Source organism: Ictidomys tridecemlineatus, chromosome 2 (assembly GCF_052094955.1).
Source record: "Ictidomys tridecemlineatus isolate mIctTri1 chromosome 2, mIctTri1.hap1, whole genome shotgun sequence".
NCBI lineage: Eukaryota > Metazoa > Chordata > Mammalia > Rodentia > Sciuridae > Ictidomys > Ictidomys tridecemlineatus.
The window spans coordinates 70,046,689-70,118,777 of record NC_135478.1 but is presented as its reverse complement, the minus strand read 5'-3'; the positions used below and the strand labels follow the sequence as shown (position 1 = coordinate 70,118,777).

The following is a 72,089-nucleotide window of genomic DNA, read 5'->3' as shown; positions in this document are numbered from 1 at the left end:
GAAAAATTAAAGGTTGTAAATAACACCCATTCAGAGGTAAGATTTTTTAAAAGAATTGATATATAAATATACCAAAAAAAATTGTAGAAAATTCTTTAAATTCCGCCAAAGGATTCTTCAGTTTGAAAGTGGTTCTATCACAGGACCGCCTCTTCTGACCAGCACGGGAGCCTAGGCCCAGCCCAGATCCGTCCACAACCACTTGTGCAGGACCCAGGTCCAGGATAGATCTGAGTTCACTCCACTCCCTACCTGGGAGCCTAAGCCTAACCCACTTCCATCTTGGGACTCTGCAGTCACTACCATAGCCTTCCCTATGCAGTAGCCACTAACTTTTTGACAACAAACAGGGCCTAGAAGCAGCTGAATCTTAGAGCAGGCATCCCAAAGAGAGTATGAGGCTCATCCTTTCAGCCCCATCTCTGTAAGCCATTGTTTCCATCTTGGGGCACTTTAACTATTATCTAGAGTTACCTTGGCTATTGCAGCCACCACCTTTAGTTGCAGTACAGTACATTGAGGAACACCAGCAGAGTCTGGAAGCCTAATATCAAGGTGAGGTACTGACAATCTGCACAAGTATTACAAGAATATAGGGAAGAAACTGTATTATCTCAGATCCATGCCGCAAGAAAGGAAGACACATGGACAACATGAAAAAACAAGAGAGGAAAGTGCTCCCAAACAAACCAGGATACAATAATAACTGAACCTACAATCAGTGAAGTTGATTAAATGTCAGAGAAGGAGTTCAGATGGTTCATAATTAAAATGATCTGTGAATTAAAGAATGACCTAAATGAGCAAATACAAGCAAAAATGATCACTCCAACAAAGAGATAAGAGAGCAAATACAGGTAGCAAAAGATTACTTCAAGAGGGAGCTAGAGACTCTGAAAAAAATAGTCAAAAATCCTTGATATGAAGGATACAATAAATTAAAGAAAAAAACTCAATAGAAAGCGTAACCAACAGACTAGATCACTTGGAAGACAGAATGTCAGATAATGAAGACAAAGTATACAATTTGGAAAATAAAGTTGATCACACGTGAAGATAGTAAGAAACCATGAACAGAACATCCAAGAATTATGGGACAGCATCAAAAGACCAAATCTAAGAGTCACTGGGATAGAGGAAGGCACAGAGTTTCAAACCAAAGGAATGCACAATCTCTTCAATGAGATAATATCAGAAAATTTCCCAAGCATGAAGAATGAATTGGAAAACCAAAAACAGGACACCAAATGTACAAAATTACAACATATCTACACCAAGGCACATTCTAATGAAAATGCCTAGCATACAGAATAAGGATAGAATCTTAAAGACGCAAGAAAGAGGAATCAGAACATATATGGGGGAGGCCAATTTGTATTTCAGCAGATTTTTCAACCCAGACCCTCAAAGCCAAGAGATCATGCAACAACATATACCAAGCTCTGAAAGAAAATGGATGCCAACCAAGATTCTTATATCTAGAAAAACTAAGCTTTAGATTTGATGATGAAATAAAAACTTTCCATGATAAAGAAAAGTTAAAAGAATTTACAACTAGGAAGCCTGCACTATACAACATCCTCAGCAAAATATTCCACAGAGAGGAAATGAAAAACAATAATGAAAATCAGCAGAAGGAGGTATTAAACTAAGGAAAATCTCATCAGAGGAGAAACCAACACACACTAAATACCAAAAATAAACAAAAATAGCTGGGAATACATATCATGTCTCAATTAATAACCTTGAATGTTAATGACCTAAACTCACCAATCAATAGACATAGACAAGCAGATTGGATTCCCCCCACCCCTCCAAAAAAAGACCCAACAATATGCTGCCTCCAAGAGACTCATCTCATAGGAAAAGACATCCAAAGAATGAAGGTGAAGGGTTGGGAAAAATCATACCACTAACATAGATGGTAGAGGCAAGCAAGGGTTTCCATCTTCACATCAAATAAAGTAGACTTCAAGCTAAAGTCAATAAAAAAGGAGAAAGAAGAACACTACATACTGCTCAAGGGAAACATACATAAATAAGACTTAACAATTATAAATATATACTCCCCCAAACAATGGAGCATCTATGTTCATCAAATAAACTCTTCTCAAGTTTAAGAGTCAAATAGACTAGAACACAATAATTTTGGGTGACTTTAACACACCTCTTTTATCACTATATAGATCTTCCAAACAAAAGCTGAACAAAGAAACTATAGAACTCAATAATACAATCAATAACTTAGACTTAACTGACATATATAGAATATTTCAACCTCCAATGAGAGAATACACTTTCTTCTCAGCAGCACATGGATCCTTCTCTAAAATAAACCATATACTATGCCACAAAGAAACTTTTAGCAAATATAAAAAAGTAGAGATACTACCCTTAATTCTATCAGATCATAATGAAATGAAATTAGAAATCAATGATAAAATAAGAAATAAAATACACTCCAACACCTGGAGACTAAATAATATGCTACTGAATCGACAATGGGTTACAGAAGACATCAAGGGGGAGATTAAAAAATTTTTAGAGGTGACTGAGAACACAGATACAACATATCAAAATCTCTCGGGCAGTATTAAAGCATTTCTAAGAGGAAAGTTTATTGCATGGAGTTAATTCCTTAAAAGAAGAAAAAGTCAACAAATAAATGACTTACATCTCAAAGCCCTAAAAAAAGAACAAATCAACACAAAAAGAAGAGAAGACAGGAAATAATTAAAATCAGAGCTGAAATCAATGAAATTGAAACAAAAGAAACAATTGAAAAAACTGACAGAACAAAAAGTTGGTTCTTTGAAAAAATAAATAAAATTGATAGCCTCTTAGCCATGCTAATGAAGAGAAGGAGAGAGGAAATTCAAATTACTAACATATGTGATAAAAAAGGAAATATCACGACAGACACTACAGAAATACAGAAGATAATTAGAAATTATTTTGAAAACTTGTACTCCAATAAAGTAGAAAATATCGAAGGTATCAACAAATTTCTAGAGTAAAACAATTTGAATCAGGATGATATACATAATTGAAACAAGTGAGGAAATAGAAGATACCATCAGATGTCTACCAACCAAGAAAAGCCCAGTACCAGATGGATACACAGCCGAGTCCTACAAGACTTTTAAAGAAGAACTAATACCAATACTCTTCAATTTATTTCAGGAAATAGAAAAAGAGGCAGCACTTCTAAACTCATTCTATGAGGCCAATATCACTCTGATTCCAAAACTAGGCAAAGACACATCAAAAAACCCAAAAACTTCAGACCAGTATCTCTAATGAACATAAATGCAAAAATTCTCAATAAAATTCTGGCAAATTGAATATAAAAACATATCAAAAAGATTGTGCACCATGATCAAGTGGGATTCATCCTAGGGATGCAAGGTTGGTTGAACACATGAAAATCAATAGATGTAATTCATCACATTAATAGACTTAAAGATAAGAATCATATAATCATCTCAACAGACATAGAAAAAAGCATCTGACAAAATGTAGCACCCCTTCATGTTCAAAACACTAGAAAAATTAGGGATAATAGGAACATATATCAACATCATAAAGGCTACCTATGCTAATTCCCAGGCCAATTTCATTCTAAATGGAGAAAAATTGAAGGTAAAAACTGGAACAAGATAAGGATGCCCTCTTTCACCACTTCTATGTAGCATAGTTCTTGAAACACTGACCAGAGCAATTAGACAGATGAAAGAAATTAAAGGGATACACAGAAGCAAAAAAACCCTCAATTTGGCACTATTTGCTGATGATATGATTCTATACCTAGAAGACCCTAAAAGTTCTACCAGAAAATTTCTAGAACTAGTAAATAAATTCAGCAAAGTAGCAGGATATAAGATCAACTTCCATAAATCAAAGGCATTTCTGTCTATCAGTGACAAATCTTCAGAAAGGGATAAAAGAAAAACTATCCCATTTACAATAGCCAAAAAAAAAAAATACTGGGGAATCAACTTAAAATAGGTGATGGATCTATATAATGAAAATTACAGAGCCCTAAAGAAAGAAATAAAAGAAGTCCTTAGAAGGGAAAGAAGATCTATCCCTAGCTCTTGAATAGGCAAAATTAATATTATCAAAATGACCATACTTCCAAAAGTACTATATAGATTTAATGCAATTTTGATCAAAATCCCAATGACATTCCTCATAGAAATAGAAAAATCAGTCATGAAATTCATGTGGAAAAATAAGAGACCCAGAATAGTTAAAGCAATCCCCAGCAAGAAGAATGAGTCAGGAAGCATCACTATACCAGACCTTAAACTATACTACAGAGGAATAGTAACAAAAAAGCATGGTATTGGCACCAAAACAGACTGGTAGACCAATGGTACAGAATAGAGGACACAGAGACTAACCCACATAATTACAATGATCTTATATTAGATAAAGGCACCAAAAAACATGCATTGGAGAAAAGAGCCTCTTCAACAAATGGTGCTGGGAAAACTGGAAATCCATACGCAACAAAATGAAATTAAACCCCTATCTCTCACCATGCACAAAACTAAACTCAAAATGGATCAAGGACCTAGGAATACAACCAGAGACCCTGTGTCTAACAGAAGAAAAGGTAGGCCCTAATCTCCATCATGTGGGATTAGGCCTCAACTTCCTTAATAAGACTCCTTTGATGCAAGAATTAAAATCAAGGATTAATAAATGGGATGGACTCCAACTAAAAAGATTCTTCTCAGCAAAAGAAACAATCTCTGAGGTGAAAAGAGAGCCTACATCCTGGGAGCAAATTTTTACCACTCACACATCAGATAGAGCACTAATCTCTAGGGTATATAAAGAACTCAAAAAGCTAAACACCAAAAAAAAAAAATAACCCAATCAATAAATAGGTGCATGAACAGACATTTCTCAGAAGATGATATACAACCAATCGATATACAAATATATTAAAAACTGTTCATCGTCACTAGCAATTAGAGAAATGCAAATCAAAACCACTATAAGATTTCATTTCACTCCAGTCAGAATGGTAGCTATTAAAGACAAACAACAATAAATGTTGGCAAGAATGTGGGCACAAAGGCACACTCATACATTGCTAGGGGGACTACAAATTGGTCTAGCCAATATGGAAAGCAGTATGGAGATTCCTTGGAAAACAGGGAATAGAACCACCATTTGAACCAGCTATCCCCCTCCTTGGTATATACCCAAAGAAATTAAAAACAGCATACTACAGGGACACAGCCACATCAATGTTTAGAGCAGCACAATTCACACTAGCTAAACTGTGGAACCAACCTAGATGCCCTTCAGTAGATGAATGGATTTAAAAAATGTGGCATATATACACAATGGAATATTGCTCGCAGTAAAAGAGAATAAAATTATGGTATTTGCAGGTAAATGAATGGAGTTGGAGAAGATAATGCTAAATGAAGTTAGCTAATTCCCCCTAAAACAAATGCTGAATGTTTTCTCTGATATAACGAGGCTGATTCATAGTGGGGTAGGGAGGCGGATCATGGGAGGAATAGACAAACTTTAGATAGGGCAGAGGGGTGGGAGGGTAAAGGAGAGGGCATGGGGTTAGAAATGATGGTGGAATGTGATAGATATTATTGTCCAAAGTACATGTATGAAGACACAAAATGGTATGAATATACTTTATAGAGATATGAAAAATTGTGCTCTATATGTGTAATAAGAACTGTAATGCATTCTATTGTCATTTAAAATAAAAAATTAATTAAAAAATGGTTTATCATAACATCATTTTAAACAGTCCATGCTTCTCCGTGTTATCTGAAGGATTTAAAATATTCTGACAGAAAAATGAGAAATTATACCCCAATTGACTCAAATGTATGAATTGCCAAGATCATTGTAATGTCATGTGTAGCTAATAAAAAATAATATTCTGACATACGCGTACACATAGACACATCTTGCCACGTGTACATTTGTGTATGTGAACATAAATAAAATGTTGATATACCTTTCACTGTGAGAATTATAAAAAATAATAAAATGGGCTGGTAATGTAGCTTTACCTTTCTCCCCTCTGCCCCACCCCCTCCTCATTGTACTGGGGACTGAACCCAGGGGCACTGTGCCACTGAACTACAACCCTACCTACTTTCTAAAATTTTATTTTGAGACAGGGTCTCATTAAGTTGCACAGCCTGGCCTCAAATTTGTGATCCTCCTGCCTCAGCCTCCTGAGTATCTGTGTTATAGGCAGGGCCACCATGCCTGGCTGCAGAGATTTTTAAAGCATGATGGTTCTACTATCAATGCTTTTCAAAATTTACTGAGCATCTCTTATATAAGGTTCACTTTAGACACTTAGTCTAGCAAACCAAGGTCCATCTCTACATTTTATACTGGAGACTGAAACAGGTCTGTATCTTGCCTAGGCAAGGACTTTTTTAAACACAAGCACCCTGTCTTTGACTGGGAGGCCATGTTCTTTCCTCTACACCTCACCAGCCTCCTACTATTCACCGAAGGATGCTTAGTAACTAGTGTAGGTTGGGATGCTAGAAGGAACTAGATTAGAATTTAGTGCTGGGTTACTGCAAGTCTTTTTTTCCCTAGCACAATCTAAAGAATTAGAAAACCATTACAAAGAACTAACATTCTGATTAGCAAGTAAGGTGACTAATAGAGGAAAATAAGTGTAAAAAAAATCACCATCAAATTAGTGACCAAGGCTAATTACCAATTTTGTCAATCTGAATGACGGATAAAAAATGTCTTGTAGAAAACAAAATATTATATTAGAATAATTTACTTTTCCTTTGTTTTTCAAACACAAGATAAAACATTTTTTTTTAATTTCCTGGTTGTTGTTTGCCATATTTCATGGCTTAGAAATGATAACCCTCTCTTAAGGATTGTTTGAAAATGATTTTCTGGGCATCAAAAGAATTTCTTCAGAAAAAGTGAATCTATAATGTGGAAGAAAATGTTCTCTCAAGACAGTTTAAGGACATGGAGTGCTTTTTAAAAAATATGTCATTATAAGCTCTCTCTTTTAGAAAAGCACTTTTAGAAGTTCAAGATTCCTTCTGTGAATCCAAGCTATAGAATTATTATAGAACTGCCAACCTTGTCTTCACTGTCTAAATGACCAGCCATCTCATTGAAGGAGACTCATGTTTGCACCTTCTTTTCCTAAAGACAACATAACAGCTATTCCATTGTTAAATAATAAGTAGGATAAACAGAAGTTCTATATACAGAGTTTTATGTCTATATTGATGAAGCAGAAAAAACAAACTCAAACTACATTTTGCTGAGACCTTCATAAAAGTGTGAAAACATTTGGTTTCTCTAGGTTTTAGAGAAAACACATTGCGAATGCCACAAAGATGTATAACAAAACATAAAACTGCAAATATTAAATTATATTTCGTTCCTTGAAATATAATTTAAACTTGGTGACTAGGACAAGAAAATGTCACATTCCTTTCTCTTGCTAAGGAAATTGCATATTTCCTTGCAAAAATAAAGAATATGCCATCTTCAAAAGAGTCTATGTGACAGCTTTAAAGTTGTTTTGTTTCAGGATAAAGGTTTCTATAAATTTTCATGATTGTTGGAAAAAGAAAAAGAAACGAAGAAGACAAAGCAAAACATTAACCTTAGGCACACAAGTTTTGGGTTTCACCAATGTTAAAAAACATTTCGAGTTATATAATTTTTCAAATTGATCCTAAAAAGAACAAACTTACAAATTGTGTTTGTTTCCCTCCATGACCTGCAATGCTCCACCCAGAAAGTTAATCTTCTGTCCTTACCAGATTTTTTAAAGCAAAGGGACGTGCATTTTACGAAGTAGAAAATGGAGCTGCGGCATAGTTAGCTAGCCGTGAATGAGTTCTGCATGCTTGGTTTATGGCCTAAGGGTGTCATAAGCCTTGGTCAAGAACATTAATTTCACTCGAGAGGCGAGTAATTCCGAAGGAGAGTCTTTACTAAACACAGATTCATCAAATTTCCAGAATTTCACTAAAATAAAATGAAGGGAAATTTTACTAGTAATAGCAAACACTAATGTAAGGGCTTCATGTCTATTCCTTACATTGACCTTATTGGGAAGGAACTGCTACTGTCTCTCTCTTCCAGAAGAGAAACTGAGGCCAGAAACTTTAAGGACTTGGTCAAATTCACATCACCTCTAAGTAGCACAATCATGCTTTTAGCCACTTTGCAGGTTCTGATAGAGAAGCCAAGATGGAGAAAAGATGGAAAGGATTATGAGGCATCTTAGTCTCTCTGCAAAGGCTAGCCTCCTTATACTTTCAGAGTTTGGTCCAGGGCACATGGATTTAAAATATTCTGGGAATACAAGCAGATGAGTCACAGGATTTCTAAAGCCCAGTCTCAGATCTCTGAGGGGGACAGGAAAGTCCCTAACTCTGCATCCTGCCTTCTGGTAGAAGAGCCCAGCCATGGGCTTTGTCAGCTCTCACAGTGGCTTTCCTGGTCTCTGTAGAGGTTCCAGATTGCAGAGCCAGTCAGGACTGCTGGAGAGCACAGAATATCAGACTTATCTACAGGATAACGCTAGATGCTCTGTCCACCAGTAAATATGTGGAAGCAATAAATACACTGAGGCATGGAAATATGGGTATGTGGAGTTGTGAAGTTCTGGTTTTACTTTATTATTCTCCCTCACTATTAACAGTACCACAAAAGTGTTAATATGAGAATGGCAAGTGTATTTAACCCTAATTCTGTTCAACAATTAAAAAAGCTTGCTTCTGGATTCAGAAGGTTTTATAGGTTCCCTCTGTAAAAATAACTTTTGTTAACCCAGAAACAGTACCTAGTTTAACCATGACTAGAATAAACTAGAGCATATTTTGTTCTTCAAGAAAAATGTTAAATTTGGCATTTCCCTAAACCATTTATATTTATGAAAAAGATATAGCTGTATCATACATATAACTGATCAAACTGGCATTCAAAATACTTAGAATGTAAATTTTTCAGTTTCTGACTAGTGCATTTTTTAATATGACACAGATTTGATCATTTGTACCATACTTTCCCATACTTCAGAAGTATATGTAGTCCTTTTATAAGCCCAAAAACTTATTGTTAACTCATTCACTAGAATAATTTTGTGATTTGAATGCTGTCAAACTTATAAAAGAAATTAAATATTCAAGGGAACTCACCTTTTGTCCATTCATTCCTGGGATTCCAGGTGCGCCAATGGAACCCTAAGAAGATTTATGATTAAATTAAGTTTCATAATCACACAATATTTCAATTCTAAATTTATATTGTGTTAGTTATGTCAGTCATAACTTTACTTTGGTAAAACAGCACAGAACTTATGTGCAAAAAATTATAAGATTATATTTTTTTCAGATTGTATTTACTGTCTGAAAATATAAAACATAGGTAGTCTTCAAGCTTTCTCAAAAACTCAAGTTAAAATTTAAACTTGTTTCCAAATATCCACTTAACCCTAATATGATTTTAAAGAATTTCATGTCATAAATTGAGGTCCATATCCATCAGAAAGTTATATGGCTTTAAATTTTGTTGTTAAGAAATAAATAGCCTTTGTTCCATCTGAAAAAAGCCTTACACTAGCAGTAATTCTTGAATTTCAAGAGTGTAAATAACATAAAAATATATTAAAATAACAAATGTTTGTTCTACTCCTAAATAAAGTACTCATGTTGTAAACTCAAGATTTTTGTATTTGGAGTATTTTCCCGTTGGACTCAGGTAGTATGTTTATGCCACCCAAATTTTGAGTGGACTCAAAAAATATCATAAATGTTATACACTGATCAGGAAAAAAAATAACTTCTGCACAAAACATTTTAAGATGTGTGTGCATGCAAGTGCACACATTCATACTTGGGTGAGTATGGATGGTTGGGCATAGATGGGGTGCACTGAGAGTAGGAAAGCTAATTTGACTCAAGAAAATCTAAGTCATTTAAGTGGACACAGAAGCATTAGCAAACAGTGATGTCATTTCCCTCCCTTACACCTCCCTTTTAGGCTCTGGAGAAATCATTTTAAAATACAATGTGCTTATTCTTTGTCTAGAACTAGAAAACAGATTTTCTTTTTTGTAGATGTATATTAAATTTCTTTAATAATAATGAGAAATTTTTTTAATAGTAATGACCCACCAAAACCTGTTCTAAAAATCAACCTACCCTTTCCCCCTCAGAAAAGGAATTATATGCAAAACAAATTAAGATGGTAAATTCCTTGGTTCATTCAATGATTATATGGGGTGGGTCATTAAAGTACTTCCAGAAGGCTGAAGCAGTAATTTTATCCTGGTCGAATGTGGATTAGGGTAGCTTTACAATTTCACACCATGCTTAATAGAGACATTATTGAGAGAGACAAAGTGTTCCTATACTCAAGTTGTCTCACCACTCATTGGCTTTTACTTGATTTGTAGGATTATGTTTCAACAGATGCCACATGCGCAGTGCTTGAGGGATAAAAAGTCTCTATCTTTGATGGATTCCAAAGATAAAGAATAATCACTTTTCCACCTGTTATAATAAAATGGTTTTCTTTAGTTTTCTGCAGGTTAACTATCCCTTTTTCCCCTCTGCAGGAGGGGAGGTTAGTGGGGAATGGGAGACTTCCTTCTATTTTGTTTGCAAAGAGCCTTCTTCCTGCTAGTGACATATTTACCTCTGTGGTACTGGTGTAATTTTAGAAACCCTAGATTCTCCCCCAGGAGAATGTAATGGTCAATTTGGATGACTGTGGATGACACTGAAATGACAATCAGGAAGTCACTTTTTCAGTTACCCTGGCAAAGGAGGATACTTAGTGGACCCCTGAAATGCAGCAACAAACACATTTTTCGTCCTGGGCAGTTCTGTGGCTCTTTGGCTATTACATATTAGAGCAAGACCATGCATTCAATTTGCAATGTCATTCGATCTTTTGCATTTTAAATTTTGTCATTGTTTAAACAGTATTTGAATTAAAAATTTAATAACCGACATTTTCAGCAGACAGCTTAACAATGGTCTGCTGTGGATTTTCAGAATTTCCTACAATGGAGTTGATTAGAAATCTAATGCTACTCTGTATGAATTTTTTTAGAAAACAGAATGTACAAACCAGACTGCTTCAGCATGGCTTTACAGTAGCTAATTCTGTCCATCTCTCTTGCAGGCCATTAGGCAATGGGAATATAATTACTTCCACAGCATTGTTGTATACTCTACCTTTTGTCCTGTAGGCCCCAGAGGACCCTGAAAAAGAAATATAATTTAATCAACATAACACTATAGCCATTCAAGCTTAGATGACTAATTAAATCTGTCCTATTCTGTAGGTTCTCTTTGCTCTACTGAAATACAGTGATGCTCAAGGAAAATTTTCAGTTGGAAGTACAGATAGGTATTTTTTCCCATTTTATTCTTTTTTGAAGAACATTCAGCATATGCAATAGGGCTCTGATTGTTTCTCCAGGGAAAGAAAAAAAAGAACATTTGCTTTTCCAGTGACTCTGTTTCTTCAAATACTTGCAGATCTATCATATCAATCTCATTTAGAGGGCTGCAGGTATTGTTGCTAGAAGCTTTTACAATGCAATGCATTTCCCCAACTAATGGACATTATGTGAATTCTGCATCTGCAAAACTTCAGTAAGCAGATTTGCAAAGGAAATAATTAAATAGCTTACAAGGAAACATACTTTGTTCTATTCTTTCTCAGAGGAAATGTGGTCAATTGACCTGCACAAAAACTTGTTTACAAACTAGGGGAGGCCAAGGTCAACTGTGGTACGCAGTTTGTACCTGAAAAGTGAAAAAAAAAAAAAGATGCTGCCAACTGTTGCTTAGTCTATAATGGGAGTTGGGGGATACAATGTTTAGTGAGATGAATGAGAACATTTACACAGAAAATGTAAATTTGACAGTTTTGAGATTTAGCAGTTTAAAAATCACAAAGTCAGTGTTGGGATTCTGTTGGCTTTATTTAGAGCAAGGCATGGCTTTGGGAGAGTGGAAAGGAACACAAGGAGATATAGCTACATTTCTGACTTTTTGTGTCTATTTTAAAATTAAAATATTAAATACTTCCAGTCCTTTCAAAAATATATTTACTTTTTTGTATGGTTTAGTGAATTTATAGACATTATCATTTAATGTAAAAGCTCTTTTGCCCAATACACTTTAATTAATGGCAATCTTATTTTCAATGTGTGACATTTCCATTAATTAGGATCTTATATTCATACTCAGTTACATTAAATAAAACACTAGGGTGGTCATTAGAGGAAGAACTAGTCATGCATCATTATTTAAAATTAAAAATACACAATGTTCAGGAACATTGGTGAAACTGTTCCTCATGGATCTTTTGTAATCCTACAAGTAAGACTAATAATTTCCTCCTATAATCAGCTTTAGGTTATTGAAAGTTCACCATTTACTACCATTTTTATATATTCCTATTGATATCCTCAACCAACCCACCAAAATTTTAATGAGCTTGCTATCTACATACCTGTGGTCACTCTCCCTACCCATTCTAATTATTCTATTTAAAATTCTCTGTTTCAGGTTTGCAGAGAAAATAAGAGAATTCAGGTGTAAATTCCCTTGACATCATGTCACTCATCAACCCCAATCCACATGGACCCTTCTCCGGTATCAGAGAAAGAAGATTCCCGCCTCCCATGCAAGGCCAATTCATTTGGTAGGCTCTGGAATACATCCTTGGCCTCTGTCCTCAGGGATCTGTTTCCATCAATTACCCCTACATCCGTATCAGAGCCTCCCCTTCTCCACCAGTTCCTTCTCCTTAGCACATAAACATGTGTAATCATTTCCTCACTTGGGTAAATTGTTTGGAAAGTAAATGTTAGTGCTGAGTAAAAGACAGAGTGTAGAGGTTGTGGTGATAGGAGATCTGAGAATGAAGACAAGCCGTGGGTCTTATCATTGTCTAGGATTCCATTTTCTCAAGTGTCTCTAGAGCATTTCACGTCTTAAAATGTTGATGTTAGAAAGGAAATCATATAACAAGGAGCACATTAATGCAATGTTTAGACTGAGAATGTGTAGGTTCAATTCACAAAGGTTTCTTTCCCATTGTAAACCTAACTTTGCCACTTGAAAAAATATTATTCCCTAAAACTCGATATTTTATTACATGGATATATAACCCTGGAACGGACTATTTAAAATGAAAATAAGAGCAAATTTTACATCAAATATTTTAACTAGAGGCCAGCATATCTGGTATTTTCTATTTTGGTTTATGCTTATGGTCACATCAAATCAGAGATTTAGAAAAACTGATCATAGCTCTGAAATCCATAAAATTATATTAGTTCTATATTTTAATGCAGTATTAATGGATAATTGTAAAAAAAGCATAATTGTTCCATTCACTTTTAGGAAACTAGTGTTATTTTTGGTAAACTAGGAAAATAAAAACAGTTTTTAATATTTAACATTAATTTTGAATTGTGAATACATGTCTTATAGTCATAATTCTGCTGCCAAGAATACATTCTCAGCTATCAAAACTGTATACAGTTTTGAACTCACTAGTAGAAAAAATGCTATCAAGCCAAGGAGAATATAATCCATTTCCAAGAGGAAACTGGAAATAGAGTTGGATGTAAGGCAAAGATATACATTTGTAAGTATACACACAAACATACACACCCCAGTTATTTTAATGAGCAAGATTTTACATGCATTTTTAGTATCCTTGGATGAATACTACTACTATGGACCTCTAATGTTGTGATAATTAAATTTAAACTTACAAAATAAGATTTCCCTGCTTAACATTTATTTTGAAATTAGAGTATATTGCCAGTTGGTTAAGATGTCTACGTTTGATTAGTCTTGTGGCTTCTGGTACAAATAAAGCAATGGACAAATACCATAGAGTCATTCATTAATTGACCTAATCTTTCTGAACTTATTTATATTTCAGCCTGCACAATAGCTGAATGAAGTAAGTCATCAATTCATTATTTACTAATGAAACTAATGCTTCTTATTATTCTTAAAATTAAAATTTTAGTGGTTTAAGATTTCTAAAATAAGTCCATTATTATTATTCCCATAATTCAACAAGTTTGGATTAAGTAGTTTTCCAAAGTAGGACTATAATCTTCTTGGTCCATTTTTATTAATCAATGAAGTGCTCCTTTCTTAGACATTTTCTTGACAGGCAAATTTGAAATTTGCATATACTTTGCACACAACCAAATAAGGTGGAAATACTCAAAATAAAATTTTTATTTTTCTAGATAGTTTCTACGTTTCAAGTTTAGAAATTATGCAACACATAGAATCTTAACATATTAAGCTATATTTCTTTAACTCCAAAAATTACCACTATAATTTGAATCTTAAAATATACTCATCTCACTATAGTTTCAGGTTGATATAAAATGCTTAAACTTTGCATTGAAGAATTATGCACATAATTATGAACATAATTCTACTCAAAAGATGAAAATCAAATGAGATACTGAAAAATTCTAAGTGTGAATTACCAACACCATGTAGACCTTTACACCAGAGTTTCCACAATCTTCCATAAAAGACCACAGAGAAACAGGCCAAACAAAGTTCAGATAGAAACTTGTAAACTAGTAAGGAATTATACAGTGCACTTAATTTTCCTTCCTGTTTCCCCTTCCCTTGCTAGATTCCATTTCTGAAAGACTATGTACAATTTTCAGCACATGGTGAGCAAGTAAGTTAAAGAAATATGATAGTCCCCATGTTGGTGATCATCTTCCCCAATATCAGTTAACTCTGGCCTGAGAGTGATTCTTTACTCCTGCTCTGAGCCCCTTGGATACATAAGACTCTCTCTCTGGTCCATTCCTCTTCTCCAGCTGCACTGCTGTACTCTTGTTGGAGCCCTCATCTCTCTTTCACCTAGCTAATGTGACAGCCATCTAATGGCCACTCTGCTTTTAGCTTCCTTCAGTCTTTCTGCACACTGATGTCTGAGTGAGCTTTCTAGAATGCTAATGGTTCCATACTTCTGCTTAAACATCCTTTGATGGCTTCTCAGAGTTGAAGCTTTGGTAATACTTGTACATCATCCCATAAGCCATGCTTCCAACACCTCTGGCTGCCTGTTGCAATAAGGGGCTTCTGATACTCTCTCCTGCAACAGTCTATAAATCAGAGCCCAATGTCCTTGCCTGTGGGGTTCAGTTCCCTTCTTTTGTTCTCCAAAGCATCCCTATGTTAGGGCCTTTTCATAGAATTTAACAACATTATTGTAATTGTTTGGTTACTTCTTTCTTTACCCCAAACATCTTTTATTATGCATAGTAAGTGGCATATATTAATTGCTCAGTGAATCCTATTGTGCTCATTCATTTATTCATTCACTTTACAGTTTGTGAGTACCTACTGACTGCCAGGCAAGGCTCTAGGCACTGGAAAGCCAATGTTGACTAATAAGACAAAACTCGTGCCTTTCTGGACTTCATGTTCTAGTGAAGGGAGAAAGACAATGATAGATGAAAACAAATTGAATCAGGGGGTTAAGTGCTAAAGACAGGGAAGGGAATGGGAAGTATTTTAAATGGAGGGTTGGTGAAGATCACAGTGACAAAGTGACTCCTGAACAGACAGCTCTGAGAGAGGTCAGGCAGGCCACATGAATGTAGAAGGGGAAGGATGCTCCAGGCAAGGGAACAGCAAATGCAAGGGCCAAGAGCTGGGAACATGAGAAGTGGGTTCAATGAACATCCTGGAGATTACGAGTAAATTAGATATGGAGAGGGAAGGGAGATTGTATTTGCATGGCCTTGTAGGGGCTTCTGAGCACAATAGGATTTACTTGGAGGGAGATAAAAATGATACAATAAGGAATAAAGTCAGTCAAGATTTTTTCTTTTTTTCTTTTTTCTTTTTATTTTCCAAGATTTTTTCTTATAAAGACAATAGTGTCTCAAGATATGAATGGCAAGGCTTCTTACTCTTTTGTTTACCTCAATTATTCTAATGCTAGTGGTTTATTACAATAGCCTCCAGATTTACTTCTCAGTGTAAGAGTGGGTGGAAAAACTCAATTCTGGCTTCTACAATCAAACAGTAAAGCAAAGATCATTCTCATTGCATGGCATCATAAACACTGAGAGTGTTGTGTACATCAGTCTATGGTCTCTAATGAACCTCTGAGAGTCATTATGCAAACAGTATCTGGAATTAGCAATCCAAGTTAATCTTCAAAGCAGGCTGTTAAGAAATTGATGATTCTACAACCATTATGCATCGGCTGTACTTTCCAGTTCACATATATTTTTTAAAAGTCTTTTGCTTGATAGGTCATGGAATGGAAAAAAATAATGATTTTTTCTGACACTAGTGAAGTTAGCATAGATTTGATTGAGATATTAATTACTTAAACAGGATGCAAAGTTTCTAAATGATGTGCTTTAGGAAGCCTCTTGGGAGATGTTTTAAGGCAAGTTCTGGTTGCCTGCTATTAGGAAATGATGTAGGGGGCAGACACAGTTCCTGTTCTGTCCCTGATGGCTAACAGTAATATCTAAAGCTCTGAAAGCTGTTGGTCATTGCTGTATATAAGAATACACAATTAGCTTCTGTAATAAAAAACACAGGGAACAAAAAAGAGGTGGTCCATTGGTACTGGGGAGAATTTAAATAGCCTACACTATTAAGCCATTTAAAATTAATACCTTTTTGAGTTAAGAATTTTTCCATGATGTAATAACAGTGAGACATAATGAAGAAAATGCTTTTTAAAAGTCTGGTTCCATTGGGAATAATGATAACATGTATAATCTAACTTACAGAGCCATAAAACATCAGTACCAGATTTTCTTAAGGATTTTGTGTAACAGATTTTAATCACAACTTTTTGAAGATATTAACCTGGTCAAATGCCTCATAAGATCACAAAATACATAAACTTGGTTTATAAAAAGTTAAGAGGAAATTTGAAACAAATAATGGAAACTTGTCTGATTTAAGAAGCAACCATTTAAGATGTACTTACATAAAATTCTATATTCTACTTGGATGTTTGATGTGGGAAGGTTAAGAAACATAAACTCTAGCCACTATTATATGTCTGCCTGGAGTGGAATTCAAGAGATGTTTTACAAGATTGGATTTCATAGCTTAAGTGTGTGGAGATGCCAAACCAGAAACTATTGGGAATGTTTAGAATATAAGAGACTGTGCTGAAATGTTTTCATTGTGAAGGCCAATGATTTAATTGAACAGTCTGTGGAGGAACACAGCATAAACAAGAGTGAAGGCAGTGCTGAGATGGGGTAGCTACACCTCTTGGATCAATTCCTCATGGACCATATCTCCATTTATACTTATCATTTATATTTTCCCAAGTAGCCCATATCCTCCCCATGTTAGTCTTCATTTGAAGTTGTTACTCATTCTTCCAGGGATCATGGTCATAGCTCACACACCTTGTGAGCCTTCTTCAGTTCACCCAAGGCTAGTAAATTTTACATCTTCAGAATGTAGGTTAGCACTCAACAAAATTGTTGTTGGCAAAACTAAAACAATACATGAATGAATGTAAAAATTATAAAATCCTGTTTTAGATGTCCACAATTATTTTACCAAACTGTCATCCTTCTACCTGGTATGACACTGGAAAGAGCTCCTGGTTTTGAGGCAATTGTTTCTGTTTAAGAATTTGAGACTTTTATTTCAATAAGGTGGCTCCATAATTTCTTTGAAAAAAATTTGCCTAAAACCTGGAGCTCATTAGTAAGATGGTGTTCCATGGCACTACATCTATTCATGAACACTTGATGAAAAAATTTCTAATGGACTAATTATTTTTCAAAAGTAGCAAATTTTTTTCTGACTCTGTATCTGACGGGCTCATTCTCCTGGGGGAAAAATACTAAACAGGGATGATTCATTTATTGGTATTTCTCAAAATCATGAGGCTATGGCCTTTTAAGGGAGGTCTCTTAAAACTCAGGAAATTAAAGAGGTAATACATTTTTCTCACTGCTTGACAAAACCAGAATCCAAGACTAAATATTCAGTATTAAATACCACTAGCCGATGAAAGACAGATCTAAATATTTGAGAATGTATGTTCTGATCAGGTTCCAAAACAAGAGACTCTATATGACCTTTCACCAGATATCCACAGTTGAAATTAGCTCACTCATTCCTTCTACATATTTAATAAATTGTTTCTTAGTGCTGAACCCCCAAATGGAAATGACCCAAAAAGAAAGAAAAATTAACAGGCTCCTCTGCCCTCCACAATTACACACACTTCCCTTGCATATCATAAAGGAAAGAGATTTATGGTTCATAAAGGCCTATCACCCCATACTACACTCAGCAAAAAATATTTCTATTGGGTAAAGTATTAAGTGCTTTTCCTATTTTAAATCAGCAATGTTGAGAAACACTGGTTCCTAGAATTTAAATATTCCATGATCCACAGAAGGTCTTAAATTTAAGACTATAATAAATAGTCATATGTTACTAAGATCTATTTTCTATCTAGATAGATCAGTGTTGTCTAATAGAAAGTTTTGCAATTATGGAAACAGTCTATACTGCTCAAGCCAATAGGAAAGCCACTCACCTCAAGGCTATTGAACACTTGAAATGTGGTTACTTGCAATTTTTAGAAAGTGAAATTTTAATCTTAATATAAATTAGTTGAAATTAAAACTGTTACATACACTAGTAGATACTATATTGGACAGTGTGGATTTAGACTAAAACACATAAAACTGCAATCAGCTGGATTCTAGCATACTTCTGCCACTATTCACCTTGTGACCCCAGCCAAGTTACTTATGTGCTATGTTTTAGGTGATTTCTAAGATCTCCTCTAAATCTGCTGCTGTGCCCCATTTGAAACTAGCTACCTAGTGTGACTAGAAATTAGTGCAATTACTTTTCCACTGTCCTCATGAAAATCAGTCTTTTGGTTTCACTATCCATATTCATGAGCCCATGTATATATTCCAAATATATTCCAATCTATGACACTTAAAAAACTGTAAGAAGGTGCAGAAGAAAAGACAATTTATAGTAATTCTGTTATATTTATCCTGCTTAGCCCCACCTCTGGGGTGAAATGACATCATTTGGGGGAAAAATAAGAATCTGATTCATTTATATTAGTATATGATTTATTGGTTTGTTATACATTCAGTTTACCCAACATTCGAAGTACCCACACCTACAATAAGATGTGACGAATGTTGTGAGATGCTGGGCATGAGGGAAGATGACAATTTCTTACTTCGTTTGGAAAAGGATGCATGTACATGTGTACATGTGAAGTTTTCTCAAAGGAGGTGATGACAGCAGATCTAGTTTTTTAAAGCTCCATTCAGATAAGGGACTCTTGAACTCCCCTTAGACCCAATTAAGAAAGCTCCTATTTTGGGACCTGTGATTTAGAGAGTTCTTCTCTGGTTGTGTTTCTCGTGAGGTTAGGAATCTGTGAGTTGGTGGGGGCATGCCCACCTGTATTCCTTACCACCTCAACCTTAAATGATGCTTTGGGTATTAAAGACCCTGGAATTTTCTGCTCCAATGACTTCAAACACAGTGAGTTGCCTCTTTCCTAGGTCCATTATTCTGAAGGTGAACCACACCTTTGGTGTGTACAACAATTAATTGGAAGAGGGGGCAAAGAGGTGGGTATTTTGAGGGGTGTGCATGAAATTTGGTCCTGTGAGCATCCAAGAGTCTGAGTCTTATAGTTGTGAAAGGGGTAGGAGAGAAAGGAAGCAGGCCAGAGACTAGGAGCTTGTCACACAGCTCTTCCCAAGTCATCACACTCTGGCTTTGAATTTTAAGGAGGGCAAACTTTCCATGTCATTCCATGAATTTTCCATGTCATTATGAAAATATGTTTGTACAGGTTAGAAGATAGAACATATATCACTTAACAGTTTATTAGCTTGGTTTGTAACTTTGTGATATTTACACATTTTTGTGGGAGGACTTCCATTTGTCCTTGCCCTAAAATGTGTATATTTGTCCTAAATTTGCAAATATAATGCAAAGACTTTAGATAATGTTATTATATGCTCACTCAAAAAGTCACATATTTTGCTTCAGTATTTCTACAATAGGTTGGATTCTAAAGTTAAAAGAAATGATAACTGGAGAAATTGATTACAGTTTTTGAAGAAACTGATTAAAAAATTTTTATTCCTTTGAAATTTAACATGACTGTTGCACTTAACTGTCTGCAGGACACACACACACACACACACACACACACACACACACACAGGACATATATCTGTAGTTTATAATAAAACACAGAAGGATAACAGGACTTTAGAACTGGGAGGATACTCATGTCACTTAGTCTCACCACTTTCTTTAGATGAGAAATCAAAGGTCTAAATTTCTTAATTTGTTCAATAAAACATAGGTTCTAATACAGAACAGTGCAAAGACAGTTGACCATAGAGCAAATTTACAGCCCAGAGATCATTAAGTATAAAGATACAATGAGGAAAGAATACAGTGTTATTTACTTTGACTTTTGGGCTTTTTTTTAACTTCTGCCATTTGATTATGCTTCTAAATGATGGTTGAACATTCTTCCCCAAAGCTGAGATTTTGTTTCTAGAAGACAGAACCATCCTCAAAAGAAAGCAAATGTTCCCCTCTGTTCCTTCACTATCACGACCTTGGGCACCTCTGGAAATATCTATGGCCCACAGAAATGGACACAGAGCTCCCTTGTGCCATGCAACTGGGAGGGACTCTGGGCTGGCACAGGAAGGAGGAGCCATCACTTATCTACTTTCTCTCGGTTCATTTGGGAAACAAAGCATTGCAGGCTTGGGACAAAAGCACCACGGAGGCGGGAAGGGCACTGTCAGTGTGGCATTTATATGCACTTCATGAACAATCAGATTAAGTGAGGATAAATAAAGTATTAGGACGGTTCCTAAGACATCCCAGCAGGCAGGGTGCACAACTGAACACCCCGTTTTGCCAAACCGCATTTCATTGTTAAAATCTAGGCTAATGCCTATGCAAAGATGATTTTCTTCATTTTTGTTATTTGTGCTTTGATGGTTTCAGATTGTGCTTTCTCTGCCAGATCCAAATCAGGAAGAGTCTACTGTTGTCTCCAATGTCTGACATTTGCTGATCAAGACAGCAGGCAGATCAAAGTTCAACTGAGTAAAATGATGAATTTTATCAAATCTGTGCACAGTGATGTATATAACTGAATATTTAAAGCAAGTGTTGGTTATTTCACTTTTGTTTTAAATCAAACAGAAATAATTATTTATGCTTATGCTATTAACTAACATTTTTAAAAAGCATGTTGTCACTTGGGCAACAATGTATTAAATGTGTTTACAGGTAAAACTAAAAGAAACTAAAGAATATAAGTTCTTCAGACACAAATCCAAATTTCACTTTAATTAACAATTTTTTTTTTCTGAGTTCTGAATTCACAGATACCATCAAGGTCCAATAAGTAACAATTTGAGTATTTTTATAGTTCAAAAAGAGATGACAGATATGTTTTGTAGATTACATATATTTGTGGAAGGGGAGATGGAAAGAATAAAGAGTTTCAGAAAATGATATAATCTATGAAGCCTTGGATATAGATATTTTGAACTAAAAAACAATATTCAGCAAACTGGGACTGGTTGGTGTGTGTGACTGTGTATAAATATATACATATATAATATTTATAAAATATATGTATATAATATATATAATATATATATATATATATATATATATATATATATATTTTAATGTGGTGCTGAGGATTGAACCCAGTGCCTCATACATGCTAGGCAAGTGCTCTACCACTGAGCCACAACCCTAGCCCTAGAGGGTATATTTTTAAAAATGCCATTTATATTTCATGTTTCTGAGAACTTATGCATTTGTCAAATAAAGAAACAGTAAGAATATCTAAAGGAAGAATACCTTCAAAAATACGATTTTAACCATTATTTACATTCCAGAAGAACTGGAAGATAAAGATCACTCTTGCTATAACACATTTGAGCACTTTCAACTCTGGTCGGCTGTTGGTTTTATTCTTGTGTCTGGTTTTATAAGATAGTGTGAGTCTGTTCTTATTTAGATGGAGTCAAATTTATTTAAGCTCAAGATTCTGTTTTTTTAAAATCTCATCCTGAACTTCTCAGAAAACCCAAAGGTCACATTTACAGAGCAGATGCACAGCAAGATTAAATAAATGTGAAACTGCTTGAGCTGCAGATTTTCTTTTTTATTGTATCACAGATGCCGTTAATCTTCAGATGATTATTTTTGCAATATAAACTATCTATCCTGGATTATGAAAACTAATTCCCTACCTGCCACACTCATAAACAGTTTTGTAAGACCTAATTTTAGGCTATTTCTAGCTTCCTCATTTTATCATTGGAGATATTTTAAATTTATAAATATCCTCCAGTGCCTCTTAAGACCCTCATGGAAGCAAGTATTCCTCTAGGACACAAAGCAACAAGTGTAGCAGGTTTTACATAATGAGGGCAAGATGAGAGCAGTGGTATTTACCATGCTGTCTTGTTTTAACTCATGGGTGAGAAATGTTATAAAAAATTAAAGATGTGATATATGGGAGAAGATGGCCAAAACACAACCACCACCATCACCACCAAGAATAAACAGGACAAAAAAAAACTACAAAAAAAAACTGCTCTATCAATTACACTTTGTGATATGCTATAACTAAGTTGATGGCTATTGAGTCGTTCTCAGCCCTTACATTTCATGTAGCAGTCTTTCTGCAGGCTGAGTTCTATCACTGGACATTTGTTTTAGCATTAATACTTCTTTTTAATGGATTTTCTGTAGTTCATAAAACATTTCATATAAGTATTTCACTTGCTTCTTACCATAATCTAGTGAGATAAATAGATTAGGAATTATTGCCTACACTTTATAGATCAGTAAAAAAGATCATAGACCATACTATATCTCTAAGTGGTTCCAAGTCCAGAATTACAGGTACGATATACTTTTCACCATATCAGACTGCTAGTTAAAACACATTTGCACACACATATATGTATACACACCCAGACTTCAAAATATTGGAAAGGAAATTTCTGAAGGAATTTTTCTCCTCATGAAAATTACAATTATATTTCTAGTATTCTCTTCTCTATGAGATGAATTAAAATATACAGGTACTATTCAAGTTAACAAGGAGAATTGTGATTTTTTTTTAAAAAATGAGAGATTTTAAATCAGAGAACCATTTTATGTTAAACAAATATAAACTATAAAAATTAAATTTGCTGGGAAGTGGAATAAGGGGGTTATACTACTTTACAAAAAGACTTTGAATAGGGTAGCTTTAAATAGTAAAATTTCCCAGCACATTTAAAATATGGTGATTTTTTGAAAATCTGATTCATATGAAACTTTACAGGGATACATATGTTATATAAATCCATGCATGTTCACCTGTAATTTACTCTAGAGAGAACAACTGAGTGATAATAATAATAACATGCTCACATAGTTCTTCATTATATATTTTAAAGTGCTTTCCTCTAATTTATTGCATTTGTCTTTTATAGCAGGCAGAAAGAATATTATCCTTTCTTTACAGATGAGAAATTGAGAGGTTAAGTAACTTGCCCAAGGTCAGGCAGACGTTCATTCATCTACTGCTCTGAGTGATGGAGTTTTAACGGGGTAGTCAAGGCAGGAAGGTTCCTCCTCCTCCCTTTTTAACCAGCTGTGAAGGCTATTAAAAGAGGTGGATGATCTCACAAACATAACGTTGAATGAAAGAAGCCAGACACAACTGTGTACATACTGTATGATGCAATTAATATATAATTCAAATGCAGACAAGACTAATCTATGGTGACAGAAATCAGAACGGTGGTTACCTTTGGGATGGGGACTGGGAGGTAGAGCAGGACTTATGATGATATTCTAGTAATTGATCTGGTTTGTACATAGTTTCATGTACTTTTGAAAACATATTGAGATGGACACTATGATGTGTCTACTTTTCCTATTATAGAAACTTTCACTTAAGAAAAAGGATTTTCTATCTTTAAATGCAGTAATTTTTAAATGCACTTTAGAAGATTACTGCATACACCTTTCCTTGGGATATTTTGACTTCAGTTTCTTAGAGTCATTTAAAAAATAATAACATGAACTGAATCTGAAAAATTTAAAGAGAAGAAAAGGTTTATAAAAAAATAACCAGTAGTATCTGCAATGAGAAAGTTTTTATCTGAAATAGGAAATCTGAGTACACTAAGATATTAACACAGTTCATTTACGGCTGGGTTAAACATTTATATTTAATGATATCTGTCTGAGAATTGAGTGTATTTCAATGGTAGGATTCATGTTCAGCATACAGGAACCTGGGTTTAATCCCTAGCACCAAAAATCCAAGAAACAAGGAATTGTAGAAAAATGAGATTATGTTGTTATTCATATAGTAGTATATCCTTGAGAGCATATATAATTCAAGAAAGATAAGAATATTGTTTTTAAGAAATATCCATTTTATTCTAGGATATTGCATATTGTGATGCAGGGCTGGGCATCAGGAAAGCCAGTCAATGCCAATGATAATTTCTGGGTAGGCTGGAAACAATCCAAAGTCTTGAGGTTGTGTCATAAGAATAAAAGGGAGAAATATGTTTTGACCATTTTACCAGAATAAAAAATCATAGATTCAATTGTTTAAAGCAATTCCAAATTTTATATCATATAGTCTTGCAAAAATCCTTCACACTCTGTGATTCCATAACACAAGTGTTAATGCTACACTTCTATGTAGTTATCACTGGTGACAGATGTGATTTTCATTTCTTTTTCTTTCATTTTATTTGCTTTTTAAAAAAATACATAATGGCACCAAAAATAATCTGTATCAAATATCTATCTTGATATTTTAGGTCTAGAATGTAATTTCCAGGCAGTGGGTGCGTTTGATCTTAGGGTTCTTTCATTTCATCAGAGCTCTTGCTCACAAAGGCAGCTGAGTGGGTGTGCTGCTCCCTGGGGAGAGTGCTGTTGAAAGCTCTGAGGGGGAAGCCTTTGACCTTCCACATTCCCATGATGGCTTCCATTCCCCACACACTGTTGTTCTCCAGTGCATTAGTTTTACGAGGGCCTAGATAAGGATTTTTTAAAATAAATTTTATACTCTGATTAACTGTACACTATGAGCCACCCATCATATAGCTTGGACCCTATCAAGCTTATTATGATCACCTGCTAGCTCCTGGTGTGGTTTTTGGGTCTACCCATTCTGCATCTGGGATGGGTACCCATTGTCCTTTGACATTGGAGTAACTAGAGCATCAACCACATTTCCCCATGTAAAGTGGGCTAGAAAAGCAGCTTGAAAGACAGAGTCAGGGAGAGGTGGCTGAAGGCATTTCACTCTTCAAGGATCAGCATGCTGACCTGACTTTTCTACTGGCAAAGAATAAACAACTCATGAGGAACTGGGTTCCACATGTCTATACAAGTCCATGTGAGATCATTGCATGACCTGTCTTAAAATGAGAGATTTAAAAAAATGTCTTAAAATGTTTCTCTCTGTGTAGAGCTTTTCAGCAACAGAAACACCCCTTGAAGTACTGTCAAGGTTTGCTACCCTAATTCACCGTTACACCTGATCTCTTTGAAAACATGTTTCTATTTAAGCTAAACAGCATACTCTTGAATTTATCTCCCTTACAATAGAGATGCTTCAATTGCCTTCTCCCTTGATCTTCTGCAGCATTTTTTTTACCACTTTCTCCACCTGCAATCTTCTTTTTCTCCAACATCATTTCTGTAGATGTGTTGAGACCCTTAGCATGCAGCAGATAGACCATATAGCTTTTAACTTTTATAAATTTTCACTTTCTGCTCATTTAACGGATTTATTTGTCATATAAACTTGGCCATAGATTTAAATAACCTGGATTTCCATTATTTTTACGTAGAATAAGATAAATCGAGATACTTGCCATCAAGCCTTGTTCTCCTGGTTTTCCTGGTTCACCCTTCCAAAAAAAAGTGATAATTTTAGTAATATGTAAACATTAAAAAACAATTTCAATCATTTTTCTTTCTTTTCCCCAATACTTTCTGGGCACATGAATGTCAAGTACATTTTTCAGATTAAATAGAGGAATCTAAACATAGCACACTTAAAAGAACTGATATTTTTTTCAAAATAATTTTATGGACATCTTTGATTAAATATTTAGTCTGGATCATCATGACCTCTTATGATGACATAAAATTGATAATATGGTTTCTTCTTTTTGAGAATCTGAACATGTGTGTGTTTGTGTAAAATATATATATATATATATATACACACACAGTTGCTCTTAGTGCAGGAATTAAACCACAAAATGATTAGAGATTGATTTTAAATTTTGGTCCTCTTGAATTAATGATGGTTGAAGTTAAAGCAATGCATTAAATAAAATTTAATTTGGCAATAAATCTTAATTTCTAGTCCTAAAGCCATAATATTAATTTCACATTTTTAATGTTTTCCATATATTTCCTTACATGGCTGGGTTGCCTCTATCAAACCATATCATTGATCTAGCCTGTACTTTGACATTATTGAAACTTGCTTAATCTTACTAAGTATTGAAATCACTTTTAAATGATTTCTATTAATAAACTTTACATACAAAGGAGAACTGGGGTATTAAGAACATTAAACACTGATGTTTGAACCATAAATCGTGCTATTCTTTTTGGCATTATTTTTTATCAATTTATTTATAAGAGATTAAGTATTAATTTACATCCTTTATTTTCCATACATTGTATGGGACTTTATTGTGTATGCAATTGAGCCTTTTGGGAAATGTTATTAATCCAGCACTTACAGTTTTTCAACTAAGCTCCCACCTAAGCCAAGGCATGGGTTGACGTACACTATGGTAGGCAGGATACTTGTAAGATGGGGCATCTCTGGTCATGAACATCTTGAGGCTTACCTGAAAACCAGTTTACTGCTGTCTCCAAGTCTCTGTGGTGTACATGGATTGCAGGTGGATTGGGTAGTAAAGTGGACTGTGGCTGGGAGGGCCCTTCAAACCCCAGGAACCCTCGTGTCATCCCACTTTCCTCAAACCCCTCCCCACACTTCACTCCCTGGTCCCATAGCCCCACCCTGCTCCTTTGTAGTTCTCAGCCCTTAACACAAAACAAAACCTGTGAGAACACTGATCCAGAAGGCAACTCACAGGTACGCCTGGCATTCCATGGGGGCCATCTTTCCCGGTGTCCCCAGGTGGCCCTCGTGGGCCTGGAGGGCCTGGGGGTCCTGGAGGCCCTGCCTGACCTTGGTCACCCTGGAAAGGAGAAGGGAACAGACCAACAATAACCATCAAATTTGAACACCCAAGCCTTCTTTTCAACACTTTGTACACTTTCAAAAAATTTGTATCATCCACATTTACACAATGAAAAGAACCAGAAACACGGAGCCTGTAGGCAATTTACCTGCCAGCAGGGAGCAAATAAATATCACACTGGATGAGCGGAGTAGATAATATTAAAATCAAAGTAGCTCAGAAACCAGCAGCCCAACTCTAAGAGTATATACACAATCACTATATTCAGAGCTTATATAACTCTATCTATGGCAACGCTATATCAGTTATATTCACTATACATGGCTTCATTTATAGTTTGACAAATATTTTTTCATAATCTACAAAATTAAGCATATGAGGTTCTTGTATACTATGTAATACTTTATAAATTACCAAAGGTAGAGAACTTTAGAAACTGCATCTCTTACTGGTTACAATTTAAGTTGTTATTTTTTTTAATTAATCAAAAATTAGGCAGGCTATGTCTTTTTATTTTGGTACTTGTATATACAATTCAAATGGAGCTCACTAAACATAATTTTGTTCTAGGATAAAGGCCACCCTCCAATCATGCCCCACCCACAAGAGATAAATGGTAAAGCAAAACACAGAGCAATATATGAATGTAAAGAAGAAATGAGACTCCAGCGAGAAGCAGCACTACCTTAATCAGGCGGCGTTTAATGAGCTGCTGATCAGCAGAGAGAAACCCATGATTGATTTTAGGAAACACCAGCTGATCAGTCAGGTGAGGTCAAAGTTTGAAGTTCAGAGATGAGAGAGTTGAAGAATAGGCATCAGAAGGCCCCAAGAAAGAAATAAAGATATACACATTAGATATTTAATGACCATGGAACAAAACAGAACTGGCACTTGTGTCTGCCACCAGACCTTCTGGCTCATCTTAAAAAACATATAACCCTGAAGTGGGAATGGTGAGGCCATGTTTTTAGTTAGAAGTGAATCCTTTTTGTATTAATGTTGGGTCTTTTTTAGTGTAGCCCATTCTGAGATGGAGGTGAGCTGCATTGGGGGGAGAGCTGAATTCTGAGCAGAAAGTCTACAGATGAAGCACCAGTTCCATTTTCATCAGACTTGTCAACCAGCGTAAGGCAGCAGGAACCTGATAGCCATTTCTTTGATGCTCAAAGTCTAAAGTACTTAGAATTACTTAAGTAGCTCGGAAATATCATAGAGCATTAGGATACATGCAACTCAAACCAGGCAGGTGTGGCATGGTCCTAGCTAATGATGCCCTTCTCTCTATACTGATCTGTTTGATAAAACATCCTTCTCTGAGTTTGCTCAGGATACAGCCCCTTAATATACACCTGACCTCACTGAGGCAGGTGACCTTCCAGATGCCCAACACTAGTCACTTGCAGTTAGGATGAGAGGGAGCACCTGGGCTGGGCAGGCCAATCAAATGGTTCTTGCTGACTCTTATGCTGATTGCAGTTCTGAGCAAACATAAGTATCAACCACAAACCTTGATGGAGAGGATCTGATTATTGTGCAGGGCAGCAACTGTGGGGAAGCCTGGTGGGCCCTATGGACACAGCACAGCACCAAAACAACATGACACTGTACGTCACACAGACATTTCACCAGTGGACAAACAAAACAAGCACATACCTAATGTCTAACTAACTCCTTGGCTCAGGTCTTATGAACACCATCAACAGAATTAGACACATCAGTTCCCAAGTGACCAGCCATTCCTTAAAGCATGGTGTGTGGGACTGAGAACTCTAAGGGCCTCTTGGGGCAGGCACAATGGGATCTGCCTCTATGCCTGTGTAGTTTCCTGTTCTTAACATTTCTGGAATATTCCTCATGAAATGTTAGTACAAAATGGAAATAACTATAGACACTGTTATGAAAACAACACTGTAAATCTCCTCTATTGATACTCTGTTTACAACTTCAGACATATAATACATATATTAATTCTTCTTTTGGACAAGAACAGTGAACAGAATTTTGCTGTCAGAACAGGGGTATTCCTAAGAATAAACATAGGGCATCACATAAAATACAGTCTTGCCACCCACATATCAAAGTTTCTCTCTCCAATCATATGATGAATCTCAGGTCTCCTGTTTTAGAAATTTTCACAGAAGTGGGAGATGGAAATCTGTCTCTTATAACATGTGCATTTCATGTCAGGGGGATTTATGGTCACACTCTGCAGTAATCACTTCTGTCATGTAACTTTTCCAAAAGAACTTGACAGTTCACACAACCCCTTAAAGCAGAAAAGTGGCTTGAAATTCCTTCACCAAGGAGAATGAGGGAGAGATGTTTTACAGAGACACGGACTGACTTCAATAATATGTACCAATTCTTCCACAAAGGCATTATCCGTTGGTTAAGTTGAAGAGAGAAATTTTGCCTTTGCTCCATTTCTTTTCTGACAACATGCGAAACTGGAGTCTTTTATTCCAATTTAAAAATATAAAAAACAACAGAACATGTTTCTCATACAAATAAACAAGCACCACAGTGACACATGGCCTCAAGCTTCAGTGAGATTTCCTTCTTCCCACCCAATTCTAGTTTGAGGATACTTTTAGGAATGACCAGAAAGTTTCTACGTTTATAATTTGATTACTTTTATGGACATTTTCCTATTTTGCCCATGTTAGGGATATGTTTTTCTTTTTAAGAGACCCAATAAAATCAGGTTTGTAGTATGAAGACATTTCTTCAGCCCTAATATCTTTGGTTTCATTCTTTAGCACTATGACTTCTCAGGAAGCAAAGCAGAGGAAACCTCATCCCTGTTGCCAAATCCATCCTGATAAGGCTATTAAGTGGCTGGCTGGTTTTGAGATGACCTGTGTCCTCTTTTATTCTCTCCAAGTAAAAGTCCTTTAAACATAGTCTCTGCACAAACTCAGAAATGCTACAAGTTGGAAAACAGATGTGTACAATTTGCTTTTGTTTTACTATGGAACACGAGTTTAAAATGTTATTAGATGGTAATGTGCCAGCAGCATCTTTCCATCTGTGACTCATTAGCCCGATATTACACAGTCAAAATTTTATATATAAACCTCATATTTATGTAACAAAGAACAAAAACAGATACAAACAAGAAGTCTATGAGGGATCAGAATCTTGATTAGTGGTGTTAAATCATAATGTCACTTGAAACAGGATTATCTAACAGAATAATTTTAAATTAAAAACCTTTTAACAGCACACATGGCAGGCTTAAAAATGTTTTGAAATTTGAATGTATAAATAAGTCACCTCTTGTACTTATATTTGAGCATGACCAGCTTTCAGTGTGATCATATTTTCAAAATGCTCAACAAAATATTACTAAGTTTTAGAACTTCTTGGTTTGAGTTCTAGTTTTGGAGATCTAAAGAGGAAAGGGGACAGGTAATTCTCACTTCAGATAGCTCCTTTTTCTCTAACAGGAAATCTCTACTTGAGGAAGCTGATCTTCTATTCCCCAATCATCTTAACTGTGAACATGCTAGCAATTAGGTAGCAAAGTAAAAAGAGAGCAGAAGAAGAGTTTCTTAAATTCCAACATAAAAACCTTGTTCTGGGATGCAATATTCTAAGACCCTGGGCTTTTCAAACATGATAAAAGTAACCTCCAGGTGAGCCAGTGCCCTGGTATTTAAAGACAAGAATAAACATGGTATATTTTTTAGAAAGTCATTTTTAATTAATGGTGATCATTTAAACATCTTTTTAGTGTGAAACAAACAATAGTATATTCTGGGGGGAATAATGCAATACTGTGTGGATTTTAAAGTATTTTTACCATTTAATGGTGGTGATAAATTCCATTTCAAAGAAGTTATCTCTAGATGCTGGGTAGACACCAATTCTCTGCTTCCCACAGGCACTGGTTTGAAAAGCCCTGGTGCTGAATCTTAAGGACCTACTTACCTTGTGGTCATAACTGCCAGGCTTCCTAGCTATTCATACAGGAAATACACTTTTCATTAACTATGCCATTTTTTTCCCACAGTATCATTAGTCATAGTCTTTTCTAAATAAATGGAACGGACATATTTCACTTGGTTTTACATCTCAGAAAGCTTGCCTGGTACATAGATGGCTTGAGTGGGTGTGGGGGAAAAAACATGTCTCCAGAAAAATATGAAACATCCAGGAATAAGCTGAAATACTGAAATAATTTGTACATATTTTCATCCCCAAAATATTTTTAATTTTTAAGAAACTAGATGTACAAGAGCATAATACATAATACCTTATACAACTCACATTCTCTAATGGGAACATAAAATTCAAGACATGTTCATGAATCTTTATGACATTCTATGTAGCAGTAACCATCTCTGGACCAATATTTTGTCATCAACACAGGAGGGGCTTTGTCCCCCTTCATTACCCTCTAGAAGGAAAGAGGAATGTGTACCCCAAAGAGAGGTTGAACAAATATATCATCTATAAGAAATGCTTCTAACTATTTGGAGGTCTTAAATTAAAGATGTGATTGTCACTTTTATGGTATACTCAGTAATGATGAGTGTTATATGATTGCATTATGGTGAGAAAATTTTGTGTTCTGTCAAAAGTATTCCACAAGGCAACAATAGAGCCAGAAATGTAATCCCAGACTTCTAATTCCAGATTTTGTCTTTGCACAATTTATGTGTTTATGATAATTTCTTTCTACTTGTTTTAGAGTTTAAATGTTAGAAAGCTTAAAAATTGACTAACACTCAACAATATTGAAGAAGTATTTGCAAAGTGCCTTCTGTGCAGCATTCACTATGCGAGGCATTAGGGATTGAAATGCAAGCAGGATCTCAAGCTCACAGTTAACAGCTAGGGAGGAAATAAACAAGCAGAATCCACATTGGATGGTAAGTATTTTGATGACTGTGCTTGACGAAATGGAGTAGTTACAAAGAAAACAAAATGTGCACCTAACACCGCCTCTGGGGAGCCATAGGGGACTTCCTAAGCCAGGTGAATGAGCTGCAGGAGGTTGGTAAAGCGAAAGTAAAACTGAAGACAGACTTCAGGAAGATGCTCCAAAAGTAGTGATAACTGTATCCCAGAACTAGAGGAGGGATGAATCAATAGTTATTAAAGAAACAGAATCTGCAGGAATTGTAACTTTTTAAAAATATATGGGAGAATTTTGAGAGCAGGTCTCTCAAAATGGTCCTAGGTTTCTAGTCTGAGCAAGAAAGGTTGTAGAGAAAATTCTAAAACAGAGTGGATTTTTGAGACAGGCGATGTATTCAGTTAGGAAATCTGCTGAATTTGAGCCAAGACCAGTCAAGGGTGACAGTTGGATTTGCACATAAAAGAAGAGAGTTGAGAATCAGGAGTCAAACTGCCATATGAAGTCATCTAAGGGGGCTGCAAAGAGAACAGACCTAAGACAGACTTCTCAGAAAGACTTGAATTTATGGCATGAGTAGAGAAAGAGGCAACTACAAAGAGAATCCATAGGAAGTAGGTGGGTTGTTATGGAAGCAGGAGAAAGGTTAACTCCCTTCACAAAAATTCTAGATAGGCAAATAACTGAAAATGAGAGACACACATTCTTGTTTAGTACATAATTAATTATGTTGTATACATGCATATAAATATCCAATAGTGCGACTAGGCTATGGATGGCCAATGTCATTGAAATGAATACTCTTTGATAAGTATAAGAAAGTGCACCTGAGATTGCAGGGGTATAGAGAAGAAATTAATTACAAAGGCCAACAAAACTCAACAGCAACTCATATTAGAATAAAACAATATGTGTTATCTGTTATATTGAGAAGTGGAAATCTCTGAATTTCTCCATAACGTACACTATCATGACCCTGTTTGCTGAAAATATATCATATATTACAACATAACCATTAAGTGGGCATGTGTGCAGCATAAATAAAGATAAATATTCCTAGAAACTGATAAAATGATTTCTAGCTAAGAGATACCAGATGGGGAAATATTATAATAGAATGCAAAAATTTTTTAGGTAAAAGAATAACTTTAACAGCAGGAACTGTTAGGAGACTAAATAAAGAAAGATGACATTAGGAGAAAGAAATGTGCTGCTAAATCATTCCATATTGCAATAAATGGTATCATCTCTCTGTCTGAAAAGAAAAATCAACTATACAAAGCTAAGTGGCCAAAAGAATCCTATGAACAACCAAATAACATGAGAATTGGAGACTGTGAAAATCAGCTTATCAGTGACAAAGACTGACTTATGGAAGTATTAATTTTGGAAAGAGTTAGGCTTCTACTATTGAATATAAAATTTCATCTGGTTCACAAAATTAGTTTTCTTTATTGATACTTTAAGTCCCATTCTATTATGTTCAAGCATAAATGTTAATCCTAGACATTTCAGTAATTACCTTTTTGATAAATCTGAATTTCACAAAGTATTTAAAAGAGAAAGAACAATGCAATCTGTATATTGACAAATGTTAGTAAATGCTATACCTACTAAAATGTTAAGTAAGTAAAGACAAACTACAAAATACTGGCACACAATCACAAGTGTGGCAGATAAATTCCAATGCAAATGCAAAGTGAAAAAAATTGCCCAAACTATACTTGCAGGTTAAAAGGCTTTATGTATATATGACCTTTTAAGGGATTCCAAGGTTGTTGAAAAGGAGTCTCTAATGACATACAGCTAAGAAAGACCAATAAAAGATGAACTCCATGAAAAGAGAAAATAAAATTTCTACAAATTTTATTAATATAAACTTTGTTATTATTGGATCAGAGGTAGTCTTTCTAAATGCACATCCAGAGAATAGTTCTATCTTAGGTTTTCAAACTAATAATAAAATTACAAATAATAACAATAATGATGAGGATGATGATAATAACTATGGCTAGTATGCATATGATACTTATTCCAGGTAAGATTTGGAGAGCTTTATAAATATTAATTCTTCTACTCATCACATTGATGAGGAATTTGAGGTAGAAAGAGGTTAAGAGTTTTGTCTGCCTAACTCTAAGTATCTGGACCAAGACGAACATACTAGCCATTGCTCCAGAGTATGGTCTCTGAACTTCATTTCCACTCATTCACTTAATCAAGAAAAGTTTAGTAATATCCTACTATAAGTAAGGGAATGTTTTGAACATTGAGCTTAGAGAGGTGAAAAAGATAGGTTTATTCAGGTATAATGGAGCTTAGAGCACAACCCAAAGAGGTAGCCATTGAACAAGCAATTTCAGATGTGCCCAGGATTTCTTTCCATGTCGTTATTATTCGTGATTCTTTTCCTCTTGCATTTTCTATTTCCTTTACCTCCCCACCTCCATTGATCAAGCTCTTAGTTGCCCTCCACTTACTGCTTCAGGTGAGGCATGAGGAAACAGATTAGAAAACACAGTGGTACCTAAGCACATTCTGTCTGGGGAAGGAGTAAGGCACCCTAAAGATGGAATTTGAGGTGGGTGAGGAAGGATGCATAAGTTGGTATATGAAGTGGAGTGCAGACTAGGATCCACTGGAAGAAGCCATCCCAGTCTGAACAAAGAGGTGAAGGCATATACGAATGCCAGGAAGGTGAATTTGGTTGGGACTAAAGCATACATTTCTTACAGAAAAGTATGGAAAAGTTTATACTATATAGATGTTGGAAGTCTTAAAAAATGTTTAAAGGGGGCTACCACAAGATTTTTTTTCCCAGTGAAGATACCCTACTATATGTGGGTTTAAAGAAAACAACACTGGCTAGGTTAGGAAGAACAGATTAAAACCAAGATATAGTCCATGATTCCCCAAATCCAAAGTCCCCGGAGATAACATATTTTTTTCACAAGTTTAAAGTTTTTTCTAAAGTTTCAGCAAACTTGTGTGATGCCAAACACTTAGTTGAGCAGATGTGAGGCTATTTATGGTTCCTAATAATCTTGCTTAGTGTAACTATGCATATGTTGCACTATAGAATTTGATGTTTTGATTATGGGGTATCTCAGGCCTTTCTAAGGGTGTCAGACAATATGTAGCACATGATCCACAGACACTCCCTAATCCCTGAAGTTCTGAAGCACATCTTATGCTGAGGGTTTCAAGAAGGGATGGTGAGTCTAGTTCAAAATTCATGACAAATCCATTTACCAGAATGAACAATTATAGAAAAGTAGGACACTTTACACTTAAGGCAATGAATTTGATTTCAAATGATAAATTTGACTATAAAATTCCCCAGACTATTTAGGCTAATCTGGGAAATGCACAGCCTAAATAGATGATATGAATTATATAATTTGTGCAAGTTTGTAGCAATTAAAAAAATTTTTAAATGTTTATGTATGAATTAAAACTAGGCTGATCAATTATTATCTAGTATATATCTTTTACATCTGGTATATATCTTTAATTACTTGCTTTCATGAAAAAACCCACATATTTCATAAAAAATAAACTCATAGGTATTGCAAGTAAATGAAAAAAAATTGTAAAAATTTTGAACTTTTATTAATAAAAAAATTCTCTTAAAGTCTTTTTAGAAAATCAACTTACCAAATACTGCATAATTTGTTTAAATATCCTTTAAAAAATGTAAAACTAAGCTCTAACTCAGCTGTATCTGAATTTCATTCAATATGCATTTGAAATGCAAATTGATGAATTGTAGACCTCCTACTAATAATTTTTAATTCTCAAGAAATCCTCCTTATAAGGTAGCAGAAAATCACAGTAGTGAACAAAACAATAATATTTTGCACTCACAGTTTATTCTTTTCTTTTGTAGTATTTGGGGTTGAATCCAGGGGTATTGATGTAGTAGGTATCTTCAATCTTTACTTGTTTATGTATTTTTTGAGACAGGGTCTCCCTAAATTGCCCAAGCTGGGTTTAGACTTGCAATCCTGACTCAGCCTCACGAGTAGCTGGGATTATAGCGAGCAACATTGTACTCGATTTACCCACATTTCTATTAAATCTAGAGAGTTCTGCAGCTGTGGTTGCCAAGCCAAAGATTCACCTCAGCTTGAATATGCCCTATCCATTCTCTGAAAAAAAAGAGTTTACATCTGGCAGAGGAGGCACAGCATGGTTCACGAAAGAAGAGGGTCAAGCAAATAGGGGATGGGGCACCTGATACTGAAGGGAAATTTGTCCAGTGGCCTGTGAGAAAAGTTCAATTTTTTAGCATTTTTCATACTGAGAGAAAAATCCAATGTGTCTAACCTTCCCTAGAAACTCAATTTAGTGTTCTGACTTAATGAGTATTGGCTAAACTTCTTTTGTATATGTGATTAGATTGAGTTGACTCTAAAATTCCTTGGGCATGCACTGTGTATGGTAGCCTCTTTTCTTGTTCCAAGAGAGCAGACAGATGCCTGGCAGCCACTTCATAAAAAAGCTGTTGAGAGTCCCATGGGCCTTAGCTACACTGGGCAGACAGCTATCTTTGTACTTCTTATTCAACCTGTGAAGTTTACCACTACCCATAAATAAAATTCAGCCCACAGTAAATGCCTGATAACCCTTGGGATACCAGAACTTTCCAAAAGTGATCTTAGAAACAAAGATAATGGAGTACTTAGTAGAGTCACCAGAGAGTACTGTTACTCATGGTGGTACTATTCCAGGTACTTTCTTCACTTGCCAATCTGGCCAATCTGGTTCTGTTCTGTGAAATTCCCCTTTAGTCTACATTCCAATTTTTAGTGTTTCCCAGGATTAAATTACAAAATCTAAAATAGAGGCTGCAGCTTGAAGATACTCTTGAAATTTTCATGTTTCCATTTACAGACTGTGAGTTAGAACATGTGATTGGTTAAGTAACCCTGTAATTAATTAGATTTGATATCTCTTGTATACACGGAATAAACACAAAACAACAATAAAGATGAAGCAGATGACATAAAGAAGCAGGTTTAACACAAAGGAAGTGGGGGGACTTGGCTGAAGAAGAGAGTACAATTGGGGCTACCAGGAAGCCATCACCACTCAACTGATTTTTGCCACAGGGGAAAGCAGACCTAATGCTTCTAAGTCTGCCCTTGCTTCAGGAGAAACCAGAAATCCAAGTTACCAATTCCAGTTTAGTTTAATGCATTTTATAATCCAAACCAAAATGTATATGAGGGTAAGATTTGGGCAAAGACCACCAGTTAAAGATAAGTGATATGATACTTTTGAATGTTGAGTTAGAATCAGAACTACTGTAGAAGGGCTGTATCACATAACGGAAATACTTACCCCACTGACGAGTACTTTATTTTGGTGCCTTAGCATAGAAGAAAAGCCTACAAGTTCTCACCGTATCAATCTCAGGCTATAATTCAGAGCACTGTTAAGTCATAAAAGTTTCAAAATATGATTACTATATAGTATCTCTACAAGAAGCACAGAACAAGGTGTGATTCCTTTTTAAAAGGGAGAATTGGATTCCACAGTGATGCATCCTTTGGGAAGGAGGCCCATGATTTGAGCTCTCAATGAAAAGGGCTGTGTAATCTACATGAGAATTATGGTTTCTCCGGGAATCTCGCAAAAGAATTTCCTGACTTCTGGGAAACTAAATCTAAAGTTTATAATTATATGGATATTAGAAATTGTAATATGAAATCCTACTTTTTTGGTTTTAATTTCCTAGTTGTGGTTGATGAGGAAATGCAGTACATTTTTATATTAAGCTGTATATCACATACTAGAATGTTTATTATATTTAATTTTTAAAAGTGATATGTATATTTGCACATATGGTTTACTTGAAATAATACTGCTGATGATATTTGATATTTTATCCCTCAAATTTCTTTTTATACTTTCAAATTTCAAATACTTATGTGATCACAGGCCAGTCAAAAAGTCAAGAATAAAGATTTTATTGTTTTCCAAAGCAACTGAAATTGAGGTCCCAAAATAAGCTTTATATGCAATTTTTAATGGGATCAATTCCCAATTTAAAGGTACTTAATATTCCATTTGTCAAAGGAATTCATCCATATACAACAGAAGCTAGATTTTTTTTTCTTCCCATGATTTCATGAACTAATTCAAAGCATAACATGATCTTCCAATTTAGTAAATGTTAAATGATGTATGTATTTTCTTTATTTGACAACAAATAGAAGACTGACAGTGTTCTATGTTTGAATAAATACATAATTAAGACCAAGGAAAAACTTTCTCTGATGTCTTAAAAGATATAAAAGTAATAGCCCAATTTACAAAATACAGATGTGCCTCATAGATCCTTTTTTTCTTGACTGGGGTCTCCAATTTCAGTACCCATAAGGAACAAAGTTTATGTGTTAAAAACCAGGTGGCATCTGGGATACTTAGATAAGGTACCAGTTCTATCACCTCATCAGCTACAACTTTTATGATTCCCATATGTGGCTAAAAAATTACAAGATGAAAGCCTGTAATGTCATTACTGAAACTGCATTGCTTATTTTTTCATAAGGCACTGTCAACCGTTCTCCTTGGTTGACATGGGCTTTTAACAATAATGAAATGAAAAGAGAGAAAGAGTAATGTATCATTTCACGGCGATGGGACAAAGCTCCATAACATTACAATTGTACAATTGTCCTGTTTCTTGAAATTGTGAAACACCAGGAAAGTTGAAAAGTGACATAAAACAAATGCGATTGAGAAAAAAAATATATGTGCAAAGGACACGCCTGAATCAATTTTTGTACAAAGTATCATTATCCAATTTGTGGATTATAAGCTCTTAATAATTAAGAAGTAGAGTGGACTTCCTTCTACTCTCTTATTCTTTGTAGGGTTTCCTTCATTATGACTGTCTAACTGGATAAAAGGAGAGGAAGAAAGAGGAAGTGAAAGTCAAATGAAGGATTAATGTAGCAGAGGGGATGGCACACCATGATCCGTGTCAGGAGTACGTGGAGCCCTCAGGGCATGAGGTGAAATTCTAAGAGAATCAGGAAGAGTATTTTTTTTTCAGATAGAATCAGAAAGAGCACAAAGATGAAGAAATAGGCCTACAGTAAAAAGTTATGAGTTGAAAGAAGAAAGCAATAGGAACCAATTTCGTTTTCTTTTCTATTTCTCTGTCAAACAGAAAATAGCTATTTGCATTAAAAATTGCCATAAATATCAGAACTATTCAATACCAACAAAAATAAAGAAACTATAAAACCAAAAACCTTGGGGATCTAAATATGTCTTGGCTTCAGGAAATTACTTTCAAAATAATGAGCATTTTTCCCCTCAAAACATGATCCAATTGTACAGTTTCTACTTTTGTGGAAAGTGGAAGAAGAAACAGAACAAGAAATAGAAAGATTGGTAAAATTTGTGTTGATGTAAATCAAAGCTATAACAGGTGACTAAAAAGAATGTTGGTGAACATTTACAGAAGCAGTACAGTTTTAAAATGTTTTATTTATTTCCCTTTTTAAAAGGGTAACTAGTAGATGGAGGTACACACGTAACTGAATTACAGCAAGAGGTCTCTCAGTTTCTTGTATGGCCTGCCTTTGGATACTAACCTGAGAGACCTGAACTAAAATCTGTTAAAATCAGTGAATTTATAACCGGCTGCACAATCTACCTAGAAAATAGGGCTTAACTGATCACATAATTCATGTCCTTGGTCCTGATCCATTCAACATTTGTATCAACCAATCAGATTCTCAGACTTGTGATCCAGGAATAATTTTTGTCTATACTTATATATCTGTTTCTCTATCTCAGAACTCCAGAAAATGGGGGGAAAGAAGGAAAATGATACTTGTTGGACTGCAGGATCAGTAAAGAGAGGAACGTCTGCAGAATGAAATGATGAATATATTATAATACTATGGGGGTAGAAAGAAGTAAGGAAAAGAATGTGGATTAAATAAACAAGCCACACCACATAAATGTAATCTAGGAGCTGGGCATTCATAATAGTAAAAGCCTTTAAAATTTAAGGTGATAATAAACCTATATATTACTATATGCTATAGATGCCAATGTAGTCCAAAGCTAATCTAATTCCAGGTTGTATTAACATAAACTTAACATTTGCTTCTATTTCACTTTACTTGGGCTGGACCATACCTGGATTATGGGCTTCATTTCTGGGCATTTATTTACTCTTTCACGAAGACACAAACAGGAACATGTTCAGAGAACAAGCAGTAACAAAACTGGCACATAAAGGAGATGTGGTTGGATCAGGAGAAGAGGAATTGGGATATAAGAGGTATTTATTTCTTTATTTTTGTAGGTAAGTATGTACTGGAGATTGAATCTAGAGTGCTCTTCCACTGAGCTACCTCTCAAGACCTTTTTATTTTTTGAGACAGGTTTTCACTAAGTTGGCCAGGCTGACCTGGAACTTGTAATCCTCCTGCCTCTGCCTCCTAAGTCACTGGGGTAACAGACATGCACCATCACACCTGGCATGAGAAGTACTTTAAATAGAGTTAACACTGAGTATAAAGCACAGTGCATAACCCCTACCACCGGAAGTGTATTCAGTTTCACTAGGTCACCTGTTGTTGAGGGATATAGCCAATAATAGTTTGGACAAGCAGGACCTTGGAGCTCATTCTAACCTTGGGCTGCAGGATTTTTATAAACTCACTTAAGGATTGTCTTATGGAAGAGTAATTAGTTCAGAATACAGGACTAAAACTAAACATACAGGAAATAGAGAAAAGTCGACACTGATTCAAAGGCAGGAGCAATAATATTTGCTCAGTAAATGAATTGTTTGTAATATTTAGGACTGCCCAGAATCAGAAGTCTGCTTGTAAGAGAGTGAGCTCCTTGTCATTGGAGGTGCCTGAATAGTATTTGGAACCATAAATTTGGATACCCCTGAGGAGGTTTAGGCAATTGTCTGGCTGTAGAATTTTGTAGTTATGGGAGAACGTTTGATAGAGCAGAAAGTGAATTTTTCCTAACCCTATTATCTTCCTCCTTGCCACTCTCTTAAAATAGAACATGATATTTGTCTGGAAACTCTTTACGGCATTGTCAAAAGAGTTTTTTTAATTCTAATAAAAGCTAGCTTGCAATTCCTACATTATTGGTAGTTAAAAACACAGTAGGAAAAAAATCTGTAGATGTACATAACTCTTTTGCATAAATGGAAATATAATCAAAATTATATATATTTTTTATATCATCTTTTTTTGAACACTTTGGACCACCCTTTCAAATTCTTTGTTGCACTCAGAGAAATCAGGTTTCAATTCTTTTTATTTATTTATTTATTTTTTTTGAGAGGGAATACCATGGACTAAACTCAAGGGCACCTGACTACTGAGCCACATCCCCAGCCCTATTTTGTATTTTATGTAGAGACAGGGTCTCACTGAGTTGCTTAGCACCTCACTTTTGCTGAGGCTGGCTTTGAACTTGCAACTCTCCTGCTTCAGTCTCTGGAGCTGCTGGGATTACAAGCCGGCACCACCGCACCTGGCTTCAAATCAGTTTTATAATAAGGAGGACTCAGAAAAAAATAATCAAACAATATGCACTGAAATGAGTTCTTCCTCTGAAGATTTGTCAGTACAACTATTGGAGACAATTCCAAACAATCCATGCCCTTGTTTTTTTATTGATGCCTCAATAAGGCAATTTTGTTATAATATTTAATAATTTTTATAATTTTTATAAGGGAAGATGTTTCCATTAATCCACCTATAAAAACCCAGGAAACACGTGCAGTGTGTTAAAAAATAATTGTTTCTAAACACGTGCTGACTACTATTTGTAAGAGAAATCATTTGATTTTAAAGAAAGCCGCACAACAACTTTATAACACGATTTTAAATATCCATGAACTTGAGCTGTGCCCTGTACAGGTATCTAAACTAAACTGCCTTAAGTAATCAGCTAGCATAAAGGGAAAAAATCTGGCATAAATTTTTAAATTTATGGCATTTTCCTCAAAGGAGTGACTCTCTAGGGTTATCCTTCAAAGTCTGTGATGTTTCTAATTTTAAACATATTATCAAGGGATTAAAACTTATCATTAAAACATTATTTACTTGTTAGTCTATTCTATATATGACAGGTAACTTCTGAAAATTTGTTGTTCTATAATTTATATTTTAGACAAAAAATTCTTAAAGAAAATATATATTATATTGGAATATTGATATAAAACTACCAAGTTTGAACTAATACTAATTTTAAACTTTGACCAGACTTGGTATACTAATAAAACAAATTCTCCAGTAGTACCAGTGGACAGTCACCTGTGTAAGAATTCCATGTAATTTTAAACCAAATGGTATGTAAATCATGTTAAAGGCCATAATATTATATTTTCCCAGGGAATAAATGATTTAGTATCAACTGTTTTGTGACCCACCTGACTGCATGTTAAGATGGAAAAGTTCATAGTATCATAATATCAGAAGTAGAATAAACTTAATATTGAAAAAAGTCCATTACCAGCAGGGATCACACCTGAATGTCAATAAACAAAGCAGGCTGGGTGTCCCTGTACGTAAGCAGAATTTGCACCCCACTTATAGCAAAGGAGCTCCATTCAGTTTCTGCCAGCTCAAAGTATAACAAAAAGCTGGACCCAAGAGTGCCAGATCTGCCCATTTTCCAAGAGAAATTTTTAAGATTTTAATATAAATTATCCAATATCAAAATGTTTGCAACTAATTTAGGAAAATCAATAAGATTTATCTACTACTGGAACCTGGTCCATAGGCAACCAGTTTGCAGCCTCTAATCTGTTCCCTTGAGTATTATTAATTCAAAATACAGAGAGAATATTGCACAAAACAGTGCAAACATTCCAATAACAAGGAAAAATAGAGACATTGAACTCTTTTCCCCCAGTACAATCCAGGATGTTAGTCTCTACACTGAAAAAAAAAAAAAAAAGCTCATATAAGTTGTGACAGTTTCTCAAACTACAACCATGTCGGCACATGCCATTTCATTTGACACATTTTAAAAATCTAGAGTTATGGTCACATTACTATACAAAATTCTTGGTAGATATCCGGACTCAAACTTTGCATTCTCTCCTGACACTTTTTATTAGAAGGACACGGCTCCAAAGTGGAAGTAATACCACAGACCAGCATAGAGTTACAGCAGGAGTAGTCACCACTGTAATGGTGATATGAAGAGCTGTCTCCATTTCAATTCTGTTTGACTTTTCTGCCTAAAAACATAAGATGAAGGGTGAAGTTGTAAATCTCCACATTAACTTTCTGAACAGATCCAAAGTATTTAATAGATCTCCAGATAGTCCTTTCTTCCTGTAACTCCTCAAAACCCATTTACTTTTACAATATTATGGAATAATTGTAAATGACTACTAAAACAAAAGGTTACAAGACTGAAAAGTAATTTCATACTGAGCAAAAATATATATACAGAGAATGGCTTTCTAACGTTGTATTCTAGAGTTCCCTAACAATGAAGAACCTTTAGCAACTTTGCTTTGTTGACACAAAGCAAAGTTTTTATCTATGCCCCCAAATAAAAATGGCATGTGTCGTGGGGTGAAGCTTCATCTGGCAGAGAGATAACAACAGATGGTTAAATGATAGAATAGTATCTGCCACTGTTTTCATCAAAATTAGTTATTATCAAATATATTATAAATTATTTCAATGATGAGAATATAGTATGACAGAAATGTAAAACAGTGAAAATGGTTAACTTGTAACTAGTGGTTTTCTGCCATATGATGGATAGCAGCCATTCTCACAAAACAAAATAATTTCTGGTTTTCAAAACACACCTGATAAAACTATGCTAATGATTTATAAGCTTTTCAAAGCTTATCTTCTCAAAGAACAGTTCAGTAGGATAAAAATGAGTTGAGGATGGGGTAGAATCAAGGCTAAAAACTACAAGACTAAAATTTTTGTTGTCTGCAAGGAATATATCAGAGGCTCCTCAGGATTTTGGTACTGGCATTCTAAGACCTTTTAGACTTTCTCAACCACTAAGGAAGAAAAGGAAATAAGATACCTAAGAAAAGCGACTGACTTCTCCAGAATTTTTTTCAACTTTTCTCTAACATTAAAGTCAAGGCAAACACTTGTCCCTCAAAGGCTATGATGGAACTATCTAAGATTTCATCTCATCCCAGTTATAATGGCAATTACCAAGCATACAAACAACAATAAATGTTGGCAAGAATGTGAGGGAAAAGGTACACTCATACAATGCTGGTGGGACTGCAAATTGTTGCAGCCACTATGGAAAGCAGGATGGAGATTCCTTAGAAAACTTGGAATGGAACCACCATTGACCCAGCTATCCACTTTTCTGTTTATACCCAAAGGACCTAAAATCAGCATACTACAGCAATGCAGCCACTTACTTCACTGTTTATAGGAGCTTAATTCACAATATCTAAACTATGAAACCAACCTAGGTGCCCTTCAACAGATGAATGGATAAAAAATATGTGGTATATATACACAATGGAATATTACTTAGCCTTAAAGAAGAATGAAATTATGGCATTTGCAGGTAAATGGATGGAGCTGTAGACTATCACGTTGGGAAAAATAAACCAATTCCAAAAAAAAAAAAAAAAACCTAAAAGGCAAGTGTTTTCTCTGATATGCAGATGCTAATTCACAATGGTCATGGGGGGCCTATGGAAGAATAAAGTTACTTTAGATTAGGTAGAGGGGAGTGAAAGGAGGGGAGGGGGTTTGAGGGTAGGAAGGGTAGTAGAATGAATCAGACATTATTACCCTATGCACATATATAACTATATGACCGGTGTGATTCTACATTACATACAATCAGAAGAATGAGAAATTATACTCTATTATATATGATATATCAAAGTGTATTCTGTCACATATAACTAATTAAAACAAAAACAAAACAAAACAAAAAACAACTGTTAGTGGACTGTACCTGGGAGTCAGAATGATCTTTGGTGTGCTAGTCAAGAATGGTCACTGAGGGCTGGGGTGGCTCAGTAGTAGAGCACTCGCTTAGCAAGTGTGAGGCACTGGGCTCTATCCTAAACACTACATAAAAATAAATAAAATAAAGGTATTGTGTCCATCTACAACTAAAAAAGAAAAATACATTTAAAAAAATAATGGTCACTGAGCTTGTCTCCCTGCAATTTTGGAAGGGAACAATACAAATAGTTTTCCTTGTTTGTTAAATGTGCAAGAAAAAAATTAAGCACTGAATTATTAAAGGTTAATCATGTTGTCTTTAATTCTAAAATTCCACACCAAATAGAGAGCCATTTATTTTTTTAAAAAAAGGAGTTTATGAAAGATATATTGAGTTATCCAGAAAACTGTACAGATTGCTTTGAACACATACCTACCTTTTCTTAATAGGGATTAGAATATAAATAAGAATAGGTTCATATTTATTTGTTTTTAGAGCTTGCACAGGTAAAAAACCTGTACTTGTGGACAACTCTGTTTCACAGATATTACAGGCAAGAGACATTATGGGTAAATATACAAATAAATGTGTATATAAAATTTATCTATAGTTAGTCTAAGAATTAGTCACACAGAATGAAGCATAGTACAGCATTTTAAATAACTGGTTGCAAAAAAAGGCAACCATTTGATAATTATTAGTCTGAGAAACAACTTGGGAAACTCTCAGAAGACAATCAAAACAACATAGCAGATGTAACTTAGAATGAAGGTATGTCTCAGAAGATTCCCTGGTTGGTTAGCACATGTGCGTCCACCCAGCCTTCATCCTGTGTGTCCTATCTTATGAGTGAAAGAATTTCCTTTTGGAAATCCTGAAAATCTCTCAAAGTGATGTCTCCTCTTTGTGATGGTGAGGTCAAAATTCTGGAAAGAGATTTCAAGGTTGGGCCACAACTAAAATAGTCTAGATAAACAGGTCGACTCAACTTCTAAAAATAGGAAGCATGACAAAAGGCCCAAAGAGTAAAAATAGACTAGAAAACAATTGAACATTATTCTTAATTAAAAATTGGATGGTATCTCTCTAAGCCTTTCTTCCCTCTGCCAACAAACTCAGACGATTCAGGCTGATGCATTCTTTTGAAGACATGGCGAAAGAAGTAAGAATTGCCACCTGTTGTTTCCTTGTACTTCCTAAAGTTACAGTTAGTTCCGCCATTGCACACCACAAACATGGGCTTTAAGCGAGAACAGCATTGTCACTCTGCTGTGGCAATTTCTTTCTTCTTACCTACCCACCATAATTTTCCTATCGTATCTATCTATCTATCTATCTATCTATCTATCTATCTATCTATCTATCTATCTATCTATCGTACCAGGGATTGAACCCAGGGATGCTTAATCATTGAGCCACATCCTCAGCCTATTTTTTTTATTTTTTTTTATTTTGAGACAGAGTCTCACTAAGTTGCTTAGGGCCTTGCTAAATTGCCATCCTCCTGCCTCAGCCTCCTGACCTTCTGGGATTACAGGCATGTGCCATCAAGCCAGGCTTAATTCTTAATTCTTATAAATTATTTCAGGCTGTAAAGTTGACTAGAAACAGTGATTTAGGTCACTGATGTTCTGGATGCTGCATTGGAGGTTTTTAATCCCACCTTTTCATCACTGACACCTTTATCAGCAGATTCATACTGAATTCACAAACTAATAAAGCATGAGGAAAACTCCTACAAGTTTTTATGGTAGTGGCATTGTGAAAACAACAGTGTTACTTTAGCATTATTACTATTACTATTATCCTCTGTGCTTAAAAAATAAAAAAGCATCAGATGTGGTATGGTGGTACACATTTGTAATCCCAGTAGCTCAGAGACAGAGGCAGGAGGATCACAAGTTTGAGGCCAGCCTCAGCAACTTAACGAGACCCTAAACAACTTAGTGAGATTCTATCTGAAAAAAAAAAATTAAAAGACTGGGGATGTGGCTCAGTGGTGAAGTGTCCCTGGGTTCAATCCCCAGAACCAGGGGGGGAAAAGAAAAGAAAAAGGAACACTATTAGCTCATTAGTGGTCAGCAAAGGTTTATCTTAATATCAGCCAGCATTCTTCAAAGTTTAGAGATGAAAAGTCAAGTTTCCTTACTCTCTCCAAAGTCACCGCATGACTGCATTTGAATTTGGACCTTGTAACTGACATCTTTCTTCCTACAAAGCCGGTCCTGTTTGCCAACTGTGATTTACAGACTGTGTCTGCTACAAGGAGCTGCTGGACACATTAGTCAGGTATGCTTATGAAAGGATGCTGCTGTCTGGCATTAAATGACTTTCCAGAGACCCATCTCATCCAGACCTACAGGAACTGTTCCCCCTGAACATGACCTGTCAATGCATAAGCCCTTGTTCCAGCCCTTCTACGAGGAAGAATCAAAAAGGGCCTGCTAGCCCCTTCTCTAAATTCCAATGCAACACTAGAATCTGCCATTTCATACTTTCTTGATTTCTTTTGGTTAATTCACTTCAAACATTTCCAGCTGCAATATAATTCTGCACTTGATGGAAAAAAGAATGGGTGCAATAATGTTGAATTTTGTTAAATTGCTTATAAATTACTATATTATTATTTGCAATAGGCTCATTTTAATAAACACTTCCAACTACAATTTAAATTGAAATTTTTGTCTATTGCAAATACAAATTAGAATACTGACTAAAAGCTTACTCTTTTATATAATATCGAAAGTCACCAATTCAAAATCTACCATTCCCTCCACATTTAATTACATGCTTCAGTTGCAGTTATCAATGCAAATAATTGCTCTAATTTATATAGTTATACAAATCTAAGAATCTTGTATCTAAATTCAAACAAAAACTAGCTTGCTTAAATATAAGGCAAAGTGAATAACATCTTCTGTATAGTTTTATATTTGAGGGAGGATCATTAATGTGCTACCTATCAAGGAAGTCTTTAAATTACTTATTTAATATATTACAAAAGGCACCACTTATAGTGAAAGAAATAGAAATAATATTAAATATATGTAGATATATATTCTCTTTCATCTAAAATCTTTCTACTCAATTTCAAGAAGAATGTGAAATGGTGCACATTAATCTAAAACAATGTAAAGTATGTGTCACAAAAAGTAAAAATAAGAATATTGCAGTTGAAGTAAGATGTGTGGATAAAAGTGTGGACAGAGGAAAACTTCCCTTTACTTTGTAAAATGGAACAAAATAATTATTTGACACGAATGTTATTGTGCTTAAAAGAAGGAAGTCCAATGGTTATTTAAAATTGGTTATCTCTGTGTCCTCTATTCTGTACCATTGGTCCACCCGCCTGTTTTGGTACCAGTACCATGCTGTTTTTATTACTATTGCTCTGTAATATAGTTTGAAATCTGGTATCGCTATACCACCTGATTCACACTTCCTGCTTAGAATTGTTTTTGCTATTCTGGGTCTTTTATTTTTCCATATGAATTTCATGATTGCTTTATCTATTTCTACAAGAAATGCCATTGGGATTTTGATTGGCATTGCATTAAACCTATAGAGAACTTTTGATAATATCGCCATTTTGATAATGTTAGTTCTGCCTATCCATGAACAGGGTATATTTTTCCATCTTCTAAGATCTTCTTCTACTTCTCTTTTTAGAGTTCTGTAGTTTTCATTGTATAGGTCTTTCACCTCTTTTGTTAGGTTGATTCCCAAGTATTTTTTTTTTGAGGATATTGTGAATGGAGTGTTTTTCCTCATTTCCGTTTCAGAAGTTTTGTCACTGATATACAGAAATGCCTTTGATTTATGCATGTTGACTTTATATCCTGCCACTTTGCTGAATTCATTTATTAGTTCTAGTAGTTTTTTTGTAGACCCTTTTGGGTCTTCTAGGTATAGAATCATATCATCGGCAAATAGTGATAATTTAAGTTCTTCTTTTCCTATTTTTATGCCTTTAATTTCTTTCATCTGTGTAATTGCTCTGGCCAGTGTTTCAAGAACTATATAGAATAGAAGTGGTGATAGGGGGCATCCCTGTCTTGTTCCAGATTTTAGAGGGAATGCCTTCAATTTTTCTCCATTCAGAATGATGCTAGCCTGAGGCTTAGCATAGATAGCTTTTACAATGTCGAGGTAAGTTCCTGTTATCCCTAGTTTTTCTAATGTTTTGAACATAAAGGGATGCTGTACTTTGTTGAATGCTTTTTCTGCGTCTATCAAGATGATCATATGGTTCTTATCTTTAAGTCTATTGATGTGGTGAATAACATTTATTGATTTCCATATATTGAACCATCCTTGCATCCCAGGGATGAATCCTACTTGATCATGGTGCACAATGTTTTTGATGTACCTTTGTATCCGATTCGCCAGAATTTTATTGAGGATTTTTGCATCTAGGTTCATCAGAGATATTGGTCTGTAGTTTTCTTTCTTTGAGGTGTCTTTGTCTGGTTTCGGAATCAGGGTGATGTTGGCCTCATAGAATGAATTTGGTAGAGCTCCCTCTTTTTCTGTTTCCTGAAATAACTTGAAAAGAATTGGTATTAATTCTTCTTTAAATGTTTTGTAAAACTCCGCTGTGTACCCATCCGGTCCTGGGCTTTTCTTGGTTGGTAGTCTTGATTGCTTCTTCTATTTCATCCATTGATATTGGTCTGTTTAAATTGTGTGTATCCTCCTGACTCAGTCTGGGCAAATCACATGACCTAATAAATTTATCAATGTCTTCACTATCTTCTATTTTATTGGAATATAGGTTTTCAAAATAATTTCTAATTGTCTTTTGTATCTCTGTAGCATCTGTTGTGATATTGCCTTTTTCATCTCGCATGTTAGTAATTTGAGTTCTCTCTCTTCTTCTCTTCGTTAGCATGGCTAGGGGTCTGTCGATCTTATTTATTTTTTTCAAAGAACCAACTTTTTGTTTTGTTAATTTTTTCAATAGTTTCTTTTGTTTCAATTCCGTTGATTTCTGCTCTGATTTTAATTATTTCTTGCCTTCTGCTGCATTTGCTGTTGTTTTGCTCTTCCTTTTCTAGGGCTTTGAGATGAAGTGTGAGCTCATTTATGTATTGGTTTTTCCTTTTTTTGAGGAATGACCTCCAGGCGATGAATTTCCCTCTTAAGAATGCTTTCATTGTGTCCCATAGATTCCGATATGTTGTGTCTGTATTTTCATTTATCTCTAAGAATTTCTTGATTTCCTCCTTTATGTCTTCTGTAACCCATTGATCATTCAGTAACGTATTGTTCATTGTCCATGTGATGTAGGATTTTTCCTTCCTTCTTTTATCATTGATTTCCAGTTTCATTCCATTATGATCTGATAAAATGCATGGTATTATCTCCACCCCTTTATATTTACTGAGGGTTGCCCTATGGCATAATATATGGTCTATTTTTGAGAAGGATCCATGTGCTGCTGAGAAAAAAGTATATCCACTTGATGATGGTTGATATATTCTATATATGTCAGTTAAGTCTAGTTTATTGATTGTAATATTGAGGTCGATAGTTTCTTTATTCAACTTTTGTTTGGAGGATCTGTCCAATGGTGACAGAGGTGTGTTGAAGTCACCCTTGATTATCCAGAATTCTTCACCAGAAGATGTGCTGAGATTAGACTTAGATTTCATTTTAATATTTGTGTGGTCATTAACAGAATCTTCAGTTAAAGGCTCAGGCATTCCACTAATGTGTTGTTGCCCTGTTAATACAGGGGGTTTGCAAACTGTTTCCTCTTCTAAATATTTTAAATGAAAGTTTACTTTATTGGATTACTCCATTTATTCAATAGGGATAGATTCACTTATATAATTTTTTATATTAAAGAAAAACAAGATTTAAAGTGTTACGATGTAGGCAGGGTCGTTATTCCTTAACCTTTCAAAATACCTCTTTTTTTCTTATTCCATAAGTATACCCATTCAATCAGTAACCCTGACACATAATTTACAACACTGAATTCCAAGGGAAATATTGTCCACATATCCACCATTCCTTGTAAAAATAATTTATTTTCCAAATTGACCCACATCAGGAGAAATTTTAAAAGGTACATGGGTTTAATTCAAAATATCAACTATTAATGGTTTAAAGGGTGAAAGAGAACACTCAAAAGGAGATCTCTAATTGGATAATATAAGAAGAACATTTGCACATTATAATGAGCTTGCTGCATCCATGCCAACTGTGCTGAAACTGGGAGCATTAAAATAATTTTCTCACAATTTATTTCTTTCATTATGTTATATTCATTCCCTTTTATAGGCAATACATTCAAGACCCAATGAATAGTGTATTCATTGATTCTAAAGAGGAAGGTAAGGGTTAAATAAATAAGAACATCAAATTAATATCCAGGCCTAAATGTTTTAGCAGGGCTAAAAAATCTGTTTAATCATTTAAGTCAACAAAGGTTAAGATAATAAAATAAACTTCTAAATGCTTTTCTTTTCTGAAACTTAATCTGTCTTGCTGAAGATGTTTTAAAAGATACTATCAGCTTTGCATAGTCCCAGCTGTTATGAAAATTTACTTTGAATGTACTAAGAAGAGAATGGAATTTTATGAAAATAGCTAAGCAGAGCTCCTGGGTGGTTTATTGAAACTGTGAGAGCTTAGGACTCATTTTAAACCAGCTGTTGGCTGATAATTTAAGACCAATAACCACTAAATCTCTTTTTATCAGGGCTCTGGGTTATTTGGCAATGTAATGATAACCAAATGATTAGGAAACTAATATACAGTGAAAAGATAACTTACAGTGTTTGTTACTTTTATTGCCTCAGTTTGATGAATAAATTTGCCACATTTACAGGACCATTTCCCAATTTTAAAAGACAGTATTAAATATTAAAACAGCTTTGCTTATTGTTAAGGCTATGTTTTCAAGTCACTAAAACAGACCAAAGAAATATGAGCCATTATCATCAAAGTTTGGGTAGAACTGTGATTCCCAGGGCTGTGGTTCATGATGAGGGCAGATACCTTTATGAACTGAGCAAACAAAAATTTCACTTAATGAAGAGAGATAGTGGTAGCAATAGTGGATGCAGATGAAAATGAGAAAAGCCTGAAGAGTCTTCAGTGTTTTCTACTTGACAATGAGGTCCTGTTATTGATTGAAAAATGTAATTTGATTTTTGCAGAGAAGCTCAGAATAAAAGCAGAATCAACAAAATAGCCCATAGAACATACAAATAGCTTTAAGAACAGTAGAAAACAGACTTCATTCATCAGATTTTCCTGGAGAAAAAAAAAATTACTAATTGCATGTATAACCAGGATCTTGGTATATAATTTTCCAACAGTGCCATTGAGTTGAGAAGTCAAAACTGTATTATAAGAATGTAATTGGATGATCTTGCATTCTTGGATAAGAGTCAATGTTGCCCTGCTTACCTATGTTCTACCTAGAGAGGTTCTAGAAGATTACTATGTGATATTCATTCATTACTTTTTGGAGGGCTGGCACTCCATGGGTTTTATGGACAGTGCATATCATAATTGCAAATAAATAAAAGATACATATTTGTGTAGTATTCTCCGACTTTTTCAATGTAACTCACAGAAGAATGAAATCTCAATGTCAGAAAGGGACCTGGCCACCATCTGGAGGCAGTCTGGCATTGCGGAAAGAGCAGACTTTGAAATTTCAATTTGGGTCCCAGCATTGTCTTGAATAAGTCACGTCCCTGCTTGATGCCAATCCTCATCAGAAAAAAAATTCATATTCATATTTGTTCCATTAACTCACAGAATTTCTTTTGAGGATAAGTGAGAGAAGCCTATATAAAATGTGATCTTGTAAGTATTTAGGTTCAAATTCTGGTTTGGCCACTCACTTCAGTTATCTTGGACAAAATAGTTAAGTTTTCTAAGTCTAGGTTTCCTCATTTATGAAATGGGAATCTAAAAATAACTATTTCATAGGGGTGTTGAAGTAAGCTATATCTTTCATATAGTTCAGTTATTAACATCATTTAAGAAGAAAAATTACATATCATCACTATTTTTATTTTATCCATACATGCTTTTTATTTAATTTTTTTTCAGTACTGAGGATTGAATTCAGGGCCTTGCAACTGCTCTGCCACTGTGCTACATCTCCCATCCTCCATAGATACTTCTATAACCTCTGTTATTTCACATTGATGTTGATGACTATCTTATTTACAGGGAAGCAGTCTGGTCCACCAGAAATAGTAAAAACTAGAGGGTATCAGAACTGGATTTGAATTCCATTGCTACCACTTACAAACTGTGTCAAATTGGGCAAGTTACTTCACCCCAGATTCCTCACATGACATCCTGGAAGAATAATCAGTCAAGATTTGGCAAGGGCCCATTATAGATTTTTCACACATCATTTTATTAATCCTTATCATAACCATAATGACAGGGAGTAGTAAAGTTAGAATTTGATCCCTGTCCAGCCTGACTCCAACCCATGGAGGCAGTCATTTCGCTCACAGCATCTACACTTCCTAATTTTCTCCTGTTATCCCATCTTACTCAACTGTTGAAGGCCTAGAGATGAAGTCTAAAACTTGTCAACAAAGGTAGTCACCAAGCGGTAACACTAAGTAATAAGAAATTACAATTATTAGATAAGGTATTCTTTACTAGGCCCACCTTCCATTCAGTCTAGGAATCCCCTACAACTCCTGACAGCAGGTCATTAAGCCCCTACGAGTCATTATAGGACCACGTCATAGTCTTCTAAACTTGATGTTGCAAAGCTGTGAGGATGAGATTAAGAAAATCAAGCCTGGGCTGGTGACGATGGCCCAGATAAAGCACCATCTTCATCCTCCAGGCTTAAAACCTACCTGCAGAAGTGTGATGTGTGCAAAAAAAATGAATCAACGTTTAATAGAAAAATCTGTAATGACATCTCCCTAGGAACTGAACAGGGAAGTGCAATTCTAATGCCATAATTCATTCATCTGCAGAAATCTAATACTGCAATTTTATAGTCTTGAATAAAACCAATTGATATTTACAATTGCTATGCTGTACCTACAACTGTAAGCTTGAAACTGGCTCAGAGGAGACTGATAAAAAGCTGATGCCCAAAGCCTTAGCTTACTTTCTTCCACATTAAATCATATGCCATCAACTGTGTTCAAAGATGGTTAACTTGCTTCCCATTTACCTTTTAACTTCATGTCATCTGACTTCTCTACTCTCAGAACTTAACAAAGCATATCCCAGGACTCCAAACACCAACCCAGAAGCTTTTTATGGACCTCATTCCTGGGGCTATAGATTTACCCCTATCTATAATAATTTTAAAAAATTATAAAGACTATTCTGTTGGCCACGTGTCTTTAAACTAGTTCTTCCTTCAGTATTCACACTCTGCACTGTCATGGTTCTACCTCTGAATGTTCCCTGTCTTTGCTGACAACCTGTTCTAGTCCCACTCCCCAAATATGGATATTTCCAAGGGATCCATCCTAGGCAGAGTACTTCCTTCCCTCCCTCTTCCTCCCACCATTTTTCTGACCCTAGCCTTTCACTTCTCACTCAGGGACAGCTCAGTTCTGTAACTGTTATCTCCAGTGATAGCGCCACTTCAGAAACCCAGTATCATGTTTCTCTTTGCTATAATATCACAGTGAACTATCTCACTGAGATCACAAATTAAATATAACTAAAAATTCAACCAACGTATCATTTGTCCTCTGGATTTTCTTCTGATTGATTTTATGAAGTAAGAAAGCTGGAAACTTCAAACCTATCTTTATCTTATTTTTTAACTTCAGCTATTCCATCCAGTTAGCTTCAAGTTCCAGTATGAATTTTCACATTTTAAAATGGAATCTTTCAATTTTTCTTCCTGAGATTACTTTTTAAAAAAATATTTAACCTTCACCCAGGGTCACTGGTTCTGGGTGAAAATCTAATAGAGAATGAACCCATCTCTCGCCTTTTGCTTTAAGATCTCTCTCTTGTCAAGTTTCTTCTACAAATGCCATCCCTGGATTTTCCTTATTTGTGTGTCTAGGCCTTAGCTTGGCACTTACGGAAAACTGTATCAGTGAGATGATCTGGCTTTCCTTTTCAAATTTCATTCTCCTTGTCCCTTCCATTTTGGGATAACTTTGTGACAGTGTGACCAATGAGACATAAGCTGAAGTCTGCTATGAAATTCATGGGGGAATTTCTGCTTGCTTTCTTTTATCCACCCTGCTAATATAGACACAGATATGATGAGTGGACTTGAAACAGCCTTCTTCCTGCAATTGTGAGAGAAAGGCAAAGAGATTCACAGAGACTTTCACAGTAACATCGTGAATTATATAACTAACATCACCAGTTGTCTTCTCCATATTTGTTATTATGTGAGAAAAAATAAACTCAAACCCTCGCTCCTGTGGGGAAAGTGGAGTTTTCTTCCATATTTTGGTGATCCATTCAGAATCTCTTGCTTGCTTGTCCAACTTGGCCCCTCCCCATTGCTGAACTTCTCACTTTGATACTAAGTTTTCAGCTCAGCATGCCCCCTTGTCTCCAGGGATGCTTGATGTTCCATGATGAACCAGCTTATCCCTTCAAGTGACCTCCATGCTGAAAACCAGACAGTATTCTTCTAGCCTGGATTCTTCAGACCTTGTCCTGGATGACTGATATAGTTTCCTGGTCTATTTGGTCACCCTACTTTCAATCTTTCCCAATTTCATTTTACAGTAGATACCACCACAATTAGATTTTTATAAAGAATATTTGGTAATAAAACCCAATGGTAATACACATCAAATGATGTACTAAAATATCTTCAGTGGTTCCGTACTGCCTGCTTAACTAGATATTCAAATACCCCTATAGTATCACTTTATTTAATCAGCCTGATTACAATTTTTCAATATTTAACCTATTTTCTTAGAAAATAGAATGTTCTTGTTCTTTAAATGGATCCTTTGATCTTCTACTTCTATAATTTTGTTTAAACTATTTCCTCCCCCTAGAACGTGTAATGTCTTGTTCTTCATTTTTTCCTCTAAAGATAACCCATTTATCAAGTCTTAGCTCACGCGTCTTCTCTTCCACAGCATAATAACTTAATTTGGAAAATTTTTCACTTTTCTAGCATCTCTTGGAATAGCTACTTAAGGCACACAACATAATCACATAGTTTTACTGAGGCACTCCTGAGATTAGCAGCTTCTTGAGGGAAGAAATGATTTAATAATACTTTATACATATGTTCAATAAATATTCATGAAGTCTTTTTTCTATGTGAAGACGGTGAGAACAAGAGAGATAAGGTCCTTCTTCTGTAGTTTATGTTCTCGGGATGGAGGGGCAAATTTTACAGACAACAAGTAAGGGAATAAATAAACAAAATAGGATCATCTCAGATTCAGATTGGGCAGTGAGAGAAGTTTTCCCCAAGGAGGTGATATTTGAGATGAAACCTCAAATGATAAGAAGAACCAATCGCAAGAAGACTGAAGAGCAAGTGGGAAGTTGCTGAGTTGGGTCTGACTATGATGTGCCTGGAGAACACAGGGAGGGCAAGTGGATGGAGGATGGTGGGCAGGTGGGGGAGGGACAGGGAAGGCTAGTGTGACATGAGGTTGCAGAGGTGGTAAGGGCTGACCTTGAAGGTCTGTGGAGGCCAAGCACAGTGGCTTGGATTTCATTCTAAGGTTTTAAAAAGGGAGTAATACGATCTAATTTACAATGTAGAAAGATCTCTCTGGCAGCTGTGGAGAAAACAGATTATATAGGGTCAAGAGTGGAAGCAGGAAGATTAATTGGAAGACTTCTGCAGTAATCAAGGGTATGATATAATAGCAGGTTGGATTTGGTGGTTATAGAAAAGGAAAGAAAAAATGGACTCACAGTCCCCATGATATTATGCACGGTAAGTTGAAATATAGCGTTCAACACATATATGCCTTAATATGTATCTACTTCCAAATAGTTTCTCATTCTTCATTTCTATCATACCTTTGAGTTTTTCTGGTTTGGATCACACAATATGGCTTAATATACCCCTGTTTGGCATTTGAAGAGCCAAAGAGAAACATACAAAAAAAAAAAAAAACCCTTATATAAATTTAAGGAAATAGTAAGGGATCTACTACCAAAAGTCACAACCTGAAAAGCTGGAGTTTGGAGGGTCATATTGCTAAGTTAAAGAAATAAATCCTTCGAAACAAAAAGTAGAACTCAAAATCTATGATAGGATGAAAATGAATGGGGTATTCAAATACAAAGACTGCATTAAAATAAAAAAGAGTCTCCAGTTAATACTAATTGCAACAGTGTGCCTTAATGATTGATAGGATAATTAATTTTCATTGAAATTGAAGATTCTCCAGTTCTAACTTACTCTTGCTTCTCTGGAAATATGAAATCTTCACATTACTATCTTTACATGATAAATTTCCCCGATAAGTAAGCTAACACTACCTTAAATATTATCTTACTAGAAAGGAATGTTTATAAAATTCTAAGAGCACTGAATGTGACCTGCTTTGTTTCTAAATTAGGAGTCTGGGGAAAGATGAGTAAATTCAGTGGGTTCTCATTCTCTTTCACATATGCCTTCCAGTACATTTAGGATATTGCCTATGAAGATTCATCCTGCATTATGAATTAAATCAAAATTCCTTCAATACAAAGTAAAATCCTGGAGAAAATAGGATGATTTTTTGCCACTTTTTCACCTGAATCGTGTGAAACTTGGCCCCAGTCGGTGTGAAAACTGGCTGAAATCTGTATGAAAGGCAGTCTGGGTTTGTCAAAGTAGTTCATGAACTTTGAACAAACTTTCAGGGAACCGAGTCCAAGTCTTAGTTTGTAATGCAACATGAAACCAGGTGAATTTCAGAAGATTTCAAGTTTCATCCTGAAAATTTGGCCTAGCTTTATAATCAATCATCACTCTTGGTCATGATGAAAGCCAATACACCTTTTTGAAAACGAGAACTGCATGCAGACTGATGACAGCTAAGCTGCGAACCACCCCTTCACTTCCTTTGCCAAAGAAGAGTTCTCAGAATGGAAACAGTTTCCCTCTTACCTGGAAAGGCAAGTTGAGTGATTTTGGCATTGGGTGTAGAAAGAAATGATAATCAATATGTGGAGACACGCCTTGTGAAATGATCATCATCTACAGAGCAAGTGGCTAATGTCTAATCAGTTCAAGTGATGGGAGATTTATTCCATTCCCTTCTATGCAGTAGATAAGCATGATGTTTACTCTCTTGACCATTAAGATCACTGGCTAGAATAAGTACTCTGAAAACTCTCCAAGGCGTAATCATTATTTCTATATGAAGAATGAAGGATAAAAAGAAAAGTAAATCAGAACGTAACCTCTATCTTGTTCAAGAAACACAAGGAGATAAGAAGACAAAAAACTTTCAGGTTTGCATCAACTGCAGTTTTTGCAAAAAACAAGCCAATGAACCCCTGAAAGCTCTATGCAGTATAAATGAATCCAATAATTAACTAAACACAGTACACTTTACAGAAAGACTACATAGTTTCTGTTTTCAACCTGAAAGTTTCAAATGTGTTTCCACTGGAAAAATTACTCTCTTCAACCAATTACTTGCTGTTGTGCATAGTGACATGAGAAAATTAAAAGGTATGTCTGAACAGAGCCACTACATCATTGGAACAGTATGTCTGAACATTTGGATAATAAGGCACAGATGTGAAGCAGAGGACTTGGCACTACCAAGGTAACAACAAAGCATTCACCATTGGTTATAATGGTTTAAAGGGCCATATTTGAAAAGAATAAAAGATTGCCCTTCCTCCCACTATGCTAAATCATGTTACACCTTTTATCTGCCTAAAAATATGAAGAAAATCAGACAAATAAGTATTATTCCAACACAGGATAAAGAATAAATATGTAGAATACATTAATATTTTTATCTATAATAAAGCACATTTATGCAATAACACGTAAAGCACATTTATGCAATAACACGTAAAGTTTAACTTAAAAAAAAAAGACCACATGGCCTTTATGTTGCAAAACAATGCATACAAACCCAAAGGACTCAATAGTCATTGGGAAGGTGGCTGCTGAGGACAGCTAGAAGTGATGCTGCCCCTTAATCAGTGGTCTAATTATTGCAGAATGTTTTATTCATGGGCATCAGGTTAAGATAATGCACAAGATATATACATTAGTCATTATTAAGCTTTTTCACTTACAAGCACTGTGGTATTTGTGTCAGTCATTACTAAATCATGCAGCACGAGGGCAGTTATGACAGTGGGGTACTTTCATTAAGTTTGGAGCAGGAAACTAATTTTCTGCCCAGAATAGGAAAAGTACAACTTACCCGAGGTCCCTGATCACCCTGTTCTCCCTGTATAATTGGAAGATAAGATGACAGCTTTAGCCAAAATCCATATGTGATACTTCTTAAAAAGGCCAAAATATAACACAGTACAGGGTCATGCCAATACGAATTTCCACTAAATTAGTTTTTGTCATGAATTTTCTTGCCTTATCACCTTTTGGACCAGGGGGGCCCTGAAAAAAAACAGAGAGAGGAGAAAAAAAAGTGTAATTTAGAAAAAACAATTGCAGCTTGAATAGATCCATTAGGTCAGTAGAAGATATATACAAAGGGCATGAAGATACAGATGACAATGACATTTCTCAATAAATTTTGGTTTCTGAACTATAATTGTATTATAATTGGAATATGAAAATGGCAATACGTGTGTGTATGTAGACATTCATGCAGTTATGTTTCATCATCAGAATGTGGTATGTTGAATGGATTTTCACAAACTTAACACACCTATGCAAGGAGATCTCAGTTAAAGAAAACACTATCAGCAAGTCAGAAGCTGTCCTTGCCATTACTCTGTACCACTTGTTAACTGCTATTCTGACCACTGGCAACTTTATATAAGTGAAATCACACAGTAAGTGTCTGCTTGTTTTTGATCAAAGTGTATGCAGTTTATTCATAATTTGTGCATAGTTGTAGATGGCTATTACTGCTTTCTAACATTCCACTGTATGAACATAGCATAATTCATTCATTCATTCTCCTGTTGATGCCCATTTGTTTCCAGAAGGTTAGAGGCGCTGGGCTAAAAATAGTGCTACAAGAAACAGCCTCATACAAGTCTTTTGGTGAAAAGTTGTATTCATTTCTGTTGGGTATATAGCTAGGAGTGGAACTGTTTGGTAATAGGAGTATACATGTTTAATTTTAGTAGGTCCTGTCAAATAGCTTTCCCAAGTGGCTTCTGCAATGTACACCCTCATCTGCAATGTATGAGAGCTTCAGTTGTTCCACATCATCATCAATACTTGGTATTTTCTATCTTTTTCACATTATATGTTCTGATGGGGGTGTAATAATTTCAGGTTTTTTAAAAATTTGTATTTCTTCTGGGTTCAGTAAGTTGAACCACATTTTATACATTTATTGGCCATTTTACATCCTCTTTTATAAACTATCCACATCTTTTTCTCTTGTTCCATTGAATTGTTCTACTGCTTTGCTATAGTTCATTACACATTACACATTATATGCCATGCATTTGTATGTAGATGGGTAGGGATATATAGTAGAGCTCTTTACATACTCTGAATGAGTCATTCATCAGCTATGTTAATGCAAACATATTTTCCCATTCTGTGTACTGCTTTTATATTTTCTAAACGTTTTTTTAAATGAATTTTAAATAAATTCAATATAACTTTTTTTCTTTATAGTTGTCTTTTTCTTTTTTGTATTTCACTTAAGAAATCATTGCCTACTCCAATATCAAGAAGAGATTCTTCTACATGTAGTCTAAAAACCAAAAGCTTCATTATTTTATCTTCCATATTTGGATTTGAACTCATTGGGAACTGATTTTGTAAATGATAGGTGATAAAGTTAGGATGCTTTTTTCTCTAAGTGGATATCAAATTAACCAAACACCATGTAAGGAAAAGGCCTCTTTTCCCCATTGAGGTACTAGGTTACCTTTGTCATCAATCAGGCGACCATACATGTATGTCTCTTTTCAGAAATTTCTTCTTTGGTGGGCAGCTGTCTATTCTTTAGGCACTTTGAGATTTTCTCTGCCTTTGAACAAAAACACTAATGGGAAATACTCATTCTAGAGGTATTAATTATGCTGTCTTCTCTAGTTCTTAAATATGAAATCATGTTTTGTGGTTCAGCCCAACCTAAGGATCTGGAGCATTTTTAAGTCACCTTTAATCTCTCAGCTGTTTGTAGCAGGATTGGGAGACAAGGTCAAGCTCAGATAGGAGGTAAAGTCAAGGTTACTAACCCCTATCTTAACTTTCCCTTGCTGTTCCTCTGCAGGTGGGCACATAGCAATATTCCATCTAAATACTTTCTTCTGCTAAGAGCCAGTCATAGAGGAACTACTCTAGCTAGAGCTGAGAGATTATCATGAAATTAAGAGTAACAGATCAGGTCTCATGTTTTGTTTATTTTACATTGACAAAGAACTTTCACCTGTTATTGCTTAATCTTTCCCACAATGCAAGGCAGAACTTATTATGGTAATCCTTACATAAACGTCCCAAATGAAACTCAAATCTTATCTATGTTAGGCCTCTTATGAGTCTGTCAGGCTTCTAATCCAGTCTTCATGACTTCAAATGCTGGGGTTTTGATACTAAAGCTCTTGAACACAGATCTAGAACTGCATTCTCAGAGTCATGTCAGGTATCTGGTACCTGCCCTCAGCATTGTGCCCTCTGAAATGCCTCCCAATTACACATTCCCCACTGCCATGGACATTGGTCCCAAGACCTCAAGAGTCTAAATGAGAGAAAACAAGGAGAGCCGGAGGGTGACAGGAAGCTAGACCATGCGATGACCTTGATAAAAACCTTTCACTCAGATCAGTACAGGAAAGGGACCTGGGAGTGGTAGGGGGGAGGGATGGGAGCAGTGCTAGGGACTGATATTGGTCATTATTGCATGCATGTATGAGTATGTAACAATAAATCCCACCATTATATGTACAAATATAATGTACCAATAAAAAAAAACACGGGGGAAAAACATAAAAACCTTTCTCTCTTATCTGCAAATTATTTTATCACTGAAAAAGGGAAGTGAGAAAATTATTCTTTCTTAAAAGAGAAAATTATTTTTCTTAATGTTTTCAGTAAAATTTTAATATCCTTATTAATATTTTCAATAAATCAAGTTGTAAGTAAAAATTATAGTCTACCTACTGTCTGTAAAACTAAGGAATTTACTTGGTAATTTTAACACATACAAATGTTCATTAATTCTGTTTAAGTCGAATTCTATTTTTGGTAAAGCAAAGGAAAAGAATAGTGAGGGGATTCCTACCATCATATTTATGCAATAGAATGAAGACTCTAGTCTTGGTTTAAGTTGCATGTCATTGAACTCTATTTTGACTTTTACATACATCTGTTGGATGTTTCTAAAGAGTTCACCAATGTTCTGAGTACTGATAGAGCATATATTGGGAGAGGCTGATTTAGAAAGATGTGGTCTGTCCCTGTCCTTAAAAAAAAATAACTGGTTTAGCACAATTTATTGGCCTTCAGGAAAAATGACTCCTAGTTAAGTCCAACTACTTTAAGGTCAGCTTTTAATATAGACTATACCCAGGTTTTTCCCCTCTTCCCCTGCCTGCTTTTGCTAATAAGATTTCAGAGGCCAAGCCTTCCAAAGGCACTCTGTGAGGTTCTAAGGCATGTTCTCAAGCTTTTTTGTAAAAAAATTTTTTACAGTAGGGAACAGAAGCAACTCCTTTTCTCAAAGTCCAATGACCAAGACCAAAGCCTCGCGTATCAACTAGTGCTCTATAGCTGGAGCGCCTGGAGCAAGGACGCTTAATTCATGAACACATGAAATCTTGCACTCAAAACTGAGCAATAAATACTGCTGCTTCAAGGGCGGGTGTTTCTGAGCAGACAGCATGGCGTCCTGACACCTGCCAGCTCAAGACAGAAGCCAAGCCCAGGTCAACCTCCACTCACAGCTGTGGTGGCTGCTTGGGACACTCAGCCCCCACATGTGTGTGGGATTAACAGCAGGTGTTTTCTTCTGTTCTGACAGAAATCCCACTTTTCTTTCTGAGTTGAATTTCTTCACTGAAACCTGTATTTAATCTGAAGACCAGAGTGGGCCACCTTTGTAAACAGCATTTCAAAATTTGGGAGCTGTGGTTGTTTTCTAAGCCAAAACATTACAAATTTTTAAAAAAGAGTTCTTTGATTATTAACTTTAGTTAGATCATGATTTCAGTTTTGCTTTGTCTTTAATTTTAAAAAAAACTCATTACTATTTATTAAAGGATAGAGACCAATACAAATTAATAACTCTAATTGATTTATAGTGTATCAGTAAATGGCATTTTGTTGTTTCCAACAACACCAAGTTTATCAATCTAAGATTTATTTGTTGTTTGGGTAACAATGTCAATGTCTGGATGGTTAACTATTGGTAAAACCAAGTTGAGATCAATGAAAAGATGAAATAAGGCAAAATTAGTATCATAACTAACTAGGCTGTGAGTCACAGATTTATATCAGGTTTCTTTAGGGATTCCCCACTTTCTTGTCTTCTCTAGAATGTTGGAATTTGATCTATAAAAGATGTATTAAAGCACACTTTAATAAATAAAAAATTTGAAATGATTTTTCTAGATAGATTTATGCATAAATTAGGTCTCATTACATAAATTCTAAAAGGTACTAGTAACATTCATATTTATTAGTGTTGATAGTAGTTGGAACATTTCTTTTAGAGCATTGTTAGTGTTAACAATGTGGCACTCAGTTAACTGGTTTGCTGACACACTCTTTATAAATTTGGGGGGCAAGCTTCAAAGTAGCTCTTGTTCAAACAACTTTAAATTCAGCAATTATAGTGTACCTTTCTGTTTGTTCCAAGTTGTTGATGTAGGTCTTGGCCTATATTGATTCTAGTCTCCCAAATCTATATCTTGCCCAACAACTAAGGTTTTAGCTATTTTTCCATTCTCTATTGTCTATTTCAATTAAATGGGAAAACTAAACTAAAAGCATAAAGAAGTACAATGAATAACACTCAGGAAAATATTGGATTTTAATCTACATTACAGAAACTGAAATGCAACTGGCAGAAAGAGAGATTCATATTGTTTGAGCATCCCCCAAAATGGTCTTGTATTCATTAGAACCATACATTTTACTTCTTTTCTTTTTTTTATTTGTTAAATTTTACTTATTTTCAACTGGAAAAAGTAAAGACGGACTAATTTTTAAGATAACAATCATGAAAACAAATTCTGCTAGTTCTACTAAAGCTAGGAAAAAAGAGAATAGGAGCAAATCCTAGGAATTCTTGGCAGCCAGGGCTGATGGGATAGAAGTGAGGTTATGATTTCTAGCCCAGAAAAATGTAGATAAGTTTATTTTTCTGGGCTAGAAATCTAACAATTTTTTTCTGGTTAATCTTTTCATTACTGTAGAATTATGAGGACAAGCAAGTCAGATTCTCTAAGCATTTATGGCTTTCATACAGGAATCTGGAGGAGGGACATATAAGTCAAGTCTTAGTCTATGGGATAAACACCATGTTGTGGGAGAATGGAGAAGAAGAGGTAGGAGAGCTGGAGTTGAGTGCTACTGTGATGTTGTCCAGAGTTAAGGGAGCCTGGAGGAGTGCTCAGACAGATGGGAAGGTGTGTCTAAGGGTGAGAAGGATACTGTGTTATCAGAGAAAGACAAAGAGGTTGGGACAGTAAGAACAGAAGTGGAGTGGGGACTGGAGATAGGGAATAGTGGAAAAGAGAAAAGCTGATCAACTACACCCAGGTGTCTAGTCCGATTCTGTCTTCAATTTAATAAGAGGAGATGAGATGAAATGAAGCCTGCTTTGCTTTGTGGCACTCAGAGCAGGGAGTGTTAGGGCTCCCTAGGAAGTTGTAACTTTAGTCCAGGAGAGAGATGGTAAAGGTCTGAATTAAGTTATGGTGGTGAGGACACGTGGCAAGTTCTAGATTTGGGAGACATTTCTGAGGCAGAACCAATGAGACCATCTAACTGATTGGACAGGGAGGCCACTGGCAGATCAACATGGTTTGAACAGGTCCTGCTCATTGGAACAGTTACAGTTCTGTAAACTTGCAGAAGAGCATTGGCCTAAGTCAGTTCAATCTAGACCAATGCAGCAGTTCAGAGCGAAATGAATCATATCAGGTTTAATATCAGTGTTTAGGGTTGTATTTCAAATCCAAAGTGTTGGTAGCTTCAGATGGTCTAATTAAAAATAGGAGAGAGAGAGAGAGACAGAGACAGAGAAGGAGACACAGAGATAGAGAACTGTCATCACTACCAAGTAAGAGGTGCACAGATGATACATTACAGACACTGTGCCACCACCACTCTGAAGCCACTATTCTTCCTTAATTTCTGCAAAGAGGACATCTTTATTGCATTTCCAAACAGACTATAATATTCCCATATTTTAAAAGAATATTTTTCCTATTCTTTCAAAAAGTAATAAAACAGGATCTCCCACCCCAGCAGTTCTCTGAGAACACAGGGCAACGCCTTGGTCTGATGTTGGTCTTCTTTCTGAAGGGCTCAGGCACTCTTGCAAACATCATTTTATAAATATTCACAGTGTCCCAGGGAGGAAGAAACATGGAATATCCAAATTTTCTCTTGCATTAACTAAAATATAAGAACTAATTCTACTGATTGTAAGACTTCTGCCTTCTCCTTAGATCTGTTACTGACTTGGCCAGGGGTATAACGAGATGTGCACTCAAACCATATACTTATAAAGAAATTGAATTTGAGATGCTAATTTTTAACAAGTATCTGAATGTGCAGAAAACCATACTGCAAATAGTATTAATGATTGAAAATTTAGTGTTTTATTTGAAAAATACAATGATCTAATGACGAAGAGAGTAAACCTACTGATGTCCTTAAATCCAAAGGAGTCTTGGAATATGTCCCGAGTGATGGTTGGAAACAGACTATGCAAGTTTAATATAGTTTACCTCCTTTGTTCAGGAATCATTGTCAAAGAAAACAAAACAAAAACTTCATTGTAGTTTTCACCACATTACTTTAATGAATAAAACAAGACTGAACTTCAAGTCCTAGAAACACCTAGTTACCTCTACCTTAAAGTAGGTGCTCAATTAATTCTTGCTGAATCGAAACAGAAAGAACGCAGTAAAACTTTCTGCTGTTCAAAGCAGAAACATATAAAGAATAATAGAAGAACCAGATTAGCTGTTTATTATAGTGTCAAACTCTGCTAAGCCAGGGAAGGGAATTATAGCTATAAACAGATTTATAGCTTCAGACTTTACACTTTTCATTTTACATTGAAGATTAAAAGTGACCAAGCAGAAGGGGGTAGATATAAAGCAAAATTCTGAATATCAAAAACAGCTTTACTTACTAGAAAACTAATTTTTATAGCTATTATTTTCTGGACATTTTCTGGAATGAAACAGTAACTCAAAGGTCTTTTGTGACATCTGCTTGCACCCTGAATGAGGGACTATATGTGGCCATGGTCAATCTTAAATCATAAGCAGCTGCCACAAGGAAGCAATTAGTGGGTCTAGCACTAGAAGAAAATTTAGAAAATCCAAACATTAAAAAAGAACTCTGAAAAGTAAGACTGATGTTATGAAGTGAAGGGCTTATAAAACAGTGGGGATCAGAGACACTCACTCTGGCTTTCTTTTCTAACAAAATACAAATTAAATACAGTCACATTGCTTCTCCTGCCAATAAAAACTAAAGGGTCTATTCTTCCTAACATCATTATTTGCTCTAAATGTTTTAAGATATTGCAAAAATTTTCTTTGATTAACTTTGAATTTTTTATACTTATTTTTAAGAGGTCAAACAAAATGAACTCCATGGTGAAAGACTTGGAATTCTAAAAATTCCTTTTGTGGAAAGAAAGTATCATCTTGCTCTCCATGTGGCCATAGTAGCCCCTGTGATTTTACAACTCATGGCATAAGCTATCCGCAACACTCTTATATCTTGATATGATTCAAATGTATTCAGAGATACATCCATCATTAAACCTCAGGTTTATTTTATAATCTATTTCAACATGTTTCCTAATACATCAGTCCAACATAATTTTGTCCAGGCTTCTTACAAAGGTTAAGATGATTTGAAGGTCAATTTGATTTTTTTTTTGCTTCATTTCTAATATCTTATTGAGCAGTATACATTTTGTGAAATGCAGTTGTGCACAACACAAGGACAAAGGCAAGATGTCCTTTAAAGCCCAAGGAGATATTCAGAAGGAATGAAAAAAAATCCCTTACACCTGTCAGGTGTGACACCTGTCAGGTGAGTTTAAGAGAATCTGAATCTCAGGACATGGATATGCTTCTCAAATTTCCAATGTACACTGGATCTTCCTAATTTTGGCTGGTGGCTAAGATGATCAGAAGCTCTTACTAGAAGCTTCAACAACAACTACACCCTGCATGTTTGGATTCTTCATTATTTTCCTCCTCTCTCTCTGTGGAGTGAACATAATATTGCACCTACCCACCTGCTTGTCTGCTCCCCAACATGGCCCTACTTGTCCTTTTCCTCAAAACAACATGACCATTCCCTTTGACTTCCCTCCAGAATCTCCCAACACATTCACTGACTTTCAAAGACAAGAGCACCATTCCCTCCTTTAAATGTACTATCTTCTCTCCTAGGAATTCCACCAACTTCCCAATATAATAAATAGGTTAGAGGAAAAAAAAAGAAATTAGATTTGTGGGAAGAATGAAGAGGGAGCAGAGAAATCCTATTTTTATTGTCTGGTTTTGGGAGAAATAAAGGAATATGAGGCAAAATACATACTGCTCCTAGGGGCACTGCTCTCCATCAGGAAAGGAAAGCTGAGATATGGAAGGGAAACTGCTCTTCTAGTCCTGTAGGACCTGGCAAGGATCGATCCTGGGCTAAGCCAAATAAACTGGAGCTTTGGGAGAAAGGGCTGACAAAACCCATAAATGTTCTGATTGCTATAATTTGTTCCTCAACTTTTTTCTTTTCACTCAACTCCCCTTCGTTAGCTATCAAATACACCCCCAGGCTTCAATTTGACTTATGTCCTCAACGCCTTCTTAAGCTACAGTTCTGTATTTTCAACTACTCGCCAGATGTCGAAGCTGAGATAGACCATTGTTAGCTCAAACTCAACCTTCTCAAACCAAACTTCTCCACTTCTGCTGCAAGACGATCATGATTACAGACTTTCCCACTTTTGTTAAATACACAACCACTCCTCCCGGCGTAAAAGCTGAGTTTCACATTTGATTCAGCAAATTTGATCTAAGTCAAGTCCTGTAAGTTTTATTTCCCATAAAATCCCTTGAATCTATCCCCATCGGCCCATGCTGGCTGCCAGCATCCTTGTCCACAAGCCCCTCTTGACGTTTCCTGACTCTACTCCACCCTACATGCTTTGGTGAAGCTTCGTTTTCTCGCTGGGCATGGTGGCACATACCCATAGTGCCAGATACTTGGAAGGTTGAGGTGGGAGGATCACTTAAGTACAGGAGTTTGGGGCCAGCCTAGGTAACACAGTGAGACCAACACAGGGAGAACATTTTTTTTTATAAAGCACATTTCTGAACATATCATTCCTCAGCTCAAAAAACTTCAGGGGCCCATTTGAAATCCCACCGAGCAGAAGCAGCCCTGGGCAACAATAATTAATGGGTGTAAAAGCCATTTGGCAGCACTGCTGACAGAATCAACTAACTGATCAAACAGTATGTGCTTACTGATGTAAACTAGGAAGTAGACTGTGCCTTTAAAACATGTTTCCTAAATATTGAAACAAACTTAACAAAACCTCTAAATGTAACTTGTAGTTTAGAAAAAATACGGAAAATAGGGGAATGAGTTAAACAACATCATAAGGAAATAATTAGACCAATACAGAATGTGAGAATACATACACACACACACACACACACACACACACACACACACACACACAGGACAAATGTCTTAGAAAAATTTTTAAAAAAGGGAAACTACTATAGAATACCAGAGACTGAAGGATTTTAATAATTAAGGGCTCAGTGTAGGCTTTGGGTGTTGATTCAAACAAAGCATTTGTACAAAGACATTTTGTCAACAAATGGGGGGAACTTGAATTCAGACTGGGTATGATGATATTAAGGAATTTTTCTAAGACTGTTGATGATGTTAAAATACACCAATTTAAAAAAATGATAAGAGTGTGTGCTTAACATGTGTGAAGGTCTGGATACAATCTCCAGCACAAATAAATAAATAAATAAATAAATAAATAAATAAATAAATAAATAAATAAATAAATAAATAAACAAGAGGAAAGGATGTGTGAAATAAGATTAGAATTTGTATTTCTTAAAGCTGAGTGACAGGTGATGTGTCTAGGTCAGTTTACAATACTATTTTCTTTTTTGAGTGTGTTTGAAAAATTTCCATAAGTAGTTACCTATTTTTAAATTCATTAAAAAAGGTCCTCTGATTCCTATCAAATCAAGAGTGATTGTGCCTGTGTCCAATTCCTTTATAACCTGCAGTTAATTTTCCTTTTTGCCTTATTTCTCCTCTCCTCCAGCCAGCCTTGAATACCTGCTGTCCCCAGAGTGACCTTTGTTCCTGCCATTTTCTGTCAAATAAACATCAAAAATGATCATATTGTTTGGAATGATTAGAGCACATCTTTCATAACACCTCTTACCTGGCAGCTCAACTATGGTGCTACTTAGAGTCAAAATAAACAGGACACTTCTGAGTTTCTGAAGGAAATTTCTGTCCTTTCAGTAAAGTCCCCCCCCCTGGCCCACCCCACTTTGGTTATAGATCTCAATTTCCTTAGTATCACCTCGTCCTCCTTTCCATATGCCCTTTCCTGTGTTTCAACTCCTGAAGCACAAGCTCCTCTTTCATGAAAGTTGGCTCACCCTGCTGGAAGGAAGGTTTGTTCACCCTAAAATACTACTTCCTAGGCAGGAGAAGTACAGTCTATCCTCTTTGCTGGGGAAGAAAAACACTGACCTTGGAGTTTTATATGTGCTAGCACATGACCTCTGGCAGGTCATCTAAATTCTTTAAGCCTCAATTTCTTCATCTGTAAGATGGAGTGAAGATAATTACCTCCAATGGGAGCTCAAGGAAGCAATTAAAAGACCAGGGTTTTCTGTAAAAGTTACTTCCTTTCACATCTACTTTAATTCTAGTGTGTAGTTTTGTTCCTTCTACATGGTAAATATTTAATAAATACATTAGCAGGTTTCCTGCAACTGTTACTCACCAGGGCCAAAATTAGTATTCTCTTAACAGCCTGTTGGCAATCAAAAAGTGACCGATACCTGTGTGCTCAACTTGCTTCTAAGGACTGCTAGTGAATACATGAGAATTCAGCTAGAAATTTTATCTTTGGGGATCACTATGATTTCTCATCTGTTGACTCATGACACTAGTTCAGAAGAAGTAAGACTAATAGCAAAAAGGCACAGTAGTGCATGCCAGTGATCCCAGCCACTTGGGAGGCTGAGGCAGGAGGAGAGCAAGTTCAAGGTCAGCCTGGGCAACTCAGCCAGACCCTGTCTCAAAATAAAAAAAATAAAAAGGACTGGAGATATGGCTCAATGGTACAGCACCCCTGGGTTCAATTCCCATTACAAATCAATCAATCAATCAACCTTGCATTGTCTTTGGGGGTGAAATAAACAGAATTCAATGAGTTCAATAGGAAAAAAAATTCTCATAAACCTAGGCAGATAGTTTTGGCTCCTGTCTTTCTTTTCCCTATGACTCCAGACTTTGAGAAAGAATGTGCTATTTTTCAATCTTCCCCTCATTCAATACAAAGTCACTCCTAAAATCACATCAATGCTGCTTTAAAAAAAACACAATGCTACTTAAATGACTAAATGACCTCCTACTTGCAAACCTAGTGACGGTATTTCACAAGCCTGGGTGCCTTCCTTAGCTTTGTTGGCAATGCTTTCCTCTGGGGCTTCCATCTGATAGTGCTTCCTTGGTCTCCTTCCTCAATCCTCTTCCTTTCTACACTTCATAACTAATCTCACCCCTAGCTTTTCTTTCCCCTCTACATTCACTTCCACACTTTCAGCTACTACTTTCCAACTCTATTCCCAGCTGTGGCTTCTCTCCAGGACTCTACTTGTGTCCACCCTACATCTTCTCCCAGATAGCATGTTCTCATCTTAGATCACTATGTCCACCATTAAGACCAGCTAGTTCTCTTCTGAAATTGCATACACTTTCTTCAGGGCTCTACTGGCCCATATTGAGGCTTTGTATTAGTTAGATAAGGAGGATTTTCCTCTGGATGGTGGTAGCCCCAGGCCAAGGTTCATGACTTGGCAAGTAGAGCATGAAGTGATTTTAGAGAGGACCCTGCCCTTGGCTGAGCCCCCTTGTACAGTGCACAACTTACACAAATGTTAAGTGGCAGGCGTGGTGGTGAGTTTATGGCAAGTATAATATTTCTTTCAAAAACTCAAAACCCTACTGTGCCTTTTCTAAAATTCTCCATAACTCATGTTGCCAGGTATGATGCTTCAAGAAAGGTGCCTCAACATGATAACCAATATTTATTTGAAAATGTCAATTGAGGATGTATCATCTTTGAATTACACTCAATTCCATGTATTTCTTATTAAAAGAATTTTTTTTCTAAATGTAAATTATTAAAGTAGATTTCTACATGACTTAAGATCTGAAATAATTAGCACAAATATGCAAATATACTGGTCATTTGGGTAGGGGAAAAAATACCCGAAGCCATAAATTTCACTTACAGAGGGAAAAAAGTCTTATTCTTTATGTTAACTAGG

At 35.6% G+C, this 72,089-nt stretch overlaps 1 long non-coding RNA gene across 1 annotated transcript; it reads right to left on the bottom strand.

Annotated features, from left to right (window-relative positions):
• Window positions 1-26,021: 26,021 nt before the first annotated feature.
• Window positions 26,022-59,749, bottom strand: LOC144369828 (uncharacterized). The gene is made up of 4 exons (XR_013429615.1): window positions 59,558-59,749; window positions 28,065-28,136; window positions 27,269-27,376; window positions 26,022-26,059 (listed from the first exon to the last, which is right to left on the bottom strand). It is a non-coding gene; the product is annotated as an uncharacterized LOC144369828 (long non-coding RNA).
• Between the last annotated feature and the right edge of the window lie 12,340 nt (window positions 59,750-72,089).